This window comes from Phodopus roborovskii, unplaced genomic scaffold (assembly GCF_943737965.1).
Source record: "Phodopus roborovskii unplaced genomic scaffold, PHOROB, whole genome shotgun sequence".
Taxonomy (NCBI): Eukaryota; Metazoa; Chordata; class Mammalia; order Rodentia; family Cricetidae; genus Phodopus; species Phodopus roborovskii.
Window position 1 is genome coordinate 1,322,049 of NW_026125665.1, and position 57,925 is coordinate 1,379,973.

General features: G+C 51.9%; 4 protein-coding genes across 8 annotated transcripts; all 4 read right to left on the bottom strand.

Moving 5' to 3' along the window:
* Nucleotides 1-1,394: 1,394 nt before the first annotated feature.
* Nucleotides 1,395-17,066, bottom strand: Colgalt1 (collagen beta(1-O)galactosyltransferase 1). The gene is made up of 12 exons (XM_051178141.1): nt 16,810-17,066; nt 15,900-16,010; nt 15,175-15,292; nt 7,511-7,645; nt 6,954-7,158; nt 5,789-5,908; nt 5,052-5,128; nt 4,873-4,979; nt 4,424-4,556; nt 3,446-3,573; nt 3,005-3,211; nt 1,395-2,807 (listed from the first exon to the last, which is right to left on the bottom strand). Exons 1-12 carry the CDS (start codon nt 17,049-17,051, stop codon nt 2,540-2,542), a joined length of 1,851 nt encoding a protein of 616 aa, XP_051034098.1. The 5' UTR covers nt 17,052-17,066; the 3' UTR covers nt 1,395-2,539.
* Nucleotides 17,067-18,768: 1,702 nt separating this feature from the next.
* On the bottom strand, nt 18,769-28,816 carry Niban3 (niban apoptosis regulator 3). Of its 2 annotated transcripts, none has more exons than XM_051178143.1 (15): nt 28,681-28,816; nt 27,461-27,591; nt 26,256-26,381; nt 25,953-26,067; nt 24,897-25,064; nt 24,671-24,786; nt 24,494-24,598; nt 24,249-24,411; nt 23,384-23,574; nt 23,132-23,290; nt 22,250-22,333; nt 22,069-22,176; nt 21,323-21,434; nt 20,423-20,503; nt 18,769-19,566 (listed from the first exon to the last, which is right to left on the bottom strand). In XM_051178143.1, exons 1-15 carry the CDS (start codon nt 28,733-28,735, stop codon nt 19,541-19,543), a joined length of 1,740 nt encoding a protein of 579 aa, XP_051034100.1. In that variant the 5' UTR covers nt 28,736-28,816; the 3' UTR covers nt 18,769-19,540. The 2 variants fall into 2 exon arrangements, with proteins under 2 accessions (XP_051034100.1, XP_051034099.1); XM_051178142.1 differs by having other exon boundaries at nt 22,250-22,366.
* A 1,397-nt stretch (nt 28,817-30,213) lies between these two features.
* On the bottom strand, nt 30,214-34,363 carry Pgls (6-phosphogluconolactonase). Its single transcript, XM_051178144.1, is given in 6 exon segments — nt 30,214-30,460; nt 31,333-31,473; nt 31,811-31,912; nt 32,389-32,496; nt 33,958-34,252; nt 34,254-34,363. Coding segments are annotated over 6 exon segments (876 nt in total). The 5' UTR covers nt 34,349-34,363; the 3' UTR covers nt 30,214-30,325.
* A 3,777-nt stretch (nt 34,364-38,140) lies between these two features.
* On the bottom strand, nt 38,141-56,755 carry Slc27a1 (solute carrier family 27 member 1). 4 transcript variants are annotated; one of them, XM_051178146.1, is made up of 13 exons: nt 56,689-56,755; nt 54,785-54,952; nt 46,152-46,546; nt 45,888-46,049; nt 45,748-45,817; nt 45,265-45,356; nt 45,090-45,199; nt 40,862-41,071; nt 40,651-40,777; nt 40,428-40,565; nt 40,192-40,356; nt 39,768-39,914; nt 38,141-39,344 (listed from the first exon to the last, which is right to left on the bottom strand). In XM_051178146.1, the coding sequence occupies exons 2-13, from the start codon at nt 54,949-54,951 to the stop codon at nt 39,187-39,189; spliced, it is 1,941 nt and encodes a 646-aa protein (XP_051034103.1). In that variant the 5' UTR covers nt 54,952; nt 56,689-56,755; the 3' UTR covers nt 38,141-39,186. The 4 variants fall into 4 exon arrangements, with proteins under 4 accessions (XP_051034103.1, XP_051034106.1, XP_051034105.1 ...); XM_051178149.1 differs by having other exon boundaries at nt 56,705-56,728; XM_051178148.1 differs by lacking the exon at nt 56,689-56,755 and adding an exon at nt 56,106-56,189.
* Nucleotides 56,756-57,925: the final 1,170 nt, after the last annotated feature.

Here is a 57,925-nt window from a genome sequence, read left to right on the forward strand (position 1 = left end):
AAGGCAGCCCTGTTACTGGTGGGGCCATGGGTCCCTCCCTGCCCCCAGCATCTTTCAGGACCAAAGCTGGCTCTGGGGACCTACCTCTCCTCCTCTTTGCTTTTTGTTTTAAAGACTGAATTGGGTTGATGCTGTTGGTGGTACAGGTGACAGAGAGGGCCCCCTATACCCCAGAAGGTTCCTGACTCCAACCCCTGCTGTGCAGCCCAGGGAGCCCCTCAACTAGCCCTTCTTAGCATGTGACTGCAAATGTGACATCAAAGCGTGTCTCTGGTTTTTCCTTTCCTGTTTTGGGGAGGGTTTTTAGGGCCACCCCATTAGTCCAGCATCTTTCCTCATTTCTCAGTCAATCCGTGACTTGGGACAGTGTTCATGAGTGCATGGTGTTGAGATGTTTTGCACTATTCTGACCTTTTGGTCTCTGTAAAAAAATATTTTATTAACATTAAAAAGAAAAGCAGAGAGGATTGGGTGCTAGCTGGTGTTCCTGTACTCCTTTTGATAAAATCCCAGTCAGGGCCCAGGAGATAAAGGCGCTTACCATCAAGTCTGAGGCTGAGCTCAATTCTGGGGAACCCCCACTGTGGAAGATGACTCCGGGAATCGTCCTTTTACCTTCACTGTGTGCATAGCCCCCACCCACCAATAAAAAACAAAAGCAAAAACTAGCTAACTGGGAACCAGCATATTCAGAAGACCAGGCTGTGGCTAAGCTGAAGAGACTAGTCTTGTTCTGGAACAACAGCATGGCCCACTCAGCCAGCAAGCATATTCACACCACCCCAAACCAACCAAGGATTGGAGGTTCAGGGACAGGCGGATGATAGTCCTAGGACTTGCGTACAAGGGTATCTGTCCTGTCTCTAGCTGTCAGTCCCACACAGAGTTGTATCTACTTAGGGTTTACCTACATCAGATGGCTGTGGCCATTCATGAGAGCTGACACAGGAGGGTCCAGCCTGCCAGGAATGGCTCTCCATAGGCAGGTGAGCCTAGGCTGAGCAGAAGCCAGAGCCAGCTAGTCAGCAGGTTCCTCGTGGTTCTGGTCCTGAGCTCCTCTTCAAGCTGTTTTTGCCCTGTTTTGTCACAGGAACTGGGTGGGACCAGCAACTCAGTCTCTCTGTCTCAGGGTCACAGCATCTGCTCTCTGTTGCCTTCTGGTGGGCTCCTTCCATGAACTCTGATAATCCAAACATGGTGTCTGATTTCTTGGGAGTATAGACTGTAATGGCCTCCACAGCATCAGACACTCCCAGGGGTGTTTATGGGGTGGGTTGACGTGAGATGCCAACACATCCTGACCCATACCCCACTTAAGTGTCTGGCAGTCTACACAAGATGTGCCTTCAAGCCCCACTGACCCCCAAATCTTGACTGGCAGCAAGAACACAGGCTTCAATGAAAACCAACCAGAAGTATTTAATACAATCGTAAGCAAGTTACCAAGATCTGAGCAGGCAAGCAGCTGTCCCCAAATGTCTGCTGCCTACTGACATTCAATTTGGCTTTGAAGGCACAATGACTCCCTGGCCCTGCAGGGAAACGTACTGCCAAGGCAAAGGGGAACACCCCAATGCAACTGGGCCACTTCAAGGCCCCCGAACACAAGAGCAGGCAGGGGACACCTGAGACACAAGGGCAGGGAGGAGCTATGGAAGCCTGGGGTAGGCGAGAGCGTTCAAGTCCCCATTATGCACCCTCCAGAAGGGCTTATAAGGCCATGAATACTGTGCAACTCAGCTGTCAAGTGTGAGGAGAGCAATCTCCCTCTGGACAAGGGCTTCCAAAGATGCCGTCTTCCCAGGCAGGCTGAAGGGTGGCTATTCCTCAACTCAACTGGGAGTTCTTGAGGCCTGGCACACACAGGTGCTCAATAAATGCTTGCTACCTGAAGAAACCAATTTTGTTTACTCTCTGTCCTTGCATTCAGCATGCAGCCTGACACACGGGGTGAATATTGCTGATGCTACCATAAGCAAGTCAACCCTATCAAAGAGGTGAGCACCACTGGGACATCTATCCCCAGTACCTAATGAGTGAGTGACACAGTTGGCACTCAACCCAAGGGTACCCAGGACCTGGCATTAGCAGGCACTTGATAGGAATTTTTCCTTATTTCAGTATTCCCAGAGCTGAGAATGGTGCCCAACACACAGTATGCCCTCAATAAAGACTCAAACAGATTTAAAATGATTATGTATCCATAATATCTGATTCAGGCTGATAAATGCCTGATGATCAAATCAATCACCCATGGGGGGGGATCATTATGTCTCCTTCACAGCTCTAGTAAGAAACCTTCCCTCAGGGTGGACACAACAGACTGGGCTCCTTCCTGCCAAATCTCCTGGTGTGCAGCCATGTCCATGGCATACAGTAAGCACTCCATTAATGCTGCCTGTGTACAAGTGGCTGCTGAACAAGACATGGAAATGGCCTGCTTTGGAGCCCTCTGTGGTCTGCCTAGGTGACCCTACAGTCTCAGGCAAGCACATGAGGCTTGGCCCCTGGCAGTGGCCTTGGCTTCTTGCCAGCTCCCTCAGAGCTCATCACGAGCAGCGCTGTCCAGTGGGGACTGAAGCACATCTGAGTTCTTGGCCTCACGGCTCAGTGCCTGCTGTTCACGCATCTTCTGGGACTTGGCTCGGTCCCAGTCAGTCTTAACTTGCTCATTATTCCACACAACTGAGGTCTCTGTATCACTCACATAGCCATCATCCCCTGTGTAGTGTGTAGGGTAGATGAGGAGGGGCTCCACAGAGAAAGCACGCAGGTTGCGGGGAGAGAAGTGAGTCTTATATTCTGACCTAGGGGAGACAGGAGACAGGAGCACATGGGAGATGGAGACCAAGGGGTCAAAAACAGACCCTCCTTCAAGTCCACTAGGGCTCATCCCACCACCTCCAGTCCCAGAGGCCAGCAGTCCCCTACCCAGATCTTCCAGAACTCAAAGACTGCAGTCTGCCACCCAACACCCCTTAAACACCTCCCATAGCCTCCTTACACTGGGTGCTTGTCAAACATGACTGGCAGGAACTCGTCAACAGGCAGCATTTTGGCCAGTGGCTTAGCACCAAGCAGCTTTTGAGCCCCTTGCAGGGAGATCACATATGCTAGCGTCCAGTAGGAGTAATCAGCTTCCACCAAGTTCCTCACCCGGGGCACAGACTTTTCGGGATGCTCCACTTGCATGCGCTTTCGGCCCACATAACTGGGGTGAAGAATCAGACACTTGTCACATGCCTCACTACCTGCCAGAGAATGCTACCCAGAGCATCAAGTACAGGGAAAGTGGACAGGAACCAAGCGAACCCAACAGACACAGAGCTCTGATAACCTCCAAACTCCAGGCCTACTCTGTCCTTAAGCCCCAGGCTGTGCCTCTGAGCCCTGGCCATGCCTAGGTTAATTTCCCATCTGCACCCATCCACCAACCCCCACTTACATGAGGTCCCAGTCCAGCCCCTCACGCTCCACATCCTGCATGAGGCTCATCAGACGTCTCTTGAAGAAGATCTCAAAACGCAGGTCATCCTCAAACACTAGAGACTTCTGTAGTCCCCGGTCCACCACCTGGAGGAAGGTGCCCCACCAAATCACAGAGACCCAGCCAGAGCTGCTGGCTAGGAAGGAGATGTGCATCCCAACCCTCCACATCGAGCTATTTGCCCATAATCTGTCTTTTCCTACTTGCCTAGGCTCTTCCTGCCCCAGACCCTTGCCTATCTCCTGCCTATGAAACCAAGAAGCCTTCCTCTTGGCAACATCAGGCAGGTCCCCCTTTCTCTTTAGTCTAGGATGCTTCACTGCCATCCAGTGGAGCTCCAGACTGCCCACGATGCATTCATGGAGAAGGGTGGTCCACACAATTACCTATTACTTTGGGCATTCAGGTGCCCTTTTTCTCGCACCTCATCATCTGGAGGTAACACCCCACCTACACAGCTACCAATCTGCAAGTCCCAAATTTGGCTGTGCGACATCACGGCACATCACCGTCTATTGTTCTCTAACATATGGCCCAGCGATACTAATGCCAGAAGCCGTCACTTCTATAGAAACAGGGATCAGAATCCCTGGGGGACAAGGAGGTCTCACTTGGGGATCACAGCCCCCAGGCCTCCCCTGCAGTCCTCCTCCACTCCCCAGGCCTCCCCTGCAGTCCTCCTCCACTCCCCAGGCCTCCCCTGCAGTCCTTCTTTCCCCAGGACCACTTTCTGCAATGCAAAGGCAGTGGCTGCCCCACTCAGAAGTATCAGAGCCAATGTGAAGACAATTCATGGGACAGTCACCAAAACACAGCCACAGGTCCTGCTGCTCTAGTCAGGTGGCAGCATAGGGACCATAGTCCCTCCCTAGGCCTCTGGGCCTGACCTGATCCATGAGGACTGTGGGGCCAGGCTCCCTCACCCCAGAAACCCACCTCCTTCCAGATGTTGTAGTGGCTGAGAAAGCAGCCCAGCTCTCCTTTGGTAAGTGGTCGCCCATGGTAGGGGTCCCGGTAGCCAGGCAGCATCTGTATGCCCAGAGCCTCCACCTGGCTGGTGTTCATGGCTCTGGGTGGGCAGGTAAGAAAGAGGACAAGGATGGTGAGGAAAGCAAGGGGCAAGGGGAGGGAGAGGAAGAGGATGGAGATGGGGAGGGGTGAGGTAAAATGTCAGCAGATGTAGCTGTCTACTGATCAACCTCTGCCCTCCTGTTCTGAGCCCACAACCTATCCCATTGTTCAAGAGCATGGCAGCCTGTTTAAGGATGGAAAGGAAAGCCTTCCTGCTTTTCTGGCTGCACTGAGGTTCTACCAGAGTTGGCTCCATTCGCATCTCTTTTATGTATAAGCATATGCACACACGCACGCGCGTGCGCGCAACATACTTGCCATCCACAGCCTCCACAAGCCGGCAGTCAATCTCCTGCTCGTGCAGGGCCCGCAGCATGCGCTCTCGCCGGTCCCGCCTCCTCTTCAAGTTGATCATGAAGACCTGTGAGGGAAGTCTCAGTGAGCCCCAGATCAGATGGCTGCCTCTCCCATGGAGGGGGGGCACGCAGCCCACCTCATCGAAGCCCATCTTGTCTGCAGTCTTGCTGGGTGCTGAGATGAATCTGGATAGCTGCACTGGCGGATGCTTCACTGAGGGGAAGAAAGTGGGGGTCACCAGGGTCATATGACCCCATGCCCTCCAACCTTCCAGCCATTGACACCAGCTCCCAAGTGGCCCATTCCTGCCCCAGGACCTTCAACCATACCATACTGAGGCCCAGAGCAACTCAGGCCTCGGCTATGACAGCGGGGCAGCCTCTGGGTCTCTGACTGCTCAGGCTCCTCTTTTGGACCCATAGTGTCAGGCCTTGGAATTCAAGGCCTTGCCCCTGCTCTCCTAACTCCATTTCTAACATCTTGGGAGGAATATAGGGTTGTCCACTCACATTGGACTCCCAGTGCCTATCATGGAGCCTGGTAAACAGCAGGTGCTCAATAGCTGCTGCAGAATTACCCCAGTGGTGTATGTGTGATGATTTCAGCAATCCAGCCCTGCTCTCCCCAGGTGTACACTCAAGCTTCGCAGAAAGACTGTGAGTTTCACACCGGCTGCTTCACTCCAAATGTGTCCCCCTAAACGCTACATGGGTGTACGACCTTCGTGAGTTCACTGCAAAACAGGATCAGTTGTTCTGGCTAGGATCTCAAGCCATCCCTTGGCCTCAGCCTCCTGAGTCATACCCTAGAAGCACCCATTCTGGTCATGGGGTGCATGCAAGACAGCTAAGGCTATGGCCCAAGGAGACTTACCCATGACCTCCAGCTGCACGTGCATGAAGCTCTCCGCCTCGTCCTGCAAACTGCTGTATGCACGCAGTGGCACGGGCAGGAAACCATACACCTCCTTATTGCACACATACATCTGCACCTCTGAGAGCAGGGACAAGAGACAAGTCCGTGTGTCATATGCCCGTCATCCCTGTGCTAGCCTGGGCTGCGTGATACCTCAGCTCAATCAAAAAGTTACTATTCTTCATTTCAGACTTTGGTCGTTCTTTAAAAGATGTAAATACTGATTTTGGTTTGTGAGTGTTCAAAAGCAAAGTGAGAGCAGGCTCTCACCAGTCAGGGTACCATACTCTGGTGGAGAATTCACAAGAGAGCCAGACCACCTCCCCCCACTGCTGGTTTTCCAGACAGGGTTTCTCTGTGTGGCCCTGACTGTACTGGAACTCACTCTGTATTCCAGGCTGGCCTCGAACTCACAGAGATCCACCTGCCTCTGCCTCCTGAGTGTTGGGACTAAATGCATGTACCACCTCACCTGAAGATCTGAGTCCCATCCCCAGGACCCACAGTGGAAGGAGAGAACTGAGGCATGTAGGTTTCCCTCTGACTTCACATCACACACACACACACACACACACACACACACACACACACACCACATACACCACTCATACACCACATACACCACACCCACCCACATACCACACCCCCACACCACACACATACACCACCCACACCCACACCACACCCACACACACACACATACTCACAGACACACACATTTGGGAGAAGTCAAAAGTAGTATCTATACATGTCTATTGTTGTTGTTAGGTATGGGATCTCACTGTGTGCCAGAAATTTACTATCCTGCATCAGCCTCCCAAGTGCCAGGATCAGAGCTGTGAACCACCACACCTGATGATCAATAAACCTTAAGGAGTAGGGAGTGCCAGGCATTGGTGGTACATGCCTTTAATGCTAGGGTTCCGGAGGCAGAGGCAGGTAGATCTCTTTGAGTTCAAGGCCAGCCTGGTCTACAGAGTGAATCAAGACAGCCAGGTCTGTTTGCTGCACAGATCCCGGGCAGAGATCCGGGCGACAGCAGAGCCTCCCTGAATACAGCTGTGCCCGAGGCACTTGCTCAGTATGGAACCCACACAACCAGTGGGCACCCAGCCTCACTCACCTGCCTGTTTGCAGGAGAAGGCAAAGACAATGATGTCGTCAAAAGACCAGGTGTAGTCAGGGTGTGGCGGATAGAAGGCCAGGTTCCTGGATGCGGCCTTACGCAGGTCAATGAGAAAGGTGGAGTGCACCATGGGAACTGCAAAGCAGCCTCTGCGGTCTCGCTTTCGGATGGGGATGTAGGCAGGGGTGCGCTTGTAGTAGCCCTGTGGGGAAGTGGGGGAATCAAGGGGCGCTAGAGCCCACAGTGGGGTGCCATGATGTGGGCATCGAGCTACAGCAAGTGTGCCCAAGAGCCACATGGCCTCTAGTAGCTCCCACTGTGGACTCTCACCTTGGAGTCACTCCCCAGTTGCCTGAGGCTACTGGATTGAGCCACATATGAAGGCCCTCCTGGAACTGCCTCTTCCTAGGTGTTGACAATGTAAATTTGAGCCAGTCTCTCACTCTCTCACTGCTCCTGCTTCAACCTCAGTAATGAAGGGTCGGGGTCACCTGCAGAACCACCCCAAAGCTTGTCTGTCAAGAGCTCAGGCCGCCTGTCTTTGTCCTGCCTACCTGGGAAGTCATTCCGCACCAGAAGTTGGAGTACGCTGCTCGGGAGTCCAGCATTGGGGCCACCACAGTCTTGTTCTCAGCGATGAGAAGACTCAGAGTGTCAGGGTTGGTGATCAAGTTGTCACTGTCCACAAACTGAAAGGTCACCTGCTGTCAGCATGACGAGGCCATCCCAGGGAGACCTTAGTCCTCTCAATGCCTCCGATGGGCTGCAGAGATGCTCAGCAGCTAAGAGCACTGGCTGCTCTTGCAGAAGATGTTGGTTTGGTCCCCTGAACTCATGGTAGCTCACAACCATTTGTAACTACAGCTACAAGGGCTCTGACTCCCTCTTGTGGCCTCCATGGGCACCAGGCAGGTATGTGGTACACAGATATACATGCAGGTAAAATATTCATTTATACACATAAAAAAATAAAATAAAAAGAACTGAGTTGTGAGGCCAGGGCACAGCTCAGTGTGACAAAGTGACTGCTGCACACCCAGCCCCTGTGGAGAAAGCTGTGTCTTGTGTGCAAGGATCCCAGAACTGTGCACGTGGAGACAGGAGCTGGGCCAGTGGGTTCCTGCAGCTTCAGAGACCCTGACTCAGACAGTAACACACAAGTAATTAATTTTACTTCTTTATTATTTAAAAATAAAACTCTGGCCATCAGACTGGAAGCGCAGCTGATACCCAGGTCTGGGCTCCACCACAGTGTGCTGCAATCTCGCGTCTCATTACACACACACACCCCAACCCCAGGCCCCCACACTTTAGACTCAGCCTGCACCAGAGCTCTGGTCCCCATCAACTGTTACCTGCACCTCCCCGCCACCCAAAACCAGGCTCCATGGTTCCCTGGGAGTCCCCAGCTGGGGAAGCAGCTGTCCTGGAGAGCTTTGGGGTCAAGCTAGTCCCACCTAGTCCCTGCAAACACGGGAATATTGTGTGAGCCAGGGCAGCCTGGCAGTGCCTCCAAAAAATAGAGAAAGACAAACCTAACTTTCCATCCTGGAAGATAAACCCTAAAGAATGGAAGGAATAGGTTCAAATATGTCACCCATCACAGCAACCAAAAAGTGAAATATACAGCCGCCCCGAGCAGACGGACGCCATGATTTGGAATATTACTCAGCCACTAAAAGACAGACACACCGATGTTAGGATGGTCTCTTTGTACACGGTGTGAAGATGTCTGTCTTTCCTCACCTGCCTAAGGCACCTTCTGATTGGTTTAATATGAAGCCAGCCTGGTCTACACAGCTAGTTCAGGATAGCTGGGGCAACACAGAGAAACTGTCTCAGAAAAACAAAAATCAAAGAAAAGGTTAATTTAGTGTTAGGTAAGCTGCAACTCAATTAAACCAAACAGCTACAAAATATCCTCATGGCAGGCAGCTGGGCTTCACCTGCTCCAACACATAACACCCACAGCTTCTGCAGGAAGAGGAAAATGAGGAGTTCTAGTAACAGTGGGCCTTAGCGGTATAGTGGCGCCAGGTGGACCTCTGAGATTAAAGCCAGCCTGGTCAACAGAGCAAGTTCCAGGACAACCAGAGCTACACAGAGAAACCCTGCCTTAGAAACAAGAAATAAACAAATAAATAAATGGATAAACAAACAAATGAATAGCAAGCCTGGTGTGATGGTCCATGCCTGCTGCCCCAGCACTCAGAGACAGAGGCCAATGGATCTCTGTGAGTTTCAGGCCAGCCTGGTCTACAGAGTGAAAAGTTACATTAAAAGAAAGCTAGAGCTGGAGAAACGCCCAGTGGGCTTGGATTCACTTCCCAGCACCCACACGGCAGCTCACAGTTGTCTGGAACTCTATTTCCAGGGACTCTGACACCCTCATGCCATAAAATCAGATAAATAAATAAACAAACATTAAGAAAATGAAAACCCCTGCTGCAGCCAGAGGCCCACAGAGCACTGTACTAACCCCTGCTGCAGCCAGAGGCCCACAGAGCACTGTACTTGGCTGGAATTTAAGTTACTGCTTGGGCTGCGTCAGCCTTTTGTGATGGCGACCTTTTGTTTCATTCTTCTTAGGAGTTTTTCCTGAAGGAATCAGTCTTCCTTCCCAAGTTAAAAGAGACCTCCCAGAAAACCAAGAGGTCTCCTGACTGAGAATTGCTTGGGGAGATGGTTCCTTCAAACAACTAGATAAGAGGTTAGAGTACTCAGAAACTGAGTTGCTGAGAGGAGTAAATCTCCTAGCAACACAAAAGGTTTCTACAGAGCACGGGGCACCATTCGGGTAAATCTGAAATTCACCCTGGAGAGACTCTTTGCTTCCATGGAAGTATTCCACACTCCTGTGCTATGCTCCAAAGTTCCTAGAACCAAAAAGTAGAACTTACTGTAAAAAGCTTGTGTTAACCCTCACAGTGACCTCCGGCCAGGCTGGCAGAGGGACTGTGAAAAGAGCCAATACCAAACTACAAAGCCAAAAGCAGGGAAGGAGACAGTGTCTGTTCTGGGAGGTTCCAACAGGTTCCACAAAGTTCTAGGAGCTTCTAGAGGCTCAAACCTGGGACAAGAACCTGAGGTGCCTATTTAAAGTATCAAAGTGGACATGGCTGCCAGGCTCTCCCAGCATCCCTCGGTCCCTACATGTTCCAGGGCATGGCGGGCACAGCCTCCTTCCACTCTGAAGTCTCCAGCCCTGGGGCTACACTGCCCTTCCCCCAGAGGCTCTTCCCTGTAGAATCCAGATGTTGTTACCTGTCCTTTTCTGTACCTTTGACCTCCTGGCTGCAGCACCTGGTTCCCCTGTCTCCTACAGTTCAGTCTGTAGTGCTCACTCCAGACTCTCCCAGATGTTCCTGCCTCTGGCTAAGTTCTCCATTTATCCACAATAAACCTTCTCCACCACACCTAGGAACAGCCATGTCCTTCCTTTTTGTTTTTCATTCATCTGGGGCTGAAACCCAGACACAGCATAAATGAGTTCCCTCTTCACGGAACTTGGCTGCTCTGACTCTACTAAGCTATGTACAGACCATTTGCTTCTGCTACCTTCCGCCGCCCAGCAGACTATTCTAGAGTCCACTCAAGCTGCTTCCTCCCTCCTGTTCTGGCATCCACAGACCCAGAGTCTGGAATGTTATGGTGGAAGTTCCACCCAAACCCCTCCCCTATCTCCATCCAAACCCTGCTGCATCTCAGAAAACCTGCCAAATGATGACCCCTCCCCTAGAGATGCTCAAGACCACTCCCACAGGGTATTTAAACCGCCCCCAGAAACTAGACCTGTGGTTTTCCAATCTCTCCCGTCTCATCTCTGGGGGGGTGGGGCTGGAAGGCCACTTGCAAGTGTTGTATCTATTAAACATGGGCTTTTTCTAATTCAGTTTGATCTGGTCTGATTTGGACTGCTGCATCAGTGGAGAAGAGGTATAGAAACTTTTTACCTCCACCTTATCTAATTGTCCATCTCTCCTCATCTATTCAGTAAGTGTCCTCTCTAGCTACACCCCTTTTGGGGCAATCACCATGAGGGCCCCGCCATAGGGGCAATTCTACCTGCTAAGGGACGTCTCTACCTGCTCTAATCACTGGTCTCTCCCTTTCTAAGGAGTTTCCTGCTTCTACCAGGGAAACCACACACACACACACACACACACACACACACACACACACCACATATACTGGTGTACCAGGAAGCTTCCTCTCGCCTTACTGGGCCCCCCTCATGTGGAAAGGGATGCCTGACCTCTGTGACTTGGGACATTTCTCTCTGACAAATCTCTCAGTCCACTTGGGGACGCCCTGGATTGAAATTCTTGGGCTCCTCAGTTCCTTCCCAGAACCTCCCTACCTCCTCTTGGGGTCGTCAAGCTTCCCTTGCCCCCTTCCCCTCAGAGCTACCTGTTCTTTCTTGTGCCCTCCTAGGCCAGTACATTGCCAGTTTCCTCGCCTCCCCTGAGAGCTGCCTGTTATGTCCTCACGGCTTTGGCAATTCCTCCCTCAGGTGAGTCCCTGCTTGTCCCTATGGCTGCACTGTCCTCTGTCTTTGCTGCCTAGCCCTTCCTATGGCAGAGTTCTTTTGTGATCCTTCCTCCTTCGCTCCTCAAACTCAATTCCTTTGACCTCAGAGATTTTCTTAAAGCTTTTGCTATCCTCCTGAGATGGCATACTGTAACAACTTCTGCTACCACACAAGTAAATGATCCTGAAGTTTCTCATCTCAGAAGGTTCTACAACTTCCCACTCTTAAATCTTTTACCTCTACAATTTCTCTGTGCCCTGCTCTCAAATTTTTTAAGACTACTATGTAACCAGTCTTTATCTCAGTCTTGATTTCTAAGTTTATTGGGTATAGGTAAAGAATCTGTAACAAAATTTGACTTAAAGCTTAAGCAAAAGGCTTAAAAATAAAACCTACCTGTGGGAATCTACCCCCCACCCCCAAACTGGGTTTCTTTGTGTAGCTCTGTAGACCAGGCTGGCCTTGAACTCAGAGATCTGCCTGTCTCTGCCTCCCGAGTGCTGGGACTAAACGTGTGTGCCACCAAGACCTGGCTCACACATGGGAATCTTAATTTGCTATAATATCCTACATATGTGATTCAACTCTTATCTAGACTAAGCTGTGTATGTAAATAGGTTCAACTCTTGTTTAGGAAAGCAGATGTTTTAAATAGCAACCATGTTGCTCTCCTCCATCTTGGCTAATGACCTTCAAGATGTAAGCAGTCACATGACTGATAGCCATCTTAACTAAGATTAAAGGGTACACGCCATGTGACTTCACCATCTCAAGATGACCACATGACATAAGCAACAATTACAAAACTTCTGGGGCAGGGCATTGGTGGCACACGCCTTTAGTCCCAGCACTCGGGAGGCATAGGTAGGGGGGGATCTCTCTGAGTTCCAGGACAGGCTCCAAGGCAATACAGAGAAACTCTGTCTTGAAAAACTAAAACAAAAACAAAACACAAAAACTTCTGAACCCTTAGTTTATCACTGTCTCTCCTTTTAGACCAAGGAAACAATTCTCTAACATATTTTGTATTGGTATGGATTTCTGTGTGATGATAAGCTTTAATGTTATAAAAATCTGAGAATAGCTAGCTGATTTAGGATGTATGTGTCGTAGGATGCTAACTAGTCAGCACCAAGCTGCTAGAAAATTTAAGTAAGTAACAATGCATGTTTTTGATAAATAAGGTAATTTGTACATTCCTAAGGTGTACTCAGGTTCCCAGTGATGTTTACCTTCTGTCTTTGCTCATTTCATTTCACTACTTGGATAAACTAAGCCATACAAAACCTGCAATATTCAGATTGATGTCCTATAAAAAGATCGTAGAGTTGCCAGTTTGTCTATGGACTGTATGATTAAAAAGTTTTATTTTGATACTAGAAGGCTTCATTTCAAAAATTGTTATTTTTTTAAGATGAAACCCAACAAGGCTAGAAGATGGAATGTTTCAAAGTTAAGCCTTAAACCAGGTATACTTAACAGATGGTCCTCACACTCTCCAGAGCACAGACTCAAAAGTGCTTCTCACTGTGCTAAAACACCTGTCTAGTCCACCTTCAGGCTAGAGGAAAGTGTAATCTTTTAACCAAAATCATTTTTGAGTTCCCAAACATCTGTGACTCAAGGTGTGAGTCTGCTGCCTCTTCTACAGTTTGGTTTCGTAGGGATTGCAAACCGTGGGAATGCTGACATATCTAAAACTCACCTCCTTTTATCAACTTAAAAATCATTGTAAGCTTTAGGGAATCGACTTGGATCCACGTCTCACATGTCAAATGGACTCCACATAAGTACCGTCAATCAACAGCCTATTTTCCAGACTGCCTGTTCTTAAAGATGGATTCTCTTCCCCCTTTCCTTGGTCTTGGGACTTCCCTCTCCCAGCTACCAGGACCATGGGCCTAAAAGTATCAAATGTACACCTAAGAAAAAAAAATAAACTCCTTGACTTTATTTTTGCCCCCAATATGTATGTATGTATGTTCCAGCAGATTTACAATCAATTAAATACTACAACTACTCCGACAGCTGCCTACAGGTCCCTAATCCCAGATGGTCCCATACAACCTGCTCTTCTCAGACCTGGCCAGCATTCCATCTTTTTTGGGTCCCAAACAAGAATGCCCTAGTGTCCACAGGAAGTAGTCATAAATGATTAAACTGCCCCTTATCATTCATTTATTATCAACAAAAAAGCTGGGATGTCAAGTTCCAAACCTGGGACGCACAGCTGAGGTGCCTGTTAAGGTATCACAGTGGACCTGGCCGACAGATTCTCCCATCATTACTCAATCCCTACCGTATACGAGAGACCCCAGCAACACTACACAAGGAAAAACGATGCAGGTTAAAATGAGGGAGCTCCTGCCAGTTATCTCAGCAACTGGGAAGCTGAGGCTGAAAGACACAGGTTCCAGGCTAGTATAAGCTACACAGCAAGGAAGTACAGCAAGCAATCAACCCATCAGTAAACAGAATACATGAGACCCTGGAATCCAATGCAGCCACTCTCAGGACTGCAAGCCACATGCCTGAATCCACTGTCTGAACAGAAGGGCCCCAAGGCTAGTCAGGGCAGGGGACACTCAGACTCATGTTGTATACACACACACACACACACACTTATTCACTGGGGATGGAAGAGATGGCTTGGCAGTTACAGCACTGGCAATTCCCAGCACCCACAGGATGTCTCAGCCATCTGTAACTCCAGTTCCAGGGGACATGACACCATCTTCTGACCTCTACAGGCACCAGGTACACATGTGCAGCACAAACAGACATGCAGGGAAAACACCCATAAACACAAAATAAAAATAAATTCATCTAAATGGGCGTGGTGGTACACACCTTTAACCCTAGCACTCAAGAGACAGAAACAGGAGGATCTAAGTTCTAGGCCAGCCTGGTCTACAGAGCAAATTCCAGAATGCCCAGGGCTACATAGAGAAACCCTGTCTCAAAAACAAAATCACAAATGAATAAAATAAATCGTTAAAGAAAGGGGGGTGTGGGCATGTGAGCGCAGGGACAGCACAGGCCAGAAGGGGGCACCAGATTCCTCAGGACCTGAGGTTAGCTGCTTATGAGCAGATCCAGTGTCCTCAGCAAGAGCAGCCAGCCCCAGAGGCTTCCTCCTCACAGGCTACTGAAAATCAGGAAGAGGAAGTCAGGCCTTAGCCACTGCTTGACACTTACTAGCTCCCGGTGACCCTTAGTGCTCCATGGCAGGGAGGGGTTGTCAATCCCCAAGACCCTCAGGGTGGAAGAGAGAAATACTCTTGCAAGCTGTCCTGACCTGGCACACCCCTCACACACAAATAAATAATGTGATTTTTAAAACATACAATGTAGCTGGGCGGTGTCTGTGCCAGCCTATAATCCCAGCACTCAAATCTCTGTGAGGCCAGCTTGGTCTACATAGCTAGTTCCAGGACAGCTAGGGCTATTACACATAGAAACCCTGTCTCAAACCCTCCCCCCAAAAGATAATGTAGTGCCCAAGCCCAAGGAGATACAAAAGCCAACTTGTTCTTTTTGGGGAGTCTGGGATGGGACACAGGCCTCCTCCCTTCCCCCGCCTCCTCCCCTTTTTGTGAGACACATTTCTCTGTGTAGCTCAGTGGGGGGTTACTCATGGCACCTAATCCACTCTGGATAGCACCACCTGTCCCACTCGGAACTCACCATGATGTAATCAGCCCACATGTCCCGAGCCGCCTTTAGGGCCGCTTGGCGCAACTTCATCACATGCTGATACCGGGAGTCAGACCAGTGTTTGGGGCCCTCCTCATCTGGGTAGGAACTGTGAGAAAGGAGCCGTGATGTGGGCATTGTGGGGCAGTACGGGGCCCCCCAGAGCACCAAGTCACATCTGGAGGGCTCACAGCTTCACAGAGGATAAAGCAGAACTGCAGGTCTCCAAGGAGAGCGTGGGGAAAGAAGCTAAGGGAGCTGAGGACCAAGGAGAGCTGTGTGGCTAGAGCTCCCAGGCCATCAAGGTGCTTCTGGGCACAAGAACAGGAGAGCCCACAGCAGATTACTGGATGCAATCCCACCAGCTATGTTAGTGTATGGGAGTGGAGATGGGTGATTCCAGCCCTAGGAGTCTGAGGCAGGAGGATGGCAAGTTCCAGGCCAGCCTGAACTACACAGTGAGACAGGCTCATCATGAAGTTAAAGAAGAAAAGTGGTGTTGGTAACACTCTGAGGCAGGAACTGCAGCAGATACAAAGGAATTCTGCCATGGAGGTGTGGCAGGTCTGCATCCAAGGCTGGACAATGGAGGGAAAGACAGTGAGGACAAAGGTCTGCTGGAGGGTCAGGCTCTGCTGGCGGAGCCCAGGGTGGGGTAGGACTTGCTGGGCCTAGCTTCTTGGGTTTGGGTGCTGCTGTGGGGACCAGAGGCTCACCTGGGCTCCTCTGCTGGTCGCCACTCCACAGAGTGGTACAGACCCTTCACAGCCACCAGCCACTCTCGAAGTATGGCTGAAGTGTTGTCAGTGTTGTGATCCGTGGCCACCCTGTGAGCATAAGGGGTGATAAGTCAGAGCAGTAGGGAAACAAAGGTAAGCCGAGAAATAAAAGGATGGCACAGCTCCATGCAGGCTCGGTCCCCACCAGCTACAAGGCCCTGGATAAAGCACCCTCCATTGGGGCCTATTGCCTATTGCCCAGCAGTAACAAGGCAGTGAATTCGACGCCCAGCTGCTACACAGCCGAATGAAGCCTGCTAGTTTATAAAGCACACTGCTGTGAGGCCCTGTCACAAAGAAAAACTATGTAAAAGAAAACTGAGTCAGGGTCTCTTCATGGCTGCCTCATGTAAAGGGTCCATTTGTCCCTGAGGCCTTGTGGTCTCTTCCTGTACTCTCAGGTCACACTGGGGTCTGACTGGGTTTGGAAACCTGTTAAGTTCATTGACTTTATGTTAGCTCCAGCCTGAGCTTGGGGCGCCTGATCTGGAAGCTGCTGACGCTACACAGTGCGCGCTGGAAGAGGTCTGAAAGCACCAGCCTGGCCCATTCTGAGAGAGTCTGGGGGGTCCTAGGGTCGCCGCTCGCTGTGAGGGCTGGCAGCAACCCAGAACCTGGCGCGGAGGGGGGCAGCAGCTCTGGGTCCCAAGCAGCAATGGAGACGGAACCGGTACTTCAAGTACATAGTCGAGTTCCCGGGTAGAAAACCGAGTCTCTGAAGTGCAGAGCCGAGTCCACCAAGTGCAAAAGCGCGTCCCTCGGGTTACAAAATCGAGTCCCCCGGGTGCACAGCCGAATCCCCCGAGTGCATAGCCGAGGCCTTGTGCACGGCGGGCCCAGAGCTCACCACAACGCCGTGCGCTCCCGTGGGTGGCGCAGCCGCTCCAGGGCGCCCAGCGTGGCCGGCAGTGCGGGCGCCGCGTTCCGCGCCAGCAACGCGATGAGCACGCGCGGCGCCTGCAGCGGGGACTCGGGGTTCCAGCGCTCCTCGGGAAAGTAGCCGTCCGCACTGCGCGGGCCTCCCAGCGGTAGCAGCAGGAGCAACGGCAGCAACCGCAGCCCTCGCAACCCGCCGGGGAACGCCGCCATCGCGCCACGCGTCGCCTTTAAGCCACTTTTCTGCCGGCTGAGGGCAGCGCCTTAAGGGGGAGGGGAAGAGGGATTATCCAAATCCCACCCCTGCCTCGCCCCTTAAAGGGAAGGTGCTCTCGGGCCGTGCTGTGAGTCCTTGGAGAATGGGCCCGACAAGGCCACGCCTTTAAAAGTTAACACAGCTTTCCGGCCGACCGCGCCACCACCACCACCCTCTAGTGACCGCTGCTAGTAGGGTGCCTCCATAGCCCCGCCCCCAGCTCACATCTTAAAGGGGCAGAGATGTCCAGTGACGGCGCCCTGGAAGTGTTCCCTGTATTGTGAGCCCTCTCTTTACAGAGGCGTCTAGTTAGGACCATGTCATCATCATTTCCTCAGTTGCGACAAGGTTATTTTCGTTTGTTCGTTGCTTTTGAATTACATTTGAAGAGGCCAGCGAAAAGAATCAGTGGGTAAAAGTGCCTGTTGCCACGCACGTCATATCGCCCTGAGTTCTTCTGGAACTAACCAAAACTGTTTTTCTCTGACCTCCGCGGTTTATGTGTGCCTCCTCACCCTCTTTTTACATTTTCATTTTCTGTGTAAGACTGTTTTGTCCACATGTATGTCTGTACACCATGTGCATGCATGGAGGTCAGAAGGCTAGAACTGGAGTTACAGGCGGGTGTGAGCCACCATGTGGTGCTGGGAATCAAATCCATTCCTAGTGAAGAGCAACAAGTGAACTTAACCTATGAGCCACATTTCCAGCTCCCTGAATGTAACTTCTTTCCTGTTAAATTTTATTTATTTGTGTCAAGGAGTGGATATGGAAGTCAGAGGACAGTATTTGTGTCTGTGTGTCTGTGTGTGTCTCTGTGATCCTCCTAGTGTAAGAAACGAAACATGATTGGGTATTTCTGGAAAAAGGTACTCATTCTGAGTGGATGGCAGGGCAGGCTAACTTGGTTGATGTTGGGACATATGGGTGTCAGTTTGAGAGCATGTTTGACAGTTTTATTAAAAAAAAAAAAAAAAAAAAAAAAAAAAAAAAACCCTCAGTACTCTGTGGATTTCATGAAATCTCATACCAAGGAAGTAAATCGAGAGTGGGTTTCTTCCCCTGGGAAGGACTTGGCTCTGGTACCCACAGCTGCTCTCAAAGGCGGCTGGAGGGTATTTCCAGAATTAGCATCTGCACTCCAGCCTGGGTCTGGGTGAACCTAGAGCTATGCAGGATGAGTAAATTTAAAAATTAAATGTCCTGGTGCTGAGGCCAGGATCTGATACAGCCAGATTGCCTGGGTCTCTGGCTTCCTCTGGCTCTGTAGGGAGCATTGGGGAAATTCCCTTGAACCTTCTGGAAGCAGCTAGGGGTGGCAACCCTGGAGAGCCAGGCTGAGGGGATCAACAGCAGTGCTGGACTGGAAGCCAGGATAGAGGATCCCAGAGGGCTGGGCTGGGGGTGGAACTCTAAACAATCAAGCACATAGCCCTTGGCATTTTAAAGCTCAATTTAGTCATTGAAGCAGTTACAAATCAAACTGAGAGCCACAGGGTGGCCTCAGTGTAAAAATGCTTGCAGCTTAACCTGATGATCTGAGTTCAATCCTTAAGACCCACTTGTTGGAAAGAGAACCCTGTAAGGAGTAAAGTTTCTCCTCCCGTTGCCGGTCTTGTCCCGCCTTCGCACCAGCCCCAAATAACACACTGAGACTCTGTATTTGATATAAATTTGTTGGCCAGTTACTTGTTTCTTATCAGCTAGCTCTGTCTTAAGTATTAACCCATTTCTATTAATTTTCACACGGTCTTATCTTACTGGAGAGAAAGGCCGCCAGTGTTCTACTCTCTCTTTTATCTTGACTCCTCCTTTCTCTTTCCTCCTCATCTCCTAGTCCCGCCTATCTTGCTTTCCTATTGGCCAACAGAGCTTTATTCTTTAACCAGTATGAGAAACATATTTACAGAATGACATCTCCCATCATATTCTCTTTTCTGTCTAAATAAAAAAAAAAAGGGTTTTAACCTTAACATAGCAAAATATATAACACAACAGTTATCAAGAATCACAGTTAACAATATTTAGTCCATTAACATTTAGCAAGATTAAAAGTTGTCCTCTGATGGCCACATGCCCCCCCCCACATACACAAATAAATTTTAAAAGAAATTTTTTAATTGTATGGCTTTTTAAAGTAAAAAAGTTAAAAAAATTAAATTAATGGGATTACATGTGTCAAATCAAGAGAGATTTGGGGGCTTGTTTTTTTTTTTTTGTTTTTGTTTTTTTGTTTGTTTGTTTCTTTACAATGTCTTATTATGGTAGCCCAGAACTTGAGTGTACAAATTCTAGCAGGAACACAGAATCTATGATGCTTTGTTGAATTGCAGCAATTAAAAATCCAGAAGCAGCTCACATACTTGGGTCTTCATCCATTGTCCCCAGAATGGGTGTGGGCAAAGACAGCTGGGGTGTTCTTGGCACCTGAGTAGACCTCTCCATCTCAGACCTGAGCCTCAGCTCCCTCATCTGTGGAAATGGTAACTGTCACATAGATGTCCATGTGACAAGCTGAAGGTAGGGCCTGGAGCAGGGGCAGGGCTCACAAAGCAAGAGGGCCTGACAAGCTGTGTGGCAGTGGACTGGCAGGCAGGAGACAGGCTGGAGAGCCTGTGGAAATGCCAGCCTGCCTCTGCAAACTCTGAGATTCCGTGGGAACTCACCCATAAGACTGTGTGCACACAGTGACAGGCTCAGGTCCACCCACCCACTGGTGTATGTGGCAGGTGGAGGCATACTCAAGTAATTATCTAATTAACTAAATAGGTCCACATCAAAGTCAGAGTATCTGAGTCAGCTATGGTTGCGTAACAAGTAAGCCCAAGTTACCTTGCCTCAATGTAATGAGATATTCACCTTGTCCATACCTGTGGCATAGACCACGCCCATGTGGGGTGGAGACAGGGCTGGACGTGACCTGGGGGAACTAAGGCTGAAGAGGGGGCACAGAGAGCAGCTCTCTTGCTTGCACTTCTGGAGGCATCCTTGGGACCAGGAACCTGCTGGTGTTATCTGTCTATGTTGTGAGTTATTTCTCCCTGAATAAACATCTATTGGCCTATTTGTTTCTCCTGATCCTTATTAAATATCAATACCTCAACAATTCTTTGCTGACCATCACTATCTCCCCTCCCACAAGCCTATCACTATGTGCGTGTCACAGCCTGTGGCTTCTCCACCTGTTCACCATGACTTTGCCAGCCTGGCCACTTCAGGAGATGAAGCTCATTTTGTTCCATTCACTCTACCATTGCCACACTTCTATATACCCTGTGCAACCCCACAGCCATTCCTTGTTGTGGCCCAGGAACAGTGAGGTGCTCACCTACTCCTTGGTTCCACCGGGCTACTGAACAGTCTGCCGGAGTGCAGGCTCTGTTACTGGCACCAAGAATCCTTTTCAACTCTAGAATAAGAGACATTGCTAATCAATAGCTGCTCTCCACCTAGCCAGGAGACTGGCAGCCCCACCTAACTGCTGTTCTGTGCAGACTTCACAAATCAATAGCAGTGGAGCTCCCTAAGGATGTACACAGGCTCCAGGTTCAGAAGCCCATCTAGGCCCCCACTTCTTGACTTAGTTTGCAGCCATTTAAAACTTTTACTCTTGGAAGTAGATGGCTCAGCAATTGAGAACACTGTCTGCTCTTCCAGAGAACCAGGGTTCCATTCCCAGCACCCACACAGCGGCTCACACCATCTGTGACTCCAGTTCCAGGAGATCTGAAACTCTCACAAACAGATATGCAGGCAAAAAAATCAATGCACATAAAAATAAATCCTTAAAAATCATTCTACTTTGCTGGGCATGTGGGTTCAGGCACTTGGATGCTGAGGCAGGAGGGCTGGCCTATGTCACCACCTCAGCTCCATTTCTCTTGCTTGGGCCCAGCCTTATTCTATCCCCTGGCTCCTGGGAACTCTGTCACCCCTGGGTTCTACCACTTATCAAACCTTCCTAGTCCCTCTTCTCTCTGCTGTCTTCAAAGGCTTTGTGCACTTCTGGAAGCTCCTGAGCAAACTCCAGACCAACATTCTGGTACCAAGTACAACTGCTTCTCTCTCATCTTCCTGAGAACCCCAATATCCCCGAGAATGTCATTACAGTACCCCCTCCAGGGAACCCATCACTGTCCTCCCAGGACCCCTCAAGTCCTGTGCAAGCATCTACAGGGCATGACAGGGACTGAGTGAGGCTGCACTGAGCTACAGCTGGGGAACTCACCTCCATCAATTCTCTGCAGAAGGGAGCCCTGGATGACGTCCCTGTAGACACCCTCAGTGGTCAGAACCTGACAGTCCATGGCCAGGGTATCCCCATCCACCTCAGGCTGTTCCTAGGACCACAGTAAGGAGCTTGGCTAGATGCAGGACTTATGTGCTCCCCCAGCCCTGGCCAGATCTGCTGGAACACTCTTGTTTCCCTCTCTGTAACATGGACATGCTTGCCCACAGTCCCACATGCCATAGCATATGCCACAGTGTCAGAAATGGACTAAGGCCCACACAGCCATCCTACCTCCCAAGTGTGTCAGCCAAGACCTAACCATAGCTACTTTCTCTGAAGAGTCCCATTAGCATCTAAGTCACACCCATACTTGCTGGTCCTGACTTTAAGGTAGCCAGAAGCTGAGTCCTCCCCACGCACACCCTTCCTTCAACTCCAGCCTCAGTTGCCTCCTCTCCGGTCCTTACATACAGGGTCCTGCCCCAGGACTTTTGCACAGTCAGTGCTGCCATATAAAACTAGACCCATAGAGGCTGCACATGCTCAGCAAGGCCACAATGGAACTCAGGGAGTATGTGGTCAGCAAGCATTAGGGATGAATCAAGATGCAAAGGGCACTGTGGAAGCCCAGGAGAGCCCCCACCCAGTCTGGGGAGCGGAGGTGGGATGTAGTTCTCCCAGTGGCTTCAAGCAAAAGTAAGCACTCTGTCCCCAACAAGCAGATGTCTCACATGTCTGCTCACCAAATTACAGCTCACTTCAAGTTGGCTCCACACAAAGGGCCAGAATATGCCCAATAGCCAGGCCCGGGTGAACCTCCATCGAGTGGCCTCACTGTCTGAGGTGAACTTCTGCAGGGGATACAGCCAGTGTTGTGCATCGGCTCTCAGGACTCCAGCTGTGGGACCCTCCCACCCACCTTACCTTCAGCACAAGGCCCCTGACTTTCTCTAGCTGCTCAGCTGCTTGGCTGCAGTCCAGAGTTGACGTCAGACACTGGTCCGCCAGCTGCAGGAAGGTGGTGACGGCATCTGCCATGAGCTGTGAAGAAGGTACCCACATGATCCCACACCCCAGGACCACCGCTCTGGCTCAGAAGCTTTCCCAGAAGCCTGGGTCAGGAAAAGTCAGCAGCCTCCCTGGGGAGCGCTCCTGTGCAGTGTACAAAGTAGCAGATGTGCCGGGCACCAATGGGTTACCTCAGGCTCTTCCTATTTCATTCCCTGTGTCCACGGAGGGGCCCTATTGCTGCCTTTAAAACACATCTCTCTTTTTGTTTTACATAGGTCCTCACGTAACCTACACTGGCCTCAAATTCATTGTGCATCGGAGGATGACCCTGGTCCTCCTGTCTTCGACAGGCTGACACCACCACACCTGCATCTGGATAAGAGCTTCTAGGCTCTTCCACTCAGGCCTTTTTAGACAGAACTCATAACAGCAGACAGCTCTTCCTTTTTAATTTTTGTTTTGTTTTGTTTTTTTCTAGACAAGGTTTCTCTGTGTGGCTTTGGAGGCTGTCCTGGAACAAGCTCTATAGACCAGGCTGGACTTGAATTCACAGAGATCCACCTGCCTCTGTCTTCCAAGTGCTGGGACTGAAGGTGTGTGCCACCAACACCCAGCCAGACAGCTTTTGAGTCTGGCCATGCTCTCATACCTCCTGAGGCTCCCTACTGTCTTTTAGAGATTCACACTCTCTCCAGGCCCTGCCTGCCTATCAGTTGGGCCCATTCCTTTCCCATAAACGCACACTCTCCCTCTACCAGGGATACCCGATGCATGCTTCCCATTCACTTTCCTCACCTGTTGTGCAAGGTCTTGGGCCCCAAACACCAGGCTCTGCATCCCCAGGAAGCCAAATGGTTCTGCCAGATGGGCCAGGTGGCTGCGGTTCCTCTCTGCCTCCCGATAGCAGACCTGCATCAGTTCTGGATCCCAAGGTATCTCCCCGAATTCATAAACCTACGTATGAATACCAGTCGGATGAGAAAATATCCTTGGCTTGTGATACTGGCAGGCCAAGGGGGACATGCCACTGCCAGCCCATGTGCTAACCTCCCTGCGCAGCCTAGTGCCTGAAGGATTCTTGTGCAGCTGGTGAGACAGCCGGTCTATGCCCCGAATGAGGAGGGTCTGAACAGCTTGGAGCGTGGCTTCCACAGGGCTCAGCAGCGTGAGGGTAAGCTGGGGCAGTTGCTGGTCCACCATGCAGCACAGGCATGCCTCGAGGGCGTCCCTGATCTCCACTGAGGGGAAATGCATAGGAATGCAATGAATGCATAGGAGCAGGGACCTCAACCTGGCGAGCTCAATACTCATTTTGCAGCTGAGGAAACTGAGGCTAAGTAGGAGCTGTGAGACATGGCCCAAAGGCACAGACCGAGGAAGCAGGGTCTTCATATCGGCTGCAGAGCCTCCCTACCTGACCCACATTTTAACAGGCCTGCTGCAGGCCCCGTTCTCTCGTACCACGCCCTTCTCAGGGCTTCTCCAGGCTAGTATCCGGTGTCAGACTCTAATTCTCATCAACTATTTCCCTTTTCCCTAACCTATCCCTCAGGCCCCGCCTCGCGCCAATTAGACCCCCACCTTCCAGTCACAAGACCCCGCCCCCTCAGGCAAGCACTGTCCAACCTGTTGGTATCGCCCTGATCCCGCCTCCAGACGACCCTCAGCTAACAGGCCCAGCTCCTGAAACTCCACGCCCTCTCCCAGGTGGCCCCGCCCCTACATTTCCTGACCCCACACCTTGGCCTCCTGCACTGTCCTGCCTAGGCCCCACCTCTCGCTCCGTGACCCCTCTCCCTCCTCCTGGACCCACGCTCCCTCCTAGTTCTGACCCCCACCAACCACGCAGCCTCCCCTATCTCTTAGCAATGGCCCCGCCTCTTATTCCTGCCCCCGTCGCCGTCCAGCTCACTTTTCAGTCTCCGCGCCCTTTGTGCGCGCTGCTGTAGGATCTGCTCGAGCTCTGCGCGTACCGTCCTCTCTAGAGCCGCCAGCAGCGCGTCCTTTTCTGGCTGGAAGGCTCGCAGACCTGCAGATGCCCGGACCAGGACGGCCGCGTACACAGCGTCGAGGAACTGCAGCGTCGAGGGCGGTGTGGGCGAGCACGTGGGGCTAGGGGCGCCCCCCCCCTTCCCCTCGCCGCAACCCGCTCCACACCTCTGCGCAGGCCCGGGCCCGGGCGCGCCCTGAACCGCGCAGACCCCGCAGCGCTTGTGAGCGCAGCCCGGGCAACAGCTCCCGCATCAGCTCAGCGCTCAGCACCTACGAGGGAAGCGTGGAAGCGTAGTGTGCGGCGGGTGGCGGAACCCAACCATGCCTTGGGACACCGCTCACCTCTGCGTCGGAGCCCAGCGTCGCATCCTCGCCACCGGCGAAGCCCCGTCGTCGTCTATAGAGCTGCACAGCATCCAGGAAGGCGCAGGCCGCGGGCGCCCGGCTGCGCTGTAGGACTGAGGGCACAGTCAGCGGCGCGCTGCGCCCCGGCCCTCTCCAGGAAGCCCCTCACCTATGCCCATCTTCCTCCTGCCTCCCACATACGCCCTGCTCTGCCCCGACGCACCGGTGTCTCTCAGCCGGATGGCACCCTGCAGGTTGAGCCTCCAGGCTCGCTGCACCCCCCGTGTGCGGGCGCAGAAGCAGAGGTGAGCCCGGAACGGGTGCACAAGGAAGAGCGCAAAGCTCACAGGCTCCTCCAGCACTCTCAGTGGCTCCTCCTGGGCGAGATCTCCTGAAAGCAAGACTGTGTGACTTCCGGGCCAGCCTGGGCTTCAGAGCAAAAGCTGTCTCAAAGATTAAACACAGCAGAAGCCCTAGTGCTATGTGGGCCTGCAAGATAAACTCTGCATTGCTTTTGGAACAGGTGAACAGGGACAGAGTGGGAGAAACTCAAAGACCAGGACCCCAACTGGACTGCACCGTGTCCCAAATCTGTACACTGCTTCCCACCACATCTGTCTCCTTGCATGCTTACTGACACTGGGTTTCATGGTTTTTCAATAATAAGTAACTACATGCATGTATTTGTTCATATGTCAAACACAAAGACATCAGATGCCCTGGAGCTGGAGTTCCAGGCAGTTGTGAGCAGTCTGATATGGGTGCTGGGAATCAAACTCTGATCCACTGAGCCATCTTTCCAGCCTTGACTTTTATTGTATTGTTTTGTTGCTTTATTCTTTTTTGTTTGTTTTCCAAGACAAGGTTTCTCTGGCTGTCCTGAAATACACTCTGTAGAGCAGGCTGGTGTCACACTCTGAGATCCGCCTGCCTCTGCCTCCCCAGTGCTGGGAGTAAAGGCGTGCGCCACCAGCATTGCTTTTGTTTTGTTCCTTAGACTCTTTGCCATTTGGGTTTTGTCCCATTGGCTTTACTGATGCCCCCCTAGGGACGGTGGGTCCTTCTTTTCCTTCCCAAAGCAAGTGTACTCGCTCCAGGAACAATACCATCCACCAAGGGACAGCTGGCAACATCTGTAGACACTGTGAGTCACGCTGTGGGTAGGAAGTTGCTACTGGCAATAGATGGAGGATCAAATCAGCTTCCCAAGTGTGCAGGGAGGGTAGGACAGCCACAGGGCTGGGAGGAAGGGAAGCTAAGGGAACTCAGGGATGCTTACCAGAGGAGCTTGGGCAGAGGTCATCCAAAAGGCAGAGATATTCACGCTGGGAAGTGAGTAGCATGTACCCGGTCAGGGCTGTGGAGCCCAGGGGACGGCCCCCAGATTCATACTCCTAGACCAGACAAAGCCTTGAAACCAAACAGATTCCCCAACACAGGAGGCAGGTAAGCAAACTCCCAACGCACTCCCCTGCCCCTCTGGGCCATCTGCAACTCAGGACCTTGCATGTTATTGGCCAGGACTCTGCCACTGAGCTCCTCACTGGGGGATTCTAGGCAGGACCTCTGGCCATCTACTTACATCCTTTTGGCTGAACCATTCCAGATGTCCATCACCACGCAGAACACAGAAGATGGGTTGCCACTGTGGTGGGTGGCCCCACAGCAGCGTCAAGGGCCCTCCATGCTCCCGGACTCGAGGCAGCTTCTGCAAGGGGATGCCAGCTGTCATTGGGTCTAGAGCAGATTTTAGGGTTCCCTGAACTCTGCCTGAGTCTCAGCTGCCACCAAAAGCAGGGCATTCAGCTTTTACATTTAATTGATTATGACAGGATCTGGTTGTGGTACCATGGAGACGCCACCAACTGCTGGATCCTAGTGACCCTCCTTCCTCAGTTGCCCATGTAGTCTATAGACAGCCTGGGCTACAGACATCCAAAGGAAAACAAGTGTCATGTAGGTTTGGTCACACATGTGCACCATACTCCTAAGGCTCAGAGGCAGCCTAGCACTCTGTCATGTCAGCCTAGCACCAGGAAGGTTGAGGCAGGAAAGTCAGGAGTTCAAGGTCAGCCTCAGCTACACATCAAGTTTAAGACTAGCCCAGCTACATGAGTCTTTGCCTTAAATAAAACAAAAACAAAATTGTGGCAGAATAGGGAATGTCCTGCATGGGACAGGGAAAGTCCCCAGAGGTGACCTGCCCACAGATCCTCCCTTGAGCAGGGAGGAAAAGGAGCCAGTGAGAACCCCAGTTTCCAGTCACCTGTGCAACCTTCATGTGGCTCACCTGCCTCTCTGGCCCTGAATTGCCTCGTTAGTCCAGGACTATCCCGGGGTGGGGACAGATAGAGGCCATGGAAGACTATCAGTGGGCCATAGCTCCATGCTGTTTGATCTTACTAATGAACCCTGAACTTCCAAGAACAGAGTAAGAGGGACAAGGGGGCAGGAAATATGGGCATGGGGTCGTATCAAGGTGTGTTTCCCTGGTGCTGTGGTTGCGACAGCAGGGCAGGTACATGAAGAAGCTGGGACCCTTGCTCACACTACTCAGGTTTTGCCAACCTCAGGGCCTTTGCACTTGCTATTGACCCTGGCAGGGAACACACTTCCCCAAGCTTCCTCTGCCTGCCTTCACCTTCACAGCTTCCTGATCCACCTGTACAAAGGCCCTGAGGTCAGTGCACCCTTCCCAGCACCACAGTCTCCGGAGACAACCACAGCTGGGTCCCCACACGCCCTGAGGGGTGACTGGCAGGGATCCTCATCCTCCACCACACGCACTTTGGTGTGGGACAGCTGGCATCCTGCTGGCTCCTGGGGTCCCAGCTCCCTGGAGATCTGCCTCAGGACGGCTGCTGCTAGCTGCCTGCGGTAACATGGCAAGAAGGCCCTCAGCAAGCCATCCACCTGACCTGTGGGGGAAAAGGGACCAACACTGTGGCCAGGGGACTTACCTGTCATCTTAGGCCAAGCTGGCCTGCCAGCCAGATCAGCCTGAATTAGTGAGCCCCGACATAGGCAAAAGACCATGCCTCAGTGAATAAGGTAGAAGGCAGTCTAAGAGGAGAACCAGTGTTAATCCCTGCTACACACATGCACACACAAAGGCATTTTCATCCAAGTACATTGTTGTGTCTCAGGAGAACAAGACCCAGAGAGGGGGACTCACTCACTCAAAAGCACACAGCAAATGCAGGTAGCAGTCAATCCTGGGACTTGCAGAAATGATTTGCAGCATATGCAGGAATTTGCATGGGCAATTCCCCTTTCCAAATGCTGTTCCCACATACCATCTTCCAGCCTGGCCTAGCCACCTCCCCTTAGGGAACAGCCACCATATCCTGTGAGTCTGAACCATGAACGTCCAGCCCCTCTTCTAGGTCTAGTGTAGGACAGTACAGAGAGCCTTAGTCCCAATGTCCATGTAGCCAGGCCTGGCCATGATGACCATCTGGGGCCAGACAGGGACCCCTTCCACCTGCCTGTGGCCACCACCCCTGCCCTCATGGGCCCATGAGTCCCCTAACAAATCAAAATTGCCACATTTCACTTTTGTTTTGAGACAGGGTCACATGTAGCCCAGGTGTCCTGGAACTCACTATGTACTCCAGGCTGACCTCAAACTTAGGGATCTGTCTCCTGAGTGCTGGGATGCCATGTGTTTGCCACCATGCTCAGCCACTTGAGTTTCGTTTAAATCTGGAATCTTCCAAAGCCAGGCATCACCAAAGCAGTGGTGATGCAAATCTCTAATCCCAGCCCGTGGAAGTTAGGGGCAGATTGATCTCTGGTTTTGAGCCCAGCTTGGCCTATAGAGAGTGTTTCGGGCTAGCCTGATCTTGAAACATTAAACAAAAACTCTGGAATCTTCCAACACAAGCCCACTCCTGGCAGGACAAGAGAATCCTAACAAGGAACCACATATTTAATGCCAGGAGTTAATGCCAGTGTCGCCTCCTGTGCAGTGGACGGCACGACCTTACCCCAATCCCTCTGCTCACCCCTCAGCTGCTGCTGCTGCCGTTTGTCCAAGGGGCTGGAGGGCCGTGCCCCCATCCTGTTACTGTGCGGAGTCCTCCTGGGTCCCTCTGCTCAGGGTTCTGGGTAGCAGTCAAATGGCCCAAGTTCCAGGAGGGTACTGCGGTTTGGTACAGCCTGTGACTCTTCTGGTCTGCACCTGCCTCCTCCTGTCTCCTGGGGACAGGCTGGACCAAGACTGGGGGTTTCTGTGAGGGACAGTGGGGACTGCCCCAGGGGAGACCAAAGCAGTATGGTAAAAACTATGCCCACCACAGGTGGGTGGGGTGGCACATCTCTGCCTTTCCAGCACTCAGAAAGCAGACAGGAAGATCAGGAGTTTAGTTAATGGAAGCCAACCTGGGCTACATGAAGTGTTGTCTCAACAAAACAAACAAATGACTGACTGAAGAAACAAGTGACCTGGGGCGTGAGTTATCAGTGTGAAGGGAACACAACCCCCATGCCCACCACCATGAAGTCTGCCCATGAGGGAAAATGTTCCCTTCAGCCATTTCCTTTTCCCTTCCTTTTCCAGAGGCTGGAACGTAGGCATGACAACTGGAGTATAAGCAGCCACCTTGGAGCACAAGGCAGATCCTATGCATCAGCGGCACAGCACGAATGTCCTCCTTGAGACAGGGATACAGTCAATGGTACATGTCCTGTACAGGGTGCTCACATGGGGTCCTCACACCCACATCACTTTCCTTTATCAGGACAGCTCAGCCTCTACCCTTGGCTGCTGGAGTCCCCAGCACGGCAGCTTTCCACTGTGTCCTCACTGTCTTATGGCCCAGCCTGCCCCACTTCCTCATTATCACAGCTGAGGAGTCCTCAGGGACCAGACACCAGAAGAAACTTGACATTTGTGGTTCTGGACCCCACCCTTCCGTTCCAAGTTGGCTCCAGGAGGTTTCAATTCCCACCTCATGTCTGCTTGTGTGACCTTCCTGGGGATGCCTCTCAGAACCCCACACTTAGCCAGGTCTGCCATCCTCCCCAACTAAGTCCCTGGGACAGCGAGGGGGCAGGACCACAACAGGCCATTGATGCACCAATCCACTTCATGCTCCAAGTTGGCTGAGCTCCGGCCATTGTATGTACATTTCAGTGTTTGCAAGAGGAAGGAAGGCAGAACACTGTCTAAGGGGACATCGCGACTCACCTCAGACACTTCTCTCATTGTTATGTGACCCTGTGGCATTATCAGGGGAAGCTCAAGATATTTCACTTTGCTCGAGTTTCTGAGAGGACTTCGGGGAGATTGAGACGCTGGTGAACCCTGGCATGTTCCTTCAAAGTCTATCTCTGGAGCTTTCGCTCCAGTGGCAGGTATGTGGCCACACGGCTGGAACACAAGCAGACATGTTCTAAAGCTTGGAGCTGAGAATGACTCTTTCTTTGTTCTGATGTGTGCACAACGGGGGCCAGAAGCACAGGCTCCACATTTCTCTGAGGCCCCACAGTGTGCTGTTAGCCCCACCCTCTGCCACCAAGAACCACAGAGACCAGAGTTCCAGGAATGCTCTGTTTAATTCCCAGTTGGCCCGCTCCCGAAACCCCCGAAGGCTTTTCCAGAAAGCCCAGGGTGGAGGCCAGGGGCCAGCCACGCGTGCCCACCCCGCGTTACAGCGTGGAATGCTTCTCGAAGGGCACAGACAGCAGCCTTGCGGCCGCCTCGTCCAAGAACCAGCAGAGGGTGCCCGTGCGTGGCTGCACCATGGTGGCAGGTAGTGTTCCATCCTTGTCCTCCAGGATGCGCTGTGTGCAAAACCCGGGACCGGCCTCAGACCCCAGCGCCAGACCATGGGGCCAGACTGGGGATCTGTTCAGATGTGGGGACAGGCACCCATGGGAACCCTCCCCTGCACCCTGCCTCATACACTGTGGGCTCTAAGCTCCGTGGTATGGAACAGGTTTTGTTTGTTGTTTTATTAGGAGGCAGAGCCTCATGTAGCCCAGGCCTTGAACTTGCTAGGTAGCCAAGGATGACCCTCCTATTTCTGTCTCTCTGGGGACTGAACTCAGGTTGTTTGAGAACTCAAAGACTGAACTCATGCTTGGTGGCAAGCTCCTTTACCCACTAAACCCACTTGACTCACACTTGCTAATTTTTTATTTCTATTTTATCTGTCTGGGTATTTTTCCTGCATGTATATCTGCACACCACATGCATGCCTGGTGCCACAGAGGCCAGAAGAGGGTATCTGAACCCCAGGGACTAGAGCTAGAGATGAATGTAACCTACTGCTGCTGCTGGTGAGCCATCTTTCCAGCCAGGGTCTTCTTCTTCTTTTTTTTTTTTTTTTTTTTTTCCTTTAAATGTGTGGTATCACATTTTCACCCTGCATCTTGTGAGGTGTCCTGCTCTATCACCCTGCACCTTATTCCCTTGACACAGGGGTTCCTCACTGAGCCTGGAACTAGGCCAGTGGCCATCAAACCCCAACTATCCTGTCCCCAAGAAGGGGTTTACAGACACACATGACCACAGCCAGCAATCACTTGGCAGCAGGACCTTGTGATCTCTGCGACTTCCCTCTCACATCCCCAAGTCCGTGACGGCCCATGACCACCCAACCACCCTTTGACCGTCTGTGACTGCCCATGACTGCCCTTCTGAGAGTCCTTACCTTCAGCACAGCTGCCTTGCCTTCCCCTGTGGCTACGAAAATGACACTCTGGGCTGCATTCAGCACAGGAAGTGTCAGGGTCACCCTCTGCGGTGGTGGCTTTGGGGAGTCACTGACGGGAGCCACAATCTTCTCTTGCTCCTGGAGGAAGAAGGCCAGGTGGGGACAGGTCATGTCCACCCTTATGTTGTATTTGTGGTGCTGGAATGAATCTGCCCCCTCCAGGCCCCTCCAGTACCCCACCAAACACCAAGTTTACAGTGTCACCAGGCTTTGATAGTCTTTTGGGTGTTTGGGACAGGCTCTTATTCTGTGACCCAGGCTGCACTCAGCCTTATTACGACTTCTCAAGTGCTGGTATGACAGGCATTTGCCACCATGTCCAAGAGATCTGAGTCCCTGCAGGGCTGTGCTGGGAGGGTGTTGGCACTCAGATACCCAGCAGACTGACACAGGCCCAGATGGATTCCATGCTCACCTGTAGGAGGGGATGACCAGGGAAGAGCGAACAGGTGTGGCCGTCCGGGCCCACTCCCAGGATCAGGAGGTCAAACACAGGGACAGTATCTTCTTGGAAGGCCTGATGGGGAGGACAGCAGGTTAGAGCATGTGCAGGGTTCAGAGGTTTCACAGAAAGTTGTAACCAGGGTTCCATGTCTGGATCCTTCAGCCTCAGCTTCAACTATCTTCCACTGAGAGGGTATCACTCAGCAAGAGCCTGCCTATCATGTTCTCTGCACAGTACATAGCCACCGTGGCAATGGCCAGCTTCAGCATGGTCTAATGTCTGCAGTGTTTTTTGAGGCTGAGTGTCACTCTCAAGCTGGCCTGAACTCTGGACAGTCCTCCTGCCTCAGTGTCCAAAGTGCTGAGTCACAGACATGCCATCACACCAGACTGATCCAGCAGGAAGTTCAATTTCCCTTTCAATGACCAAGAACCTTGGGTCTGAAGATGAGTGTTCCTGAGATGTGAGGCCCCAGCCTGAATCTCTGCAATGGGCCACCCCCTCATAATGACAACCTGTGTTTCTTCTCCACATGTTCTGGGACCCACCTGCCTCAGTTTCCTGGCATAGTCCTCCGCAGCATCCTCTACAGGCAAGGCAGGATTGACAGTGAGGACTTGGCTGTCTGGGATGGGTAGCTTTGAGAGCAGGTGTGTCTGTGGAAGGGGAAGGGACAGTGAGCAAGTGACATGACCATTTGAGATGCCTGGCACAGCACTGTCCAAACAAGGACTTGCCTAAAGCCAGGAACCCTGTGTCACTCAGGCTGGCTGACTCCCCAGGCTGCCTTCTCTGATAGCCAGATCCGCCTGGGGTTCCCACCTTAGGGATCCAGCATGCAGCTGGCACCTGGTGGGCCCCTCCAATCTGCTTTGAGAACTGGGCAGCCACCTAGCCTGTCTCCATGTCTGGCTCTGGGTCTAAGTCCAGCTTAGTGGAACAGGTAGAGGTTTGGAGCAAATGACACAAGCCCAGGGTGCACTGCACCAGCCAGTGCTCAGGATGCTGAGGGCTCTGAACGGGGAACACGAGTGCAGGGCTCAACTGAAGACCACAGCAAGGAGTGTGAGCCGGGAAGGCAGAGCTGAACTCCTCAGCTCCTGTCTCAGCACCTACTTGACTTTAAACATCAAATCCCCAACAGATTCCCACCTGCTGGTAAAACCCTCTTCCCTGGTCACCTTGGCCAAAGGCAGAGCTTTTAACTGTGTCCCCTCAGAGGGGCCTACTTAGTAATCCTTGCATTATTTTTCTTAGGTGGGTAGCATCAAAATGGTCTCATGTAGCACAGGCCAGCCTCCAATTGGGAGGTGATGACCTTCAACTCATGACCCCCCCTGCCTCTAGCCCCCCAGCGCTGGGATGACAGGTGTGCACCACCACACTTGGTTTATATGATGCTCAAATGGAGGCCAGCACCTAGTGCATTCTAGACAAGCACGCCTTGTGCTAGTACCTATGACCCACTGTTCAATGAAGTTCTAGGGGGCAGACACAGCATTCAAAGTGGTGTAGTTTCAAAACTGAGGTCCCTAGATGAGGGCCGTGGGGTCCTGAATCTTCTGGTCTTAGTTTCCCCCACCTTGAATTGAATGTGATGGCCCCTGCATCAGGGTCCATGAGATTGGGCCTGCCTCCCCAAGGGGGGCAGTGGCAGATACCCAGGTTTGCTCAGAGCTCAGTTCTTCATGCCTCAGTTTTCCTGTGTGTGAAGCTGGGCGCTCTGGACCCTATAAGGGGCCTGGAGGCTGTCAGATCCTAGGCTGCTCCTGTTAAGAGAGGGGAAACTGAGGCCCAACACACCCTGGACACCAGAGCCATGACCCACAAGACCCCATAGCCCGGGCTCGGCCCTCAGAAAGATGTGGGCTGGCTCAGGCCCTTCAGGCCAGGCTTGGGAGGACGTCATTGCACATTCTGCAAGACCCAGGGTGTCCCGTAGCACGCGCGCAGGTGTTGAAGCAGCTCCTGGGCGTTTTTTTCCTCGGCAGGCTGAGCCGGATCGACGTGGCCGGCCGTGGTCCCCGTAGCCCGCGTTTCCTCGGCGGACGGGGCCAGTTGAGCATGGCCCGCGGCGGCCACCGTAGCCGGGCGGGGCACGCCCCCGCAGCGCTCACCCGGTAGAGGCCGTACGTGCTCTCGGCGTGCTCGAAGGGCACGAGGCGCTCGTCGCAGAAGCCGAGCGTCCAGCGCGCAAAGCTGTCGGGCCCGGCGGGAGTGGCGGCGGTGGGCAGGTCTCGGGCCAACATGGAGACCAGGCTGCCGCCTGACAGGCCCAGCGCGAAGCGGCCACGGTTACTTTCCAGGCAGCTCGCGGCCCGCTGCGCTATCAGCTGCGCCAGCGACGCCCCCAACTCCTGCGGGCTTGAGAAGACCGAGATGAGACCCAGCGCAGGTGCGGCCATGGCTGCAGCGTGGGGGCGGTGGTGCTGTCGGAGGACGCCAGTACGCTTGCGCGACGGCCGAACTGCCGGGTGCTGGAGCTTTGCGCCAAGGGGCTGGACGCATGCGCAGTTGTTCAGATGAAGCCTCGTTGGGGCCAAACGAATTGTTCCCCAAACCCCAGTGCACGCCGGGCTCTGGGGTGGAGGGCGGGGAGCCCACGGTGCTTCCTAGGGCGAGACACGCCTTGGTGACCTCAAACTCCTGATCGTCCTTTCTTGGCCTGAATGCTGGAGTGACCTGTGGGTTCGAGGCCAGATTGGGCTGAGTGGGACCTGGTCACACACCCATGACATCCGCGTGCCTGCACAGTTCTTCCCACATTCGGGTCGTGGTCGGACTTGCCTTTTCTGGTTAATCCAGCAGGTGTTGCGGTTTCTAAGCCCCTCAGCCTACAGCTGTGCTCAGCACTAGAGACCTATGCGGGACAACAGCTGTGCGGCTGTTGAACTTCCCTGTTGCTTTTGGTTATGAAAGTGCCACCACTCATGCGCGTGAACAGGTGGTTCCCAGCTGTCCGTTCTATTTGGGGAAAACACGGGACTTTAGGACTGTTAAGAACATTGACCCAAGTAGATCAGCCAGAGTGTGGACCTTGAAAGTGACAGCCGCTTCTGCCTTGAACCCACATAACCCCCTGGTGGTTCCTTCCCCCTAATTTCCCCTCTATTTTTGCTTTATTTTTTGTGGACATGGGTGTTTTGCCTCTGTAGCACGTGTTTGCCTGGTGCCTGCAGCGGCCAGAAGGCATGGGATACCCCTGGACTGAGTTACTAGACCTGTGATTCTCAGTGTGGGTGTTGGGAAGCTAATTCTCCTCCTTCGGAAGCCTACCAGTGTGCTCTTAAGCACCAAGCCACAGCGACCAAAAGAGTGACCCTGACCTTGCTGAACTTGGGAAAGCTCCAAAATCCAAGCACTCAAGTCACTTTTGCTAGAACTCAATCCAGGGCCTCATGACCACTTGGCTGTACCCCAGCGTCAAACCCACAAGCTTTCTGAGTGGACACATAGGCTGCAAGCATCAAGTTACACTTCACAAAACCTTTCAAGTAAACTTTCTTGTTTATCGTTTTGATTTTCTGAGACAAGGTTTCTTGTGTGGTCCTAGCTGTTCTAAAACTCTGTAAACCAGGCTGACCTCAACCTCACAGAGAGCCACCAAGTGCTGGAAGTTTTGTTGAGTCCATTTTAAAAAACATTTAGGTCTAATGTGTCGATGAACACCTCTAATCCCTGCACTGAGGGAGCAGAGGCTGTTGGGTCTCTGATTTCGAGACCCTCCTGATCTACATAGTGAGTTCCAGGCCAGCCAGAGCTCCTTAATGAGAACCTGCCTCCCAATGGGGATCGAAGGGTTCTAGAAAGATGGCTCCCTAAGAAAAGTCATACCAAAGCCTGACAACTGAGTTCAGTTATGCACAGAAATGAAACAAACTTAAATGTTTACACTTACTTTCAAACTGCAGGCATAAACATGAATGACACAAGTGATTGTGACAGGAGTTTGTATCACAATTGATGTTTGTACCAATATCCTGAAATTTTCAAAATCCCATATCAAAACTGTTTTTGGTACTATAGATTCTGGAGAAAAGGTCTTGACATCAGTATGGTCATGTGATATCAGCATAAAAAATACTAAAATGAATACCGTCTTCCAGCATCACTGTGGTGTCTGTGGGCCAATTCATTGAGAAGCTGAGGCAGGAGAATTGCCTAGGAGTTAAACAACAGCCTGAGAAAATACCCAGACATGGCTCAGAAGCAAACTGAGGGGGCTGGAGTCCCTGCCTAGAATCCCCCAGTAAGGGGCTTGGGACATGGCTCAGGGGTGGAGCCCTTTCTTAAAGTCCCCCAGAGGAGCTTGGCAGTGGTGGCACACATCTTTAGTCCCAGCACTCAGAAGGCAAAGGCAGTTCGAAGTCAGTTTGGTTTACAGTGTGTGTTCCAGGACACAAACACACACAAAGAAAACTAGAGTCCCTCCTGCTTAAAGGGCCCCAAAGAGGGGCTGGGGGTCTGCTCTAGGGTGGAGCCCCTGGTTAAAGAGTCCCTCAGAGAGGGGCTGGGGGCATGGCATAGCTAGAATACTGCTTGGTTTAAGTTCCAGGGTTTCATCCTGGGATTTGCAAAAGCAGAAGAGGAATGAAGAGATAGTGAGCCCCAGAGACCCTGAGCATGAATATAGTGGATCAGCTCACAGGGTTGTCCCCCTCATCAATGGACACTACTCTAGCGTAGGAAGGACAATGAGTTTTTTTTTTTTTTCCAAATTTAAAAATTATTGTTTTCTTCTGGCTGCTTTTAAGTGGGATGTTACTGTAGAGCCCAGGTTGGCCTTGGACTCAACATCCCAATGTCTCAGTCTCCCAAGGGCTGTGGTGGCAGGTGTCTTTGCTCCTAGCTGGCTATCCCTTTTATTTTGTTTTGAAAAAGCATCTCACTGTGTAGCCTGGCTGGCTGGAAGTAGCTGTACCTTCTGGAACACAGGTCCAGTGACATGCATTGAAACAACAGACACAACCTTGGGCCTGCTTCTTGCTACTGTGCCTGGTATCAACACTACTGCTACTTTGTCAGGTGTAGTGTGCGGACAGTGGAGATCACAGGACTGGACTCACTGTCACCAGGCTGTGTTGCCCACATGCCAGGCTCTTCACCACTTGAGCACTTGCTGCCCTAGGGCACCAGGTCCAAGGACTGGGGCATCCAAGGAAACTGAATGGAAGCAAGCTGAATGTCTGCTTTGTGGTCCTGCCTGAAGGACCCTTGTTCTGTATAGGTTAGCCTGGAGGCAAGGGTCCTATTGCTATCCGAATGGCTTCCCCTAATTCACAGTATAACCCACAAAGCCTTGGTAATGGTGCTAAGAAGGTAGAGATGGGGCCTTGGAGATGCCTCAGCTAGTAAATATGCTTACCACCAAGGCTGACCACCTAAGTCCCATCCTCAGGAGCCACACAGGGGAAGGAGAGAACCAAGATTGTCCTCTGACCTCCATTATCTGTAACACACTAACACATACACACACACACACACACACACACACACACACACACACACACACAGTGAAAGTGTTTAAAGATGGGGCATCTGAGAGCTAATTAAAATGTGGCAATGGTATCTGGATTTCCAGTCTCCAAAACTGAGCTACATAAACTTCTCCTTTTGTACAGTCCCAGCCTTAAGGTCAAGCCATCAGAGCTATGATGCTCTTTCTTTGTTGTCCTCCCACCCCACCAGACAGGTCTTTCAGTTCAGTCCTGGCTGTCCTAGAACTCACTCTATAGACCAGACTGGCCTCAAACTGAGACCTTCCTGCCTCTTTCTTACAAGTGCTGGGATTAAAGGTGTGTGCCACCATGTCTGGCTTTTTCTAATTTTTTCTGAAGCAAGATTGTGCTGGCTAGTTTTTGTGTCAACTTGATACAAGCCAGTCATGGGTGTGGGGACCTCAATTGAGACCCCCCCCAAAAGATTGGCAAGCCTATGGAACATTTTCTTGATGGATATTTGATGGGAGAGGGCCCAGCTCACTGTGGGAGGTGCCATCCCTGGGCAGATGATCCCAGGTTCTACAAGGAAGCAGGCTGAGTACAAATCATGGGAGCAGTCTGTAAGCAGCACCCCTCCATGGCCTCTGCACCAGCTCCTGATGCTAGCTAGGTTCCTGCCTTGGCTTCCTTCAATGGGCTGTGATTCAGGTATTGGAAGCCAAATGAACCCTTTCCTTCCCAAGCTGTTTTGGTCACTGTGTTTCATCACAGTAGCCCTAACTAGGATGAATACTGTGGGTGTCCTGCTGCAGCCTGCTCAGGTGTGACCAGGCCTTGAGACAGACCAGAGATGCTGTGCTCTGGCAGGTGTCAAGGCTCAGCACATTTATTTCTGAAAACCAACAAGGAAATGACATTTGTGTGTGTGGACTGCGGGGCAGCCTATGGATGCTCTGCTGTCCACAAACTTCATGGGTCTCAGCCCTTGAAGATGCAGGAGGGCAGAGGCTGGGCTTGGTGACTGAGCTGAGTCATCAATGACCTAGGGAAGCCAGAAGGATAGACCTGGTGTGTCATGTTACAAGAGTCCAGGGTCTGGACTCTTAACACAATAGGAAAGCACATCCAGAGCTGTCACTGGAGGCACCCACAGGAACACCACAGCAACCTTCCAGACACCCAAGCTTTGCTAGGGTCAGGGCCCCAAGAGAAGATGCCTGAAGAACCCTGAACAGACAGCTGTGGGTAGGGCCATTAACTAGCCACATACAAATGGTCAGAATCAGTACTGGAAGCTTCCTGGACATGAGGGGAAAGTGGGGGACTAGGGACAATAGTGTATTAAGTGTCATCCCTCTGGAACTGCAGGGTGGTGTCCTTGCTAGCACAGGCAGAGGCGGTAAGATGGAAGGTTTGAGGCCAGCTTGGTCTCCACAGTGAGATACTGTCTTAAAACAAAAAAAAATAAAATTTCCAGTTGACTGGGGGCCAGTAGGGGACTGCTGATGTTGCCCAGCTAACATTGAGAGTGTGCTACAGACCCTCACTAGGGAGGGCAGCTGGGTGGATCACCTACTCCACAGGGGAGCTGAGGATGGGTTCATAAGGCACAACATCGAGGGAGGTGGATGCCACAGCCTGACACAGGTCTCAAAGCAAGACACAGCAGCCAAGATGAGTTTGTGGGGCTCCTGGTAGATGAGGAGAAAGATGGAGAAAAAGAAAAAGGCAGAGGCTGGATGGATGCATAGTGGGATGTAGGAGAGACATCTGATTGCTCAGGTACTCCCAGTTTCTCACACCCACTGGTGCTGCTGGCCAGGTAGCTAGGCAGAAGAGGCCCCTGAGGGGTGTCAGGTGCCTGGGGCTCTGTGGAGTCCAGGCCCATCCCACTCGCCAAGTACATCAGAGTGAGAAGTCTCCAGCACAGATGCGAGCATGGACTCCCTCATCCAGGGGCAGGTATTGGCCCTGCTTCATGTCCAGGAAGAAAAGCCGATCTGAAGTCTGGCGAGGGTCAAAGCCTTCACGCTGCAGCCGGGTCTTTTGGATCTTGAAGGTGCCTGAGGGAAGGGTGGAGGAGAGAGGACGGGTGAGAACCCTGAACCAGCTCTCTGCACATGATTCCCTTCAGCAGTGGACACTCCCTAACAGTTGCCCACTGGACACCTTCACACCCTTCTCAAGACAGGAAGAAAATACCAGCAGGAGGAGGTGAAAGACCAGACAATTAATTCATAGAGAAGGGACCCAAGAGGTGCAGCCCACACCACCCCCTCCTGCTTCCTAGTTGTCACAACAATGCACAAGATCAAACAGGGTGCCCACCAACTGATGACCCTTGATTGGTGTGGAAATGGCCAGGGGCAGCAGATAAATCCTTCAAGAAACACCCCAGGGCAGGTGGCTGTGAACCTTCATTCACACTGGGGACTAGAGGTCTAAATTAGAACAAAGAAGTTAACTGCTCGAGGCAGGGGCTGTACCTGTGGTATCCACTTGAGGCAGAAGACGCAGGAAGATGGGCCGGGCATAGGATGCCAGAACCTTCTGCAAATCCTGGTACATGGAGTTAGGGTCCAGCTGGCTGTCGGGATCTGCAATGGCCGCCATGCCGGCTTTGCCCTCCACTCCTGCAGAGAAAGGCTCAGCTAAGAACACCTGCCCACTTGTAGAATCCTACTCTGTACTCTATGACCTCCCAACTGGGATAACATTGGTTCTGACAATACCCATTTCATAAGGGGTCATTTCCACCCTTCTGATCCTAAGAGTCCCCAAACTGAGGATCAATGTTAGAAACTACTTCTCCGGGTTGTATATGGCCCAAGGGTACTATACTTGAAGGTGCCCTCTGGGTGGACTCTTTGGGGCTCTTGCACCCCACAACCACCCGCATCCCCAGCTTGCCTGGCACGGCCACCCCATACACGGCCACATCAGTCTGGCCCAGCAGGCGGCTGAGCACAGCTTCCACCTCCGTGGTGGACACGTTCTCTCCGCGCCAACGGAAAGTATCCCCGCTGCGATCGCGGAAATACATGTAGCCCAGCTCGTCCATCACCAGCACATCACCTGCAGGGGAGAGGGGCAGGTGGGACCCAGCTTCATATCAAGCCAGCCAGCCAGGCCACGAGGTTCCGCACCTGAGAGGTAGGCACTGTCGCCCTTGCGGAACACGCTGTGGGCGATCTTCTTGCTGGTGGCACTGTCGCTAACATAGCCATCGAAGCGCCTCAGAGGATCTTGCTGGTTGATCTGGCCCACAAGAAGGCCGGGTTCTCCTGGAAGGAGTGACACTAAGGCTGAGTGGGGAGGGAACCGTGGGGATCCCAGCTCCCCGAGGTACCAGGCGGGGACTGTTCTCACCAGGCTGGCACGGGATGCAAAGGCCCTGGGCATCCCGCAAAGGCTCCATCGTGTCCTCATTCACCTTGACCAAACGGATGGGGTACACGTGTGTGAGGATGCGGCTGTTGAAGCCGCAGGAGCCGACCTGGGGTGGACAAGGCGGTGAGCGGCCCACGCACGTGGGGGTGGGGGTGCCCAAGGTACTCGCTGAGGGAACACAGCTGCGAACCTTGCCGTCCATGTTGGCGATGCTGCAGTTGCACTCGGTGGCGCCGTAAAACTCGCCGATCTGCCGCACACCGAAGCGCTGCGTGAACTCCTCCCAGATGGCCGGCCGCAGCCCATTACCCACGGCCAGGCGCACACGGTGCCTCCGCTCAACATCGCGAACTGGTTGCTTCAGCAGGTAGCGACAGATCTCCCCAATGTACTGCACTACCTGTGGGGGAGGGGGCTCAGGAAACACCCAATCAGAAGCAGGGCTCGGAAGTGGAGGGGGGGGAGGGCGGCTAGCCTGAGAGGTAGGGCCAGCTGTACCAGAGAGGCTGGCCAGAGAGGCTTGCAGAAGAGGTGGGGGTATGGTTGGGGAGGGTAAAGATGGGACAGGAGACACACCTTGTCATCTCCTTTTCCCAGGTAGCTTGGAGGCCCAATGCACTGACCCCCTGCAGGGTCACACCAGAGCAGCTGTCCCTTGGCACCCTGAGCTTGGGGCAGGACCAAATACAGAGCCCATTGCCTCATAGATTAAAGGTGTCACCTCCAGCAAACTCCTGGGTACCCTCAAATTCTTTTTTATCTCCATTCATTTTTTTTTAAAAATTTCCTTTTACATAAGGTCTTACTATGTAGCCAGGATGACCTGGAATTTGGTATGTAGACCAGGCTAGCATTTAACTCACAAGGATTAAAGGGCTGCACCACTACTTGGGGTGGGCTTTTGAATAGCTAGCTGCATGCTCCACTTTACAGAGGCCAACAATAACAAGGAAGTCACAAAGGTAGAAAAGGCTGGTTTGGACTTGAAGTCTGGCCCGGCACCCTGGACACAGCTGTCATGAGGCAGTCACCTTCTCACGATTGGCAACCAGGCCAGCCACAGAGCCTCCTCCCCATCTTCTGCAAGGGACCCAAATTTCTCCTTCTGCCCTCCATGACCCACTGCCACCAATGTCCTGTCCCTACCTCAGGGACTGTACTACTGTGGTGAAACACTTCTGTCACAGGTAAGTCCCTGAGCTCCAGCCCCTGCATGGCTGATGCACAGAAGACCAGCCATGGCCAGTCCAGAGACAAGCTAGCTAAAATAGGGAGTGCCTCCTGCCAACACCTCTGTGGCTCCTTCCCTCCCACCTCACAGAAGGGAACAGGAAGGCTGCATTGAACCTGCCATCTGGACAATAACACGGCCACCACCTGTGACAGGATGGGTGAAGGAGGATCAGCACTGAGGACTTTAATAATAAGGGGTTGGGGACACAACCAAGGCAAGCTAGGCAAGCATCGCCTCCTCCTATTTATGGTTTTTGAGACAGGGTCTTATGTAGCTCAGGCTGTCCAGGGACTTCTGATCCTCCTGCCTCAGCCTTCCAGCCTCCAATCTGGAGTCACAGCTCACTGGGGCTTTTAATGGAAGTTAGAAAGGGAACTCTTTCTCCCCTGAAGTGACAGGAGCAGTGTCCCCTCCTTTTCCCCCACCAAAAAGAAAAGCCAGTTGGGAGGCTAACTGAACAAAATGGAGAGCTGAGTACAGGATACTAGGACCAAGGAGGTGGACAGCCTTGGCTACACAGAAAGTCCCAGGCCAACAAGGACATGAGCTGGTCTCCAAAAGTGGGGATAGGGAGAGAGAAGACAAGAGGAAGGGAGTGTGGGACAGAGAGGGAGAGAGTAAACAGCAGAATAGGGTGGGGATACAGCCCTCCTAGGTCACACAGCCTGAAGCTTATCCTACAAAGCATTCCCATTTCTGTGAACTCTGTTCTTAAGAAAGCTTAGACTTCAGGTCTGGGTTTTGGTCTCTTTCAACTCACTAAATTTCTGCCTAACTCCAGGGCTGCCCTCTAAACTCCACCCCAGCACTCACTCAGGAGACCTAGGCAGGAGGACCTCAGGTCCAGGTGTCCTGACTATCAAGTAAGACCCTGGCTCAGAAGCTAAGCAGAGTCCCACCTGTCAGGTGTTGCACCCACAGCCCTGAAGCAGGGTTTCCAGCAGCCTCCAATGTTTTGTTGAACATCACTTCAGAGCTCAGAGCTCTGCCCCTCTCCCCACTGCCCCTTTGCCCAACAGGGTCTTTCTCAGATACACAAATTGACAGAAAGGGCTTTGAAGGATCTGCAGACAGTAAGCAGATTGTGAAAGCCACTGAAGAGTCCAGGCAAAGGGATCCTGGGTTGTCATTGGCATCTGTGGCCCTGGGCAAGCCCTACTACAGGCAGCCTGACATAGGTTCAACATGGTGTAGAATGGTCAGATCCAGGTGGATCAGCCTGGTCTACATGGTAAGTTCTAGGACAGAGAGGATAGATATAGAGAGACCCTGAATCAAAAAACAGACAAATAAAAAGGTAGAAAGTAGTAGACACTGACAGCACCCCAGCCCCCATGCAAACAAAATGAAGAGCAGAGAAGCAACCATTCCAGGGTGGGTGTGGCCTCACTGTCCACACCCTTGGGTTCCAGAGTAGAGAGGATGAGGGGAAAAAACAAAACAAAACAAAACAAAAAACTATAGTTTGGAAAGAACAACGCCCAAATTCCCAAATATTGTGTATAAATGTTTGCTTTCATTTAATTGGACTTTGTTATATAAAATTAAATTAAAAAATTATATATATATATATATATATATATATATATATAAGAAATATCTTAACTACAGCTTTAGAGGAAAAGTCAGTGTGCATCTCCCACTCAGACTTTTTTCTAAAAAAAAAAAAAAAAAAAAAAAACTAGCACGCAGAATGCCTTCCCAGACCCTGTGGTGTGTGAACTAGAAGCAGGAAGTCAACCAGGCGCTGGAAGGTTAGAAGATGGTGCTGCTGACAAGGATGGAATGTTCTGGACCTCAACAGAGATAAGGTTGTACACGTGGGATGACACTTAATAGGTCCTTTCTCTCTGGCAGCCTTCACCTGAGTTCTGACATGGAGCTACAAGCAGCACCAGGGTGCCAGAGGCTGCTAGACAGGGAAACCAGGGCCTCGAACACTGAAGCTAAGCTCTGGATGACCTACCACCCACATCTGGAATCCTCTGGCTTTTTCTCAAGTGACACTAGTGTTTCAAGTGTTGGAATTAGTTTTCTCCAGGATGGGTGAAAATCCTACAATGCTGGCAGAGTACAGGGGTCTCCAGCACTGCCATGCAGGGCTGTGTGGCCTGGGCAGGTCTTGTCATGCACTGGGCCCTGCCTGTCAATTGCACGTGCCTCCAGAACAGTGACACTACCAGTTCTTTCCTCTTCTCAGCTAGCGTACCTCTGCCCCTTAATTCTGCTGGTTTGCTGTTCCCAGAATCACAGCAGCTCAGGGCATAGCCCAAGGGTGGTGTGAAGGAGCCCAGGGGGTGGTGGGAAGGAGTGGGGTGTGTGTGTGTGTGTGTGTATGTGTGTGTATGTGTGTGTGTGTGTGAAGGAGCCCAGGGGGTGGTGGGAAGGAGTGGGGTGTGTGTGTGTGTGTGTATGTATGTGTGTATGTGTAGGAGCTCAGGACATGGTGTGTGTTTCCAGCCCTCTAGCTATAGTATCCTGCCTGAGCTTAACCCTCTCACCTAGGCACCCCCTGTATAGCAAACTAATTCTAACTCTGGCCTCCTGCCCCATGGTGGTGGGGGGGCAGCACTGTGCAGAAAGCACCTGGAGGAAATCAGATAACCTGGCTTCATCCCAGCTGCATTACAGCCTCAGTTTTCCTGACTGTAAAATTGGTGCAATGCCTTTGGTGACAATGGTAAGGGACTACAAAGAATTTACACAGAAGCTTTTAGCGTTCCAAGGACACCAGCTGGCTCCCTTTCTTCCCTTGTACAGAGATCCTACAATCAAGGTAGGCAGGCAGGCTGAGTAGCCCGAGCATCACTAGATGGAACCACTTAGTTAGACAGAGCATAGATAAGCTAAATGGAAAAAGCAAGCCCATGCAGGTGGGACACAGCCTGGCTAGAATTAGTGCAGTCTTCAAGGAGGGGTGAAGACTGACCACAAAGGATGGGGCTTGGCGGGAAAGGACAAGGCCCTGGTAGATCTGGCCGAAAAATGCACCTTGGTTGGTTCCAAGGCTAGCCAACTGAGTGGAGCTGGCTAAGCAAGCAGTGACCTAGGTAAGGTGGTGCACACCTACACAGGAGGGGCGGGCTGGAGCAGGAGGCGTGTTTGCTGACCTAGCCAGAGCCCAGAGGACTGCAATGCCTGCCACTGGTGTGGTGGGCGGGGCCTGGGAGGAGGCGGGGCCTACCGTGCAGTTGTACTTGACACAGTCATCCCAGAAGCGGCTGGCAGAGAACTTCTTACGCAGCACCACGGTCAACCCGTAGATGACGCACTGTCCCACACCCATGATGTTCCCTAGAGGGAAGGGGGCTGTGAGGGTTCTTGGGGAGCCCCACCCGAGCCCCTGGGCCTAGGCGTACCTGCGGAGTGGTAGAGCGGCAGACAGTCGTAGAGAACATCAGCGGGTCTCATGCTGTAGGAGTGGTGGCCGAAGGCTGCGATGCGGTAGTACCTGTATGAGAGCCAAGTCACTGGTGGAGATCTGGAGGTGACACATCCGGGGAGGGGCCATCTGCTCTGGAGACAGAGGACCCTGAGCCCCTGGGGATGGCTGTCTGAGGGCACAGCACAAGGAAAGGTTCCCAGGCTTAAAGGACCACAGTGGGCTAGAGAAGAGCTGGGGGCCAGAAAGGACAGAGCCATGACATGACTCACGGGACCAAGGCGGAATGGTCATGAGATTTGAGTTATAAAACCCTCAATGGCACTGCACAGGGAGAGCAGAAGGAAACTGAGCAGATGAGTGGGGCTCAGTCATAGAGGAGAGAAGAGGGGAGAAGCTGGGGGATAGGTCTCAGCATAGGCAAATGGCAGAGAACAGAGGGCCCTAGGACCCTGCTCACCGGCTGTGCACCACAATGGCCGCCTTGGGGAGCCCAGTGGTTCCTGAAGTATAGATGTAAAACAGCCGATCTACAAGAAAAGCAGGTGTCAGGCACTGGGAGAGCTGAGGGTAGAGGGGACAGAAGGGCCCTCCACTTACCATCCATGCCCTTGCCTGGGGCTTGTGCCAGGGGTGTGGTGGGTGCCTCAGCCAGCATGGGGTCCAGCAGCTTTGTGTCAGGCAGGACACTCTCAGGTCCAAGGTCTCCAGAGCAGAACTTGAGAAGGCTCTTCCCCAGCTGCTCACTCACCTCTGCCACCGCTATGGTGATACAAGGCTCAGGGTCAAGGTTAAGAAGCACTTGTCGGCATCTCCCTAACCCTAAGGTCCTTAGGTCCCCACCCCCCACCCACCAGGCCTTACCTGCTGCCATCTCCCCACCATAAATGAGGGCCTTGGCAGCTGATGTGCCCAGGCAGAAAGCTAGGGGCTCCCTCCTCAGGTTGATATTGAGCAGCGCAGCCACCACACCAGCCTTGGCCAGGCCCAGCCACAACCCCACGAACTCGGGCCGGCCCTCCAGGAACACAGCCACCACATCGCCTGGTGAAAAACCCAACTGGTGGAATAGGTTGGCCACCGCATTGGAGTACGTGTCCAGTTGTGCAAAGGTCCAGCAAACACCACTGCTCGCGTCCACCAGCGCCAGGCGCTCCGGCTGTCGCCTGGCCACTGCCTGGAAGATGCGTGGTATCGTATCCCCTGCTCGCCGGTGTCGACGCAGCTCCAGCCTCACACGAATCAGAACTGAGAGGCCGCTGCAGAGAAGGGGTCAAGGTTGCTATCCAGAGCTGCCTCAAGCCTAAGTTCCCCAATCAGGGCCTCAGGACAGCTGGGGGTCCAGTATGCTTAGTCCTTTATGGCTGATATCTCAGGGCAGAAAGCATTAACCAACCTTCCAGGAATCTAAGAAACCCAAAGCCAGCCTGTCTACCACATGAGTGTTAGTCATCATGTAGTCTTCCCTGATGGCCTAGCGTCCTGAGCATCAGGTGTCAGATTCTCTTTTGTTTATTCTCTCTAATGTTGCAGTTGAACCCAGGCCAAACACCCATGCTTAGCAAACCATCTACTATCATGCTCTACACCCTCACAGCTGGGTTCAAGGCAGGGGCTCTACCCTGAGCCATGCCCCCAGCCCTCTTTTTACTTTTGAGTCAGGGTCTGGCTAACTGCCTTCTAGCCTGGAGCTTGCATTCTCCCTTCCTCGGCATCTGGAGTACCTGAGTTGGCAGGTCTGCCTATTGGGAAGGTCTCAGATCCCATTTTTGTTCCTCTCTTTGGGGATATCCCTTGAGTTCCCAACCCCATCACCGCAGGACACAGAGAGATGGTGACCACAGGTCACCCAAGAGAACACACTAAACCTACCAGTATCTTGTATTCCATTTGATAGCTCCTTCCTAGCCCTGGCTAGCCTTGAACTCATGGCAACCCTGCCTTGGGCTACAGAGCCACAGCACAGCTTCCTTCACTCATTCATCCCTTTCCTCATCCATTCATCTCCTCTCCCTTCATACCCTCCCTCACCTGTCCATTACCCCCTCAGGCTGCCCACTGAAGCAATGCTGTTCTGAAGACAGAGTAGTTGCCACCATTCCTCCAGGGTCATAGAGCTCTGAGAGATGATCCCCACACAGTAATGCGCACTGGGCAGAACTGAACACAGTGATGTAGGGAGTGACAGGAGAAAAATGAGGCCTCTCATCAGTGGGTTTGAGGAAGGAGGCGGTGGCCTCCACACAGCTGCTACAAACACCAAAAGGTATGTGCTGTTATGTGCAATTCACGTGGCTAGGGACAGAAGCAGGACATGCTAGGTCCACACTCCACCCAGCAATCACCTCAGCCTTTTCTTTTTCCCTAGGTTGGAACCCTCCTGTGTGCCTGGGTGAGATTCCAGGAACAGAGAAAAATGCCCTGTACCTTCCTCATCCCCATTATCTATTTCCTGTCACTTGTCACTCGCTCGCTGCAGCCAAACAGGGCTCCCTGAAAACACCCAGCACTCTTCCTCCCCAGTTCCTTCTTGCAGGCTACACCAGCCATGTGCTCCCTTCAGGTCTTGGTTCAACTGTGCTATGCTCAGACAAACAACACTCCTGGACCCCCAGAAGTACTGTGTCTGCCTTGACATCTCTTTCCTGGTACCCAGGACCTTCCAAAGCCATGAACGGCAGACGCCCTTCACACCCTGTCCTTGTCTGCTATCTACCTGGAGGGACAGGAGGGAACAAGTCAGGCATGGTGGCATCCTAGCCACCTGTCATCCTAGCACCCAGGGCTGAGGCAGCAGGGTTATGTCTCAAAACTTAAGGAAAAAAAAAAAAAAAAAAAAAAAAAGGTGCTGGAGAGTTTGCTTGGATGCTCTTACAGAGAACCCTCATTTGATTCTCAGCACTGACATGGTTGCTCATGGCTGTCTGTAGCTCCAGTCCCTGTCCCAAAGCCCTCTTCTGTCTCCTGCAGGCATTAGGCATGCAAATGCACATGCGTGCACACACACACACACAGGCAAGACATTTGTTCATGTAAAAAGTAAATAAATAAAAAATTTACAAATATTAAGTAAAAATTAAAAGAGGGGTAGTGAAGGGAAAAGAAGCTAGGAGAGGTTTTGAGGAGATGACCAAGGCCCAAGGTCCAGATCTCCTGGTTCAATGGCTGCTGCAAATAATCCTAGAGGGACGGGAGTACCCAGTGCTTGGTCCTAAGGTCAGCCAGAGATACTGCAGCCCTCAGAAATAGACACACATGCTCCAGTGCTGGTAGAGGTCATCAGCACTCAAGACAGATAGGGGTTATGTTGAAGACTTTGAAGTGAAACCTTAGAGGTGCAATAGGAGAGGGGCTGGGACCCTGAGAACTAATAAAGGTCACCACTAAGGGAGCTGGTTATCATTAAAGCAGCCTGGGCTACAGTGATTGTGAGGCTAGCCTGGGCATAGGACACAAGGTCTCTTTAAAAATCTTGCCTCAAAAATGTTAATATAACATTTAAAAAGCTTTAAATTAAGAAAAAAATCAGACAATGTTTCACTGTGTAGACCTTACTGTCCTATAATTTGCTGTGTAGACAAAGCTAGCCTCAAACCTACAGAGATCTCTCTGCCTCTGCCTCCCAAATGTTGAGATTAAAAGCGTACAAATTGTCCTCCAACTCCACACATACTTGTGCATTCACATGGGCACAGGCACACTCCACACATTAACACCTCTGTGAGCCCAGGACAACCATTCCTGGATGCTTGCAAAGTGAAGAGAATTTTAAGTTTTCATTTTGTTTAAGTTCCATTTGCTGTGTGTGTGAAGATCAGAGGACAATTTGTGGGAGACATCTCTTCCTCCACCTTGTGGGTCCTGGGTATTGAACTCAGGTCATCAGGCTTGAGAACAAGCCTTGTGACATACTCATGCATCTCAGACACCCAGAAGAGACACCGGAGTCACTCGTGCACATGTACATGTGTCCCCACCTGAGGTTAAATGAAGTTTGCCACCTTCACACCCTTGCTCAGCACTGTGCACCAGCATTCCTGCTGGACCTTAGGGCTGTCACAGCTGTATGCTCCTGGATGGTGATCATGTGCTGGAAAGCAGCCCAGACCCTTGTTCTCAAGGAGGCTGTGGTGATTACTATATGCAGACAAGCTGCCATACATGGTAGTCACTCACCATGACCAAATCAACAGTATGTCATAAATAAGGTGAATATAAAGAAGGACACAAGGTATGTATTGATTGGCTGCTGAAAAACAGTTCAGAGCTTAGTGAATGGTGCACACCTGCCATCCAGTACCCAGGGGCAGAGGCAGGGCTAGGGCTTCTAGACATACCTGAACTACATAGCAAGACCCTGCCTCAAGATAAACTGGGGATTTAGGGGTACTCAGCAACCACATGGTGGGTCACAATAATCTGTAACTCCAGTTCCAATTGATCTGATGTGGGTTGGAGAGATGGCTCAGTGGTTAAGAGCACTGGCTGCTCTTCCAGAGGTTCTAAGTTCGATTCCCAACAAGCAAGAGATATGACACTCTCATCTGGCCTCCGTGGACACTAGGAATGTACATGATGCATGTGTGCATGTGTGTGTGTGTGTGTGTGTGTGCGCGTGTGTGTGTATAACACCCATGCTATCCAATAAAGTAATAAAAAATGTAAAAAAGTTTTCAAAATTTGTCTTTCCACATTGAGAACGATAATTAATAAATGGGACCTCCTGAAACTGAAAAGCTTCTGTAAGGCAAAGGACACAGTCAATAAGACAAAATGGCAGAGGGCTGATCTCCAAAATATACAAAGTACTCAAGAAACTAAACACCAAATAATCCAATTAAAAAGTGGTGTATAGATCTAAACAGAAAATTCTCAACAGAGGAAACTAAAATGGCTGAAAGAAATAAGGAATTGCTCAACATCCTTAGCCATCAGGGAAATGCAAATCAAAACAACTCTAAGATTCCATCTTTCACCTGTCAGAATGGCTAAGATAAAAAAACACTAATGATAGCTTAGAGAGGATGTAAAGTAAGGGGAATACTCCTCCATTGCTGGTGGGATTGCAAACTTGTACAGCATTTAGGAAATCAGCATGGTTATTTCTCAGAAAATTGGGAATCAGTCTACCTCAAGACCCAGTACTTTTGGGCATATACCCAAATGATGCGCAACTATGTTCATAAGAGTATTTGTAATAGCCAGAACCTGGAAACAACCTAGATACTCCTCAACCAAAGAATGGAAAAAGAAAATGTGGTACATTTACACAATAGAGTACTACTCAGCAGTAAAAAACAATGACAGCTTGAAAACTGAGGACAAATGGACAGAACCAGAAAAAAAAAAAAAAAAAAAATCATGAGTGAGGCAACTGTTGATGCCCATAAAGATGGCTCTACTCCATCTTGGTTCAAGGGCAGAGTTCAAAACTGTCCTCAGTAAGTCATAAGACCTAAAGGTCAAAGGCATGGCTACAATAGAATGTGTTCTACCTTGGCCTTGGGTATCTTATTCTAGGTAACAACAGACCTGGTCTGAGGTGTGGTTACTCCTGACCCTCAAAGCCAGGTAAAGAGAAGTTGAATCTAAGGTGTGGTTACTGAATCCTTAGAGAAAAGAGGAAGAAAAGTCTGTCTGTTCCGTATACCATGTTCCCCTTTTTGGTTAAGGTATATAAGCATGGTGAAAAATATACTTGTGGCATTTCAGTATTGACTGATTTGCCCTCCTGCTTTTATTCAGAGTCTCAGTCTTTTCCTTTAATGTCTTTAGCTAGCATTTCTTTATCCATACTCCTCATCTCAGGTACAAGCTTCAGGATGCTCAGCTGGCTCTGACTGCAGCCCTGCAAAGAGAGCTTCCAACAGGTAACCCAGACCCAGAAAGACAAATATGGTATGTACTCACTCATAAATGAATATTGGGCATAAAGCAAAGGATAGCCAGCCTACAGTCCACAACCCCAGAGAAGCTGGGTAACAAAGAGGAACCTAAGATCTACCTAGGAAGGGGAAATAGACAAGATCTCTTGGGTAATCATGGAGCATGTGGAGGCGGAGGGAGGTGGTAGAGGAGAGGGGAGAAGAGTGGGGAGAACATGAAGGAATGGGATGATTGAGTTGGAATACACAAGGATGACCCCAGATATAACTCTAAGCAACAGTGGAGAAGGGTGCCTGAATTGGCCTTCTCCTATAATATGACCGAGGACTACCATAATTGTCATCATAGAACCTTCATCCAGTATTTGATGGAAGCAGATATAGAGATCCACAACTAACCACTGAGCCGAACTCCCAGAGTCCAGTCAAAGAGAAAGAGGAGTGATTATATGAGCAAAGGGGTTAAGATCATGATGGGGAAAATACAGAGACAGCTGACCTGAGCTAGTGGAAGCACATAGACTCTGGACTACTGACATAGGACTGAACCAGGCCCCCTAAATGCAGGTGACAGTAGGTGCCTGGGCAGTTTGTGGGGCCACTGGCAGTGGGACCAGGAGCTATCCCTAGTACATAAACTGGCTTTTTGGAGCCCATTTCCTATGGAGAGATACCTTGCTCAGCCTAGAATGGGGGCAGGGGTGGTGGTGGTAGTGGTGGGGAATTGATCTTCCTTCAATGTGGTGATGGGACAGTCTTCATTGACTCCTGATGGGAGGCCTTACCCTCTTTGAGCAGATGGAGTTTTGGGTGAAGGGAAGGGGGGGTGTTTCTGGGATTAGAATGTTAATTAAAAAAAAAGATAAATTTAAAAATTAGCTTTCCATGCTCATCCTATGGTCAAAGCCTGTCAGCCTGGAGCACAAGGCTATGTCTTCTAGGGTGCTAGTGGAAGCAAACAAGGAGTTAGTTTCTAGTGTGATCCTGGAACCATGGCCAAGGACCAGAATAAACAGACAATAGTGAGTCCCTAAGTCAGAACACAGCTCAGTTAATAAACTAAGAAAACCAAACACCACTACCAAAAAATTAAAATGGGGTGGCCCAGGCAGATGTTTGGCCCCAGCATTATTAAACACCTCATATATACCAAGCACTGTGCTGTCTGCAGTTACCCTACACTGTAAAGGCTGTCCCCACAAATGGGATGTGATGGATAAGCTCATTCAGGTAAGTTATCATAGATTAGGTCACACAGCAAGTGAAGAACAGAATGACTAAGAGCTGAACAAAGCTCCATGGGCTCCATCGTACGGATGCTGATGACGCACACAACAGGTACTCAATGTGTGCACCTCAGAAAAAGCATGCTGCTTAAGGATCTAAATTAGAAATAAGAGAGTGGACCACCCAAAGTCCACCTCCAACCAACTTGTTCTCAGCATGCAAATCTTCATCTACTGCATGCCCAAGTGGCTGTACCTTGAGCACTCCTAACTGACCAAGGACCCGTGAAGATGGTAGGCAGGTCAGCTGAGGACACAGGGCTATGGCAGCAGGAAGCTATTCTTCTGGAAGCTGCAAATAGGAACCTGGCCATAACTGGTAGGCCTGTGAGCAGAGGCAGGCCAGGTTCCAGCAGCACTGTGGGCCTGTCAGGGCCCTTCCCTCCAGCTTGCCTCTCCCACCAGTGGGCCCAACCCGGCAGGCAGGGATCCGGTGTTTTTGTCTCTACTACATGCCTTGGCACCCAGGTTGGCAGCTGCCCAAGCCACCCCCACACTATGCACAAAGACAGCTCTGTGCAGCCTGGCCCTTCCCGGGGTCTCTCCCAGCCTTATTCAGCCAGCAGAAAAGCAGGCTGCTTGAGAGACCCTGGAAGGGATGGCAGCTGCTCCTGGACAGCAGGTGAACTGGGCACATCTGGGAGGGAATGTCCAGGACTGGAAGGCTGAGGCAAGTGAATGGGGAGTTTAAGGCCAACCTGGGATCCAGCAAGACTCGGTTTCAAAAACATCAAAGCAAAGACAAAGAGGACTGGAGAGCTGGCTCAGCACCGAGAGCACTGGCTGCTCTTCCAGAGGACCCAGCTTCAATTCCCGGCACCCATGTGGAAGCTCGCCCGTAACTGTCTGTAACTCCAGTTTTTGAGAACCCAACACCCTCACACAGGCATACATACAGGAAAACACCAATGTATATACAATAAACAAAATCATAAAAAATAAACAACAACAAAATCAGAAAAGATCATTCTAAAGGCAAAGGCTGTTCACAGTGGCCAGTCAGACTTGTGGTTACACTGCCTGCCCCTGTCTATGATTGCCTGTGTGACACTGGGTGCTTTATACATCCACATTCTGCTAAGAGATAAAATAATGGTTTCATTATTTTTGTTTACATGTGTGTACACCCACATGTGGGTGAAGAGACTAGAAGATGGCGGTAGATCACCTGGAACTGGAGGTAAGAGTGGGGAGCCAGGCCGGAAGTGCATCTGCATCTGGGTACTGAACCAGCTCCCTGCACTCCACTCAGCCTGGGCTAAGTGGGCAGCTTGCTCAGAGTGCAAAGCCCTGTGCTATAGCCTCAACACTTCGGCAGCCAGATGTGGTGGCACAAGCCTGTCACCCCAGCACTGGGGAGAGAAAGGCAGATGATAAGGAGTTCAAGCTCATTCTTGGCTCCATGAAGAGTTCAAAGTCTCAAGAGCCATCTCCAAAAACAAAACCCTTGAGTGCCCTCACTTGTGTATCTGCTATCACTTCTCAGCTGTGCCTTCTCTGACCCTCTACTAATTTGCTTTGAATGAAGTTTCTTCACTACTTTGAGAAAAGAAAAACAGAAAGAAAGAATCCAGGAGGCAGACACCAGGCAAGAACCACTTTATGAAGAGAAACCTCAGGACCACTCAGCTTGTGATCCCTCCCCATATTGCACACCATTCTGCTGTCCCCCATAAACCTGTTTCCTGCAACTTAAAATATTCAGTGTGCCTCCTAAAGGAGGCCTGTGAGGGTGCTCAAATGGAGACTTCAAATCCCAGCAACATCGAGGTTACCCCAGAATGACCCCCAGCTCTTCTCAACAAAGCCCTGAGGGACATTCCAGAAGCCTCCAGGTTCCCTGCAAGCCATAACTCCCCAGAAACTTCACCTACAGAGACCCCCTGGTACACAGTGACTGCCCCACACACCCGGAACGATGCCCAGTTCCACACAGATCTCATCCATCCGAGAAGCCAACACTCTTTAAAGACCCCTTAGGCCTTTAGACTCCCCAAGACGTTCTTTCTTCCCAAGCCCTCTAGAGTGGAGGCCCTCTCACAGTCTCCACCTCCAGGTCTCTAAACATTTACCAATTACCCAGATTCTAACACCCTAACAGCCCACGAGTCCCATCATGTACTCTACCCAATTCCCTCCACAACTCCCGTTCTGTCTCCTGTAGGATCCCGCAGAGCCCTGCAATCTGTCACTCCAGACTCAGGCCCCGACCCAGTCTATAAAAGCAACCCAAGTCACACGCGGACCCTCAAACCAGCCCGCAAGACTGTAGCTAGCCCTAGGGCCATGCATCCATGGCTCCTGACTTTCAACTCCAACTACTTACAAGAGGTCCCGCCTCGCCGTCTTGCAGACGATACGCAGGAAGCGCCAGCCGCCGCCGCCCACGTACACGCCGAACGCCGCCGCCGCGCTCCAGGTCCACGGAAGCCCCAGCAGCCAGAGCAGAGCCAGAGAGGCCACCGAGGCCGTCCCCGCTCCCGGAGCCCGCATCCTGCAGAGCACACTGCTGAGGCCGAGGACACCGCCCCCAGCCTAGTCCTGGCCCCGCCCAGGCCGCATCCTTGACCTTGGCCACACCGCCTCTCCTCTAGCAGTTGCCTAAATCCAAATGTGTTTACTAAGAACCTGGCCCCGCCCCCACAACCTCCGAGCCATGCTCCTGAGAAGCCTAAACCCCACCAATTTTCTTAACCTGCACCGCCTCAAGGTCTGGGATTGGCCACATCGCTGTCAATCATTGCCCTCTGATCCGCCCCCAGCCCCAGAATTTCTACCTCAATGACAGACCCCGCCCACACCTTGACCATAAGGTTAGACGACCCCCTCCCCGCTAATTTCCACCCCTGAGCTTCAGCCCTCCAAGCTTGGGGTCGCCTTCGTACCCTGAATACACCTAGACCCTTTGCAGTCAATGGTCCAGGCCACGCCCCCATGTCGCCCCATCCCTCTCCCGTGTCCCAAAATTCACATGCTGTCCTTAAGCTTATCCGGCCTCAGAGCCTGGGTGTTCCTTCAGCTGCTGCTTCTGCTCCCTAACTAACCCCTGATCTTTACACCACGACCCCAGCTGAGGCCTCTATTTCCGCCCACAAGTGGGAGCCCCAAATCAAAACCCCGCAACCTGATCAAGGCTCCTCCTCCAGATGGGCCTGTGGCTCCGCCCCCCGCGCACAAGCGCGCACGCTTCCCCAAATCCCTCCTACAGGTGAGGCCCACGGTTCCTCCCACAGGCCTGAACCAGGCCCCGCCCCCAGCAGAGTCCCGTGACCCCGCCAAGCACGCACCAGCCCGCTATGACTCAGGCCCCGCCCCATGTGATGCATGGCCCCGCCCACAGGCGCGGGCCCGCTCCCAGCCCCTAGTCTATCTGACATTCGGGACCCAGAATCTACCTGGGCCTCCAGCGCCTCCCTCAGCCCTTTCCAGTCACGGCTCACGGGAAGGCCGAGTCAATGCAATTCACCCAGCGCCTAGCTCCCCCCCCCCAAACCCTCTCCCCTGCCGCCTAACGCTCCCAGCCCCTCACCCTGCTCCGCCCAAGCCGACCCCCTTCCGGAGGACTGTACCATAGAGAAGATACGCGGGCCAGAGAGCCTATGGCCAAAGAGACTCGCAAGCTAGAGCGACCCGACCCGGTTACCTACCAGTCTCCACGGCAACCAAGTGCGGGCGAGGGGGAGGGGAGCTCCTCGTCCTAGCGTGTGATGAAAACACGCAGGTGCTGAGGACTGGACCATGGATCCAGGGGGCGTGGCTCCGGCGCGCGTGAACCAAGAAAGTATCCAAGATCCCCATCCCCACGGCCCGAGGTACCCAGCTCCCGCCAAGGGCCCGCCTGTGCTGGAGCCTACTTTAACCAGCTTGTCCAAGATCCAAGCCCCGAGGCTTCTCCGCATTCCAGGCTCCCAGAGAGTTGAAGTCCACACCCTGGGGGCCCAGAAGCCTCAGTCTTGGAGATAAGGAGTCCCCCACACCTCTCCAAAATCTTAACAAGTCACATCCCAGAATCCCAGGGAAGTATCAAGTACACATCATGTCCCCCATTCTTCCTTGACACAAGCCCTTCTTGCACCCCAGGATCCCCACCCACGAAACCCTGTTGCACCTCAGGATCCTTTATTACTCCCCAGGGTCAGGAGCTCCCTCGAGCCCTGTTTGCACACCATAGTCCTAAGCACCCATCCAGAGGCGCCCCTATCCCTAGCCTCCTGCTAGGGTGTCCCCTACCTGCTGTCCCGCGGACCTGCTCAGGCTTGCAGACCCCCGGGCCTCGCTGCTCCCTCGCGGATTGTAACTGAAGCTACGGTAGGAGGCCTGGACACGGGAACTTCTGAGTTCAGCCCTTGGTGGATCACTTCGCAGGATGAGCCCTTGGCAATACTGGACACTTGTCAATGCACAGAGGCCCTGCGTGCCTCGGCCCTGTCCCTCCCAGACACCCTCCCACGCCCCCTACCCACCCTGCTGGCTTACTTGTTTTCTGCCCGGCTTGGCCGACCTTCCCACAGCTCTCTTTGGGAGGAAGCCAGCCGGGGCCGTCTTCCAAAGCCACTCGAAGGCCAAGGCTGGGCAGGCGCGGCCCCACCCCCGCCCGCAGTTGCTATTGGTCTCAGGGAGGTGGGTGGTGGGATTGGGGGCTGCTGAAGATCCCGAACGCTGGACCAGCCAGCCAGGGGTAAACAAGGACCAGTCTCTAGATCTGCCCTCGCTCCCTCTACTGCGACCATCCATTTTACAGGTAAAGACACTGAGCGCTGTAACAGGCCCACCAGTTTAGGTCTGGGATTCAGCCCTGCCGCCAGCCCTCCTTTCTCACGGCCTCCTCTTGTTTCCATATTCTTGGAACATCTCCTGTGCCCTTTACCCTACTTCCTCCTCCAGCCATCCAGTCTCTTCCTCCCTCCTTCCTCTCCTCCCCCCCTTCTCCTAGTATGCAGAGCACTGACCCCTCATCGGATTCTGAGCACCTGCTGCACAGTTGTCATCCCAATATCTGAAAGGTTGATAGCAGGCTAGCAAGGACTTCCGTTTGATCCTCAGGATCCACATGGTGGAAGAGAACTCCCAAGAGTTATTTTCTGACTTCCCCAAACAGGAACATACTTAATGAATAAATTAATTAATCAACAGCAACAAAAAATAAACAAATAAGTAAATAAGAAAAAATAAATACAAATAAAGGCTTGCCTCTAATCCCCGGGTCATGGGGAGTAAAGAAGGAGGCTTTTGAGTTTGAGGGTGTGATAGCCTGGATCTAGAAAGTGCCCATTTGGAAGCTCTGAAGATGTGGAAGAAGGGGCTCAGCCCATAGCGTGCTTGCTTAGCATGCAGGAAGGCCTGGCTTCCATGCCCAGGGTCCTCACTCCATAAACAAGGTAGGCACACAGGAAGCCCCAGGTTACCCAAGAAGACTACAGTGGGATACAAAGACCCCAGAGAAGGAAGGACAGTGGTGGTGTTGGTG

What these genes read in the sequence shown, in the direction of transcription:
- Niban3 (XM_051178142.1), bottom strand. Translation starts at nt 28,735, where the DNA reads ATGGGGGCACGGCCCTCCAGCCCCTTGGACAAACGGCAGCAGCAGCAG. An exon ending in GCAGCAGCAGCAGCTGAGGG is followed by an intron (nt 27,592 to 28,680) that starts GTGAGCAGAGGG and finishes TTTCCCCCACAG; the next exon opens with GTCAGGTGGATGGCTTGCTG. An exon ending in TCAGGGGCCTTGTGCTGAAG is followed by an intron (nt 22,177 to 22,249) that starts GTAAGGTGGGTG and finishes TATCCCCTGCAG; the next exon opens with AAGTTCACCTCAGACAGTGA.
- Slc27a1 (XM_051178146.1), bottom strand. Translation starts at nt 54,951, where the DNA reads ATGCGGGCTCCGGGAGCGGGGACGGCCTCGGTGGCCTCTCTGGCTCTG. An exon ending in CCCAGGCAAGGGCATGGATG is followed by an intron (nt 45,818 to 45,887) that starts GTAAGTGGAGGG and finishes CTTTTCTTGTAG; the next exon opens with ATCGGCTGTTTTACATCTAT. An exon ending in GTGTCAAGTACAACTGCACG is followed by an intron (nt 41,072 to 45,089) that starts GTAGGCCCCGCC and finishes CCTCCCCCACAG; the next exon opens with GTAGTGCAGTACATTGGGGA.
- Colgalt1 (XM_051178141.1), bottom strand. Translation starts at nt 17,051, where the DNA reads ATGGCGGCGTTCCCCGGCGGGTTGCGAGGGCTGCGGTTGCTGCCGTTG. An exon ending in CGACCAGCAGAGGAGCCCAG is followed by an intron (nt 15,293 to 15,899) that starts GTGAGCCTCTGG and finishes CCTTTCTCACAG; the next exon opens with TTCCTACCCAGATGAGGAGG. An exon ending in ACTACAACATCTGGAAGGAG is followed by an intron (nt 3,574 to 4,423) that starts GTGGGTTTCTGG and finishes ACCTTCCTCCAG; the next exon opens with GTGGTGGACCGGGGACTACA.